The following is a 72,089-nucleotide window of genomic DNA, read 5'->3' on the forward strand; positions in this document are numbered from 1 at the left end:
GATAGAGCTGTTATTGCCCCACCCAACTGAGCCATGGTAGGCCCGAGTGAAGCAAGGATGTAAGAGAGGGTACTGGGCTGCTAATACTGTTTTTTAAAAAGAAAACTTGGCCATGTGTACTATGGGAGCCTGATTTCCTTTAATAAAATCTCCCAAACAAAATGGTCAGGATAAGAAATGGTGAAAGGGTTGTAGGTGTTGCTTTCAGCATTTCCGAGGCCTTGTCCCGTGACCAAGACAAAGAGGAAGGTGGGGCCGGTAGGTAGTTAAGTGTGGATTTGGGGCAGGGCGGGTGGATTCAGGGCTGTTGGAGGAGTCAAGGGAAGTAGGAGCAGAGTGGGGAAGTTGGCAGGGATGGGAAATACAGATCCTGGGGCAATCACTGGATATAAAATGGACGCTCAGGAAAGTGGAGAACGAGCTGGAAATAGAACGCTGGTTTATACCTACATGTAGAGCCTTAATTTCTAGCTTTCCGATTGGCTGGCGCTTCTTCCCTCGGTGTTTGCATGTGATTAAGCAACTGAATTTTGACATTTTCTTTTGTTGTTTAGTGTGCTTTTTTATAACATAGAACATAGAACAGAGAGTAGGTATGTACAAGGGACCCCCGACATTTGATGGTAACATGTGAGCATTTATGTGTTAAACTGGAAAACATTTGGCATAAAAGACCCCACAGCTATGGCAGAGCCAAGTCAGATGTTTTCCATTCTCCGTGTCATAGAGAACGCTCACTCTCTCAGGCCACTAAATTCTACCCCACCATTCTCTGATGTAAACCACCATTTCAAATGCAAATTGTCCTTCCATCCATGACAACAATTCAGTAATGAAAGGGGCTATTCCTATCTGTCACATTTCTACATCCTAGAGATGAAACTCAAAATAAACAAGAACAGGTGGAATATAATTATCTGGATTTCTGGCTTCTGACGAAATTATAAAAGAATCATAAGTCGGCAACCATGAGCTCTTGAGCAAATATTCGGTATATTACATTGACTTTGTAGAAGCTCTTATATACATATTTCCTTCTTAAAGTTCTGCGCAACTTTTGTCACTCGGTTTGTAACTCTGGTGCAACTTTTACTACTGAATATGGGTGATTTCTTTTCACAAAGAAAATGGCTGTGGAAGTGATTTCTATAACTCTGTAGGAACCTCTTGCACAGTGGTCACCCCTGCAATATTTAAGGGCCATCCCTTCATCTTTAAGTCCAAGAGGAGTCAGCCTGCCAACCCTTTTCATACACTCTTGCCCAATGCCCACTAGTCAGTAACCTAAAGGAGGATACTGTAAGGGTGCAGAAGTAAGGCTCGGACAGAATGGTGGCATATTTTTGGGTACAGGCTGTTATTGATTAGGCAAGGGTTGGACACAATCCCCTCTCTGTCCCTAAAGCTAAGGGGGCTTTCCCTGCCTCCAAGAAAACTAGTGAAATTGTCAGGAAGTCGAAAACTAAAAAGTCTGTCACTGTCGTGTCACAAAACCTACCTCTGTCCTTAACACTAATAACTTAAAGCAACTGTGCAAGGATGATCTCTTCTCAAAGTAAAGTGTTAATGGTAGTTCCAACCAACAGAAAAGCTCCCAGTCTATCGGGTAATCTAAAATGATTGAATAAACAATGCTCCCAAATATAAGACTACAAGGCTAGGGTTGTGCTCCTTTCCCCTACACTTCTTATCTTACTTTCTTTTCATTTGGGCTCCTGAGTCCTTTTTCCTTTTAGGTAAATGTCCATTCACAAGGATTTGCTTTCATAGAGATATGTTTCTCACATTCACAGTTCTTTATCCCACCAACTTGGCACAGTTCAGTAGCAAGCATAGGATTCCTTCTGTCAGTTCCAGGGTTATTGACCCTCTTATTCTCAACCTCTCAGGTGGGTGTAGGACCCAGACTCGCAATATTCCAAATGACATGGTTCACTCTCCTGCCAAGGAAGTGCCCTCTCGTGGACTGTCTCTCTTTCTCTCACAAGGTCCCAGACGCTCTTCTTCTTTGTTACCTCAAACTTTGGATTCTCGTATGGGTGTGAGTCCCAGACTTGCAGTGTTGTGTTGCCTGTGGTTGGTTTTCTTCCCTGCCCAGCATTCAACTCTTCCTTGTTTGCTTATTTTACCATCAGTGTCCCAGACCCTCTTATTCTCTACTTCTTATATGGGTATGGATCCCAGACTCACACTGTAGAGTTATATATGCTTGGTTGACTTGCCTGTCAAAAATACAACTCTTCCTTCTTTGCTTCTTTTACAATTGGGGTCACAGACCCTCAGAGTCTCAAATTATTTTATGGGTGTGGATCCCAAACTCACAATTCATTATCATACCCATTTCGTTCACTATCCTGCCAAACATACGATTCCTGTTTCTTTATAGTGCCTACTATCGAGCTTGACGTCGGAAAGTGCCTCCCCCGACTCCTCACCTGTGTCAGCGGAACTTGTGGTGGTCTTGCGTCTTCGACGATAGTCCTTTTTGTCATGCAGAAACGGTCTACCCCGGGAGCTCGCCACCGTGAACACTTCTTAATAAGTACTCCAGTGGCGAGGCTGCCGGAATAGGCAAAAAGGGGAAAAAAGCCAGTAAGGCACAAAAAAACCCTGGGAGTCTTCACCGTGGATGGAAGGAGAGATCCGGTAGATGTCTGCAGTGGTATGGCTCCAGAGACTGACTACTATCCGAAGGAAAGAACGAAGGAGGATCCAACGAGGGACCGTAAGACAAGGTGAGAGGAAAACCAAACCAGAAAAAACACAGGATACAGAGGGAACAGGTAAGAAGAGAACCAGAGGGGGAAAAAGAGAGGCGGAGAGTGACGGGCGAAGGGAGAAGAGAAGGGAAACAGAACGCACCGAAGGCGCTGAGAATGCGGAGAAGGGAAGGGAAGCGGGAAGAAGGACAGAAAGTGCTCAGCAGAGCCAAGAGGAAATGATACGTCAGTGTAAACCCAAAGCACATAGTGAAGGGGTTGAAACGTGCCGAACGCCGGTCCCGACTGGAGATAACTCGGATTGGCGGCGGCCATGTTGGAAAAGAACTAGACCGCTAAGTACGTTCAAAGAAAAACGTGACGGATCATTAATGGCGTCTCAAGCGAAACCTATTCCATAATCGCCAAGACTGGTGGGTCGTGACAGTATGCCCCACTCTATGTCCTGGAACACCAGGTTTGCCAGGATGAGTGCGATGAAACTTCCGGACCAGACATGGGGCATAAACATTAGAGCTGGGTTCCCAGGAATCTTCAGAGGTAGGGTACCCTTTCCAATGTACCAAATATTCCACCCGGCCTTTGCGAAATCGAGAGTCTCAGATCGAAGAATCCTCGTATTCATCTGGATGGTTCTTCTGGTCGGAGGACTGGACAGGCATAGGTCTAGAGGTTGTGCTGGAATTGGCCGGGCAGAGTAATGACAAGTGGAAGACAGGATGAATCCGACTGAGGCTCGGAGGCAACTTCAGGCGAAAGGCCACTGGGTTGATGCGTGCAGAGATCTTATAAGGACCTATGTATCTGGGAGAGAGTTTGGATGGATGTACCCATCTAGGTAAGTACTTGGTGCAGAGCCAAATCCTGTCTCCTTCTGCCAGAGGTGGACCAAGCAGACGCTTGCGGTCAGCCTGCTTCTTGACAGAATGTTGAGTGTCCTTGAGATTCCTCAGAGCCAGATAGTGGGCTTCTGAGATGGTGGTCAGAAGGGTCTCAAGGCACGGTATGTTCGAAGGAGTGGAATGAAAAGGCAGTAAGCTGCGAGGATGCAGACCATAGGTACAAAACAAAGGACTCAACTCAGTGGCTGAGTGGACAGAATTATTATATGAGAATTCCGCCGTGGGAAGAAGGGTAACCCAATTGTCCTGTTGCGAGTTGACGTAGCATCTGAGATATTGTTCGAGGGTGCTGTTAAGCTGTTCAGTCTGACCATTAGTTTGAGGGTGGAAACCAGAGGATAGCACTCTTTCAATCCCCAATCTGGCACACAGGGCGGTCCAAAATCGGGACGTAAATTGACTCCCTCGATCCGAAACCATCTTGTCGGGTATTCCGTGCAGCCTATAAATGTCCCGTACAAATATTCTGCCCATTTCAGAATCGGATGGAAGACTTGCCAACGGGGAAAAATGGGCTAACTTGGGAAAGTAGTCAACTGTGACCATTATGCACGTGCAACCCTCGGAGATGGGTAGTTCCACAATAAAATCGGTGTATACGTGACTCCATGGTCTGGAGGGGGGTGCAGCTTGTTCAAGTAGACCGATAGGTCGTTGGGTTCGGTATTTGCTTCTGGCGCAGACAGTACAGGAGTCCACATACTCCCTGATGTCAGAGGACATAGAGGGCCAATAAAAGGAACAAGAAATTAGTTCTGGGTTGCCCTTTACACCTCTGTGACCTGCCGAGATGTGTTCATGGCACCAAGAAAGGACCTTAGATCGAAGAGTGTGAGTGGGAAGAAAGAGTCTCTTCTTGATACATATCAATTCCTTTCTTCTTTCAATCTTAGAGAGTAGATGTTTAGGAATAGTATCCTGGAAGGCTATAGTGGCCTCTTCCACTTGGTTGAGAAAAGAAGATACATGAAATATGATTCGGTTCCTGAGAAATAGCGGATCTGGAAGAAGGTCCCAAGTAGATGCAGGAGTATCCTTCCATGAAAGAGCATCTGCCAACACATTCAGGGTACCCGGAAGGTATGTGATTTCAAAATTATATTGGGAAAAAAAGTGTGCTCATCTGGCCTGTCTAGAATTTACGCAGTCCATTCGCTGCAAAGTCTTAAGGTTCTTATGATCCGTGCATATCACAAAGAGGTAGGGATTGCCCTGGAGGAGATGTCTCCATTCCTCACAGGCCCACTTCATGGCCAGGAGTTCCCTCTCGATAACTGAGTAGTTACATTCTCTAGGAGTGAGTGTCTTAGATATGTAACCTATGGGATGTTCCTTTCCTTCGAATTCTTGCAACAACACGGCCCCAATAGCTCTGGCGAAGGCATCGGATTCGATGATAAACTTCTTTGTCGGATCAGGTTGACGGAGAATGGGAGCCATTGTGAACATCTCCGTAAGACGTAAGAAAGCCTCATTGGCCTCATCGGTCCAATAGAACGGACCACTAGATTTCTTTAGCAGTTCCCTCAATGGTAACATGATTTCAGAGAAGTGAGGTATAAACTTTTGATAAAAGTTAGCAAAGCCCAAAAACCTCTGAATGTCCTTCACTGAAGTAGGGTTTGGCCAGTTGGTGACAGCCTCCACTTTGCGTGGATCAATCATAATGCCTTCCCTAGAAAGGATGAATCCCAGGTAGGGAACGGTAGAGACAGCAAATGAGCATTTTTTGGGTTTCAGCAACAGTTTGTTATTTTGTAGGCGTGTAAGCACAGCTCGAAGGTGGTTAGAATGTTCACTATTGGAGGCTGAGAAAACAAGGATATCGTCGAGATAGACGATGACTGAATGGAATAACAGGTCGGAAAACAAGCGATCCATAAAGAGGTGAAAGATGGAGGGAGCGTTGACCAACCCAAACGTCATAACTCGGTACTCAAAATAGCCGAAAGGAGTACGGAAAGCCGTTTTCCATTTGTCTCCCTCTTTTATTCTGAGTAGGTGATAGGCACCCATTAAGTCGAGTTTGGGAAAACAGCAGCCCCATGCACGGCTTCCAGGATGTCAGCGATGAGGGGTATGGGGTAGCGATCACTGAGGGTTACCTTGTTGAGTCCTTGGTAGTCGATGCATGGTCTTCACTCGTTGGAGTCCCGTTTAGAAACAAAGAATTGTGAGGCCCCAGCTGGAGATCGAAAGGGCTGAATAAGACCATTCTCCAGGTGAATGTCCAAATAACTATGAAGGGCATCTTTCTCCACTAAGGACAAGGAGAACATTCTGCTGAAAGGAACCAAAGCATTGGGTACTAGGTCAATGGAACAGTCTTCTGGATGATGAGGAGGTAATTCCAAGATCCTGTGGTCAGCATAAACCGATTGGAACTCCTTCATCTCTGGTGGTAAGCAATGTATGGAGAGGGGGGAGAGACCAGCCATAGTAGTAACCTTTTGATGTCTTGGCTCGGGCAGACAATGCTGTTTGCAGTATGAAGACCGGAAATCGAGAATATTGTTGGACCAATCGATAGAAGGGTTGTGCTTTCGTAGCCATGAAATACCCAGGATGATAGGAAAATGAGCCGCTCTGATGATGTCAAACACGAGTACTTCAGAATGTTGCATGACGTCAACTTGCAAAGAAGTAGTAGTATGAGTAATTGGCCCTGAACTAAGAGGGGTTCCGTCCACACCTTCCACCTTCTGATCTTCCTTTTTCTCCAGTAGCTGGATACCAATCTTTTTGCCCATATGGTATCCATGAAATTGCCTGCAGCACCACAGTCAATCAAGGCTAACGAGTCGATGCGTTTGTCCTTCAGTTGAATCTGTAAGGCTACAACCATGAGGCACGTGTCTTCTCTCTCTACAGGTCTGGTTACGGTAGCTGAGACATAGGGACTCTTCAACAAACCTTGGATACCCGTCCCTTCTAGGTCCGAGGCCGTTCGTTTCTCGACCGCCTCGGGGGTACATCCAGGCAGTCCCTCAGGAGGTGAGTCGAAGAACCACAGTAGAGACAGAGACCTCCATCTCTTCTTCTTTTTCGTTCCTCTGGTGTGAGTGGTGCTCTTGTGGTACCGATTTGCATCGGCTCATCTTTGGAAGGCTTGGGACTGGAGGGAGTAGGAGTAACAGCGGGAGCTGAAAAAGAAAAGGAGGCCTTCCCCTTCTTTCTCTCCGACCGTCTTTCCCCCATACGGAAATCAATCTGTAGGGCTGCCGAAAATAAATCCGAAAGAGTGGAAGGACGAGGTATGCGGGCCAGTTCATCTTTCAGATCTTCTCGCAGCCCGCGTTGAAAGATGGCGAACTGGGCATGTTCAGGCAAGTCTGCCTCCATAGCCAAATGCTTAAACTGGGTGATGTATGAGAGCAAATCTGACGACCCCTGTTGAGCGTCCAAAAGGTCTTCACAAGCACTACAACTGATCTCAAGGTGTTCGAAAGTCTGTTTCATCAAGGTAAGAAAGGCGTTGTAATCCTGCAAGACAGGGTCATTCCGGGTAACCAAGGGTGTGGCCCATGCTAAAGCATTGCCAGAAAGATTAGAAATCAAAAACCCGACACGGGCATGGCCAGTAGTGTAGGTATGAGGACGAAAGGTGAAATGAACGGAACATGCATCCAGGAATTCCTTCAATCTCTTGAGTGCTCCATCATATTTGCCCACAGAAAGGGGCATAGGTGGTAGTTCAGTTGGGGGAATCTCTCTTCCGATTGCCTGCTGACGGAAGTTGTTGAATTCGGTCTTGAGATTCTGCACTTCCAAAGTCAGGGCCTGTACAGCAGCTACTACTTCTTGTAATTGCTCCAGAGTGGCCATACTGAGGATAGGAGTCTCTTGGCATTTCAAACTATTGAGCTTGACGTCGGAAAGCGCCTCCCCCGACTCCTCACCTGTGTCAGCGGAACTTGTGGTGGTCTTGCATCTTCGATGATAGTCCTTTTTGTCATGCAGATACGGTCTGCCCCGGGAGCTTGCCACCGTGAACACTTCTTAATAATTACTCCGGTGGCGAGGCTGCCGGAATAGGCAAAAAGGGGGAAAAAGCAGGCCCAAAAAACCCCTGGGAGTCTTCGCCGTGGATGGAAGGAGAGATCCGGTTGATGTCTGCAGTGGTATGGCTCCGGAGACTGACTTCTATCCGAAGGAAAGAATGAAGGAGGATCCAACAAGGGACCGTAACACAAGGTGAGAGGAAAACCAAACCAGAAAAAACACAGGATACAGAGGGAACAGGTAAGAAGAGAACCAGAGGGGGAAAAAGAGAGGCGGAGAGCGTCAGGCGAAAGGAGAAGAGAAGGGAAACAGAACACACCGAAGGCGCGGAGAATGGGGAGAAGGGAAGTAAGCGGGAAGAAGGACAAAAAGGGCTCAGCAGAGCCAAGAGGAAATGGTACGGCAGCGTAAACCCAAAGCACAGAGTGAAGGGGTTGAAACGCGCCGAACCCCGGTCCCGACTGGAGATAACTCAGACTGGTGGCGGCAATGTTGGAAAAGAACTAGACTGCTAAGCACGTTCAAAGAAAAACATGACGGATCAATAATGGCGTCTCAAGCAAAACCTATTCCATAATCGCCAAGACTGGTGGGTCGTGACAGCTACTCACTGGGTCCCGGACATTCTTAAATCTTGACTTCCAAATGACTAAGGGTCCCAGTCCCTCTCATTCCGGCTTCTGCTTTCACCCAGTTGCTTCCTCGGTCCTCTCGCACCTCTTGGGTGACCCACGTACTGATTTGTCTCCTCCGTGCAGGTACCAGCATTTCCCGAGCAACTGCATCCCTTCTCGAGGCTCCAGTAGCGTTTGGGAAATCGGTGGGGTCTGCAGCGGCTATGCAGACATCTGACTCTTCCCGGGTATGCATTCTCTCTCTCTCGTGCTACATCGGGGTATGGAGCATCAAAAGGTTTGTCTCAGCATAGCCTGAGGAGTCCTTCCATCCTGGATCACCTTGAGGTTCTCCATCTCCTCTGTTCACAGCTTCCCTATCGGATCTCGTCTGCTTGTCCGGTGAACCGCTCCCACAGTTCCTCGGAGGAAGAAAGCTCTCCTCTAGCATTGCATCTGAGCTTTGTTTACACTCCTGTGCCAGACTGTTGTACTGCTTTGGGCCAATCACTTTCTGTGAGAAGCTAGACCGCTCACTAGGTTTTCTAGAGTGATCCTGACTCCCGGTCATCTTCTTCTTCAAAGTACCAGTTTTAAAACTATATACAAGATACTTTGTATTTTCTGGAATTGCAGTTTTGTCAATATTTTAGGTGGACTGACTCAACAACAGAACACATTTGCTCTGTCTAGAAAGGCGGAAGGAGAATTTGGTATTGGAGATGGGGTTGAGTGTATTGACATGGCGTCATACCACTATCTCTGAGTATGGTCGTCCCCAAAAGGGGATTCCTACCCCATGTTATCCTCCCTCTGTCCAAAACCCCCAGGGGGATTATTGTACTGTGGCGCGCCACTCTGGCCCCAATGGGAAAGGTCGCCCCCTAGGGGAGAAAGAACAACATCCTCACATTTTTCACATACCTTTCCCCTTTCCTTCTGGCTTCCCTCTTAAGGGTTTTCCCTAGGATTTTGTGGAAGGAGATAGTTGCCCTGAAATTCGATTTCACTCTGGGTTTCCCAATCCCAAATGGGTAGAGATTCAATTCTTTACATCTCCTCCCAGGAGTCTATAGGAGAATATGTTCTGGCATGCTGGATGAGGTCAGCTATAATTTGACTGAAATTGGGGAAATCTGTTCCGATAATAACTTCCTCTGTGAGACCAGGTATGATGGCCAAATTCATGATGACTGGAGTTCTTAAGCAGATTTTTAAGTCACCATGAACACAGGTCACCCTAATTGTCTTCCCCCTTTACATGTCTTTGAGTTGTATACGTTCAGGACAGATGGCGGCTTGCTTGCCCCAGAGTCGACTAATTCATAAACAGGGTGGCCATTTGTTTAAAAAAGGTTCATGAGTTTTGATTGGGTCTGCGGTACAAAAACAATTATCAACAGTGCAATCAATCCACCTCATTATCGAGAAGAAACTCATATCTCTGGCCTGCCATCCACCAACTTCCATAGGTTACTCACAGCCATAATGTGTCGATGTAGTCAAAATTCGTCATGTATTCCAAGCACGTGGAGAGAGGAATCACGGGATCTGGCCCATTTTACTAAGGACAGATACAGGTATTTAACACCTGATTTGAAAGAGGATAGTCCATTAGATTGGCGTCAACAGCAAAAAGACAGTGAACCTTTACATCAGGATTCTTTGCTACATTAGAGGAAGAGGAGCCTAACGGCTGATGTAATATTCAGTGAAGAAGTTAAAACCATTTAGGGGTACTTACCTGATGAATACATGAGGAATTTTGACTACATCGACACAATATGGCTTGTGGAATCAAACCGCATTGAGGCTTTTGCACTGGCCCTCATTACAACTCAGGCGGTAAGGGGTTTACGGCGCCGTAAACAGCGCCGACCCTTACCGCCTGAGTACGAGGTCCCTTAGCGCCATGGCGGACTTAACACCTGCTTTTAGCAGGTGTTAAAATCCATGGCGCTAAGGGACCATGGAGTTAATTACGCCACCGTAATTTACGGTGGCGTAATTAACGCCTTCCCCACTCCCATTATGCCCTATGGGGCAAAAATGGGAATGGGGAAGGGTAAATGGGGATTGGGGACTTACCGCCCCGCCAAGGTCGGAATGGGGCGGTAAGTCCGCCAACCACCATGGCGTAAACGTAGTTTACGCCATGGTGGTAAAGTCACGGCCCAGGCGGTCACTTACCGCCTGGGTTGTAATGAGGGTGACTGACTTGGCAGAGACCCCATTGCTGTGTTAAGGATTCTGGATACTTACCAGTTAACCTTGAAAATGACCTAGCGGTCGAAACACGTGTTGGCTGTGAACTTGTTGAAACACGCCATTAAATAATCATCAACTCTTTGTACTAACTGGGACTCAACCATAAAGATTGACTAGCGTGCCCCTAACAGCCTGTTGTAACGAAGGATGCCTGCGAAAACACATAAGTCTCAATCGAAATACTTTTAAGATCACTGCGCATAAATACCATTTACAGAAAAGGTTGATCGCAAAATAGAAACCATTTGAATGAACATAGGGGCATCAACGGTAACAATTTTCAAACCATAACGATTCTGCAAACAATGCACGTACTCCTTGGAACACCTGTAAAGAAATTCTGAATATCACACATTGAATGACAATAATTGGAATGTAATTATGAAGATGATACCCTCCTGAAGAACCAATCTAATTAGGGAAACACGTGTTGAGGGAAATATTTAACCATTCAATTAATTAAAACCTTTCTTTTTCTTGACAAACGAATTAAGTCTCAAGAATTTCATTATAATCTGTTGTGAATAGGTTTTGAAGGTGCGCTAGCATTAGTGACTAGCAACTTCTACTTGTTCTCATAAATATTAACTATTTGCTATATTGATATTTGGAAGAACCTAATTCAGAGTCTTTGCGCAGTTCGATAGCATACTTAAACTTTCTTTCTGTATGTACCAGAGGCTTAGGGAGGCCTCGTTTGTTGTCACTGCTGCAACTAACCATATGCTTATCAAAGGAGGCTAGCGCATCCAAAACAGTTACTCCCTTGAGCCCACTAATAAGGACACATAGCTCAAGTAGGTGGTTTATCTCAGGTGGGATCTTGATTATCCTTAACATTTGTCCTATATTGTGCAGGTGACACAGTAGTTGGATTCCATTCACTGTAAATATTCTTGACAAGGTTTCCCCAGTATGTGGCAAGTGCCTCTACACCAGTGCTTATCCAACTATGGAGCTGAAAGAGAGCACTATTGACAGGACTGGACTGGAGCATCCAGTTTTGCTGAACACATTAGCTGCATGCATAACATAACCACTAAACATCCTCTCTCACAACAAGAAGTTTGTTAAACCATAAATAGTGGGAACCCACTTCATCATATCCTCAATGACTAATCCACCATGGGAGGCAAACCTGTGGCTCCACGCTTCCAGAGGAACATGTCCCTTCACACCCAGGCCTGCTCAATTGCATTTTAAGCAGCTGGAACCCCCTTCCAGGTACCTGCACTTCCACACACACTCCTACTGACAGCAGAGAAAAATACTGATTGTGTCTGGGCCAGTCCGCAGCTTTGCAGCCGATGGCATCCACAGTGTGGATCTTTTATGCCCACATGCCTGAACTGGGAAGGACACGCAACCAGATCTTCTTCCAGAGCATAACCAACTGCTTCTTCTCCGGGCTGTCCCACTGACACAGCCCAGGGTCTCAGTCCACTGGATTTTCCTCTCTGTGACTCCTACCATGGAAGCATCTAGCAGATGTGACCCAGGACCTTTGTACTTTCAAGGCCTCTCCACATTAACCCCGGGACACTTTGGGCACAGGTCCCAGTCCTACGGCTTATGGGGCAGAATCCTGCAAGCCCCCCTAAAGGCACCTCATATGACATGTTTTCCTTCTCCACCTCACAACCATCATCAGCCAACCATTGATGTGCCATTACTGGGACACTCCATTGCAAGCCAACCTGTCTAGTGGTACAGCCTACTACCAGGCACAGATAAGTGTAACAATACAGTAACAACATGCACAGTTTTATTATAAATAAACAACTAGATAACCCATGTTGTGTAGCGTAGCATAGAAGTAAAGCATTTAGACTGGTCATATCTTGGCCAGGGGCTACACTAACCCTCCAACTGCAAGTCCAACAGCATTGAGACTAAATGCCCCTTTCCTAACCTCTTACCCAATGCCAGTAGGCCCCCTAAAAGTGGTTAGATGGTGCTGGAGCTTGTTCCTGTCCATGGCATCTTCCAATGTCATGACATTCAGTTTCTCCTGGCGGATGGACATCTAGCAATGACAGGATGATGCATCAGTTAGTATTCCATTCATGCCTAAATAGTGGCACATACAGAGGGCTACTACCACCACCAACAACAAGCTTTGATGGCGTCAATAAGATAATGCTGGTTGGTGGTGCCAATGGTCCTGTGTGCACAGAAGGAAGAGATGCTTGGACAGGTTCAGACGAATTTGGGACCAAAATATGCTTGTGTTGACATTCCTGGCCATAAACAGTGTGTCTTATTGTGAGGAACATCAGACTCTACCTCAATGCTTTCCAAACGGCTGGAGAGTACTGTGCAAGAGGGGTCACTGGCACCTGAAACGCTCAAATTTTGGCTGGTCAGAAAATGGGGGTCATTACAAGTGTGGCGGTAGGGCGTTAACGGGGCTGCCAGCCCCATTAACCCCTACCGCTTATTTCACGGTTTGCTTGCGGGACCCGGTAAGGGCGCCTGGTTTTACCAGTCACCCTTAGCGGGTCCCGTGAGCAGACCAGGGTGCTAACAACGGGCCCGTTGTTAGCACCGTCCCCATTCCCATTGAGCCCTATAGGGGCTCAAATGGGAATGGGGAAGGACCGATATCGGGTTCCCTGAATGGGGAAATACCAGGCCCTCCAAGTATGGAATTGCCCGGTACTTCCCCATTCCGGGAACCCGGACCCAGGTACCCAGTAAGGGGGTAGCCATGCTGCTTATAGCGGCATGGCTACCTCCAAACACGTACTGACCCCCAATGACTTGTGCATTGATGTGGCTCCCAAAACAACCTGTGATGTTTATACCCCGCCTGACTGCCATCTTTCATAGGTTCATTGCACAGTGCTTCTTCCCCCTTCACGGTATTTCCCCATGGCAAACTAAAGTAGTTCTAGACTCATGAAGCAATGGTTACTGTCCGGGGTTGGAATTTCCCCTGTCCTGCATAAAACTTGACAAGGGATTTGATGGAGAACAGCCTTGTTTACTGCACCACCACTTCCTGCATCATGGTCCAGTCCAACTACAGGGTGCAGCACAGCTCCCTATTGCATTCCCATCTCCTCCTTTACAACTAGATGTTTGATTAAGGAATTTAACTTGAGTTTATCTGCAACTATGATGTCCCCTCTTGCATAAAGTCACTTCATGCTGCCTAGTCCACAAATACCACCCCAGAACATACCAAAACAGGTTATGTTATGCTATGCAATCTTATAACGCGCACTATTGCCCGAAGATATCTTGGCGCGAGGAAAAGAAGACACACTGGCCCTAACCATGACCCTAAAACAAAAAACAAAAAGGTCTTCAACGCCCTTCTAAATTGTAGATGATTATCCAAGCATCTGACATATATCCACAAGACACTTGGTTCTTTTTTTGCCCTCTCCCACTGCCAAAACCTGTAGCAAGTTTGAGGTACAATTGCATTATCTTGCCAAAGGCCAGCATACTAGACGCTGAGGGTATGTCCCCTGCATACATTATTTGCCAGCATCTGCATGAGATATCCATGCCTGGCTCCTTTCCATTGTCAACCCATTCAGCAACTGAGGCATACAATAATTTGCTCATTGATTACTGACTACAGTCATCATTGGCGCCTCTTTTTGCCCTATCAACATTCATTACCAGTACAGCCATGAGACATTAGCCTTCCTTCCTGTTCGATTGCCAGCACCTGTAGCCATTGTGATACACTAACAGACACTTTTTACCAGTGGCGACTAATTGTTACACCGCTTGTTTAGTGTCTTTTTGTGCAACTAACGGGTACCTGCCCCAGCCCCTGCTGCTCTTCTGTCTCTAAGCATTTCAGAGACAGCACAAGACGAGGGTAGTCATGGGCTACAGGATGCCCGAACCCAGCCGCATGTGCGCCGCATAGAGACACTGCTCTCCTACGCGTGTGCAATTGTTAAAATAAACAGCTCGGGAAACCTCGAGCTCCCGTGCGGCTGTGCAACCTAGCATGCCACAGCTGCCATTCAAAGGCGCTGAATACATATTGATCTGCTGGCCCCCACTCCAGGTAGGCACCACAGGGCACCGTAATCCACCCGACCCTACCGGTTGGGCCCCCAACTTCATGCACTCACGTTTCCATTTACAATTACTACTTGAGCAATAATACGGCTGTTTCCCTTCCCCAGGGAGCCGCCGTATACGACGACTCAGTGCAAGTAGATGCCAACGTCCCAGACCTCCTTCGTATGAGAACACGCCTTTCACGTAGGATGATCAGGTAAATGCCAGCTCTATATCTGACACAGTGATAGTCTCACATCATGGCAATCTGGCAGTAATAACTCTGAGGGACATAAGAAAGAATGCTGATTTCTACTCTTCTCTCTCCCAGAACACCATGTTAGCCTCCATGTTGGGAGCCCCATGGAAGGCACCATTAGAGCCTTGCAGCTTGTTTCATCAGAGGGAGCCTCATAGAGCAATCCAACTAAGGTCAGTGAATTACTGGCGTGGACTTGAGAAAAAAGAATAAACTCTAGTTTCTCAGTTTACGGTTTTTAACCTTCGTTTTGGTTTTCATATTTTTACACTGTGGCACACAGCTGCACTTCAGAAGAGGCCTCTACTAATTGAGTTAATTCATATGTTCCTCCTATAGGGAGACCTTGTCTTGGCCCAAGAAGAAGGCTATTCTACCAACCAGCCGAAACGTCAGTGGACGCCACTCTCCAAGTGTTATAGCAGACCCCTTTAAAGAACAATGGTTTTTGATTCACCTCTAGACATTGACCTATGGTTAGGTCCCCCTTCCGCCTGGCATATTTGACCTTATAGAGGTCTATAGAAAGGAGTGTAACATCCAGCACTTTCCAGAACAAACATAGCTCTTACATTTTATGTGATGTATGTAATGATTTGTATGATTTTGTTAAAAACACGGATGATACCTAGATATGTGTATTAAGTACCCATATTTCAATCTGTTGTTTGTGTATATATATATATATTTATGTTGATGCACTATCATATGCACTGTTCACAACAAAATGTGTTCGGAAAGAAAAAACAGATTCACTAGTTAAATATTAAAAGCTGTGTGAACTCAATCCAGTATAGTGTTCTTCTACGTTTCATGATGTTAATAGAAGACACAGAGATATCCCTGTCAAGATAAAACATGACAAAATGAGAAATATTTGCATAAATGTTTGTAAATACTCGATTGTATGTGGCAGGATGCCCACCCTTTGTTTTAATTCTATTTTAGCCCATAGTCCTCTCACAATTAGGGCTGTCCCTCCTGTTACCCATATCCAAGTGTCTGAGACATGTGGGAAGCCCGTTCCACAGTCTACTTGCTGAGTAGGAGAAGGCGCACCCGCCAACACGAGCCAGGCGGATTTTAGGGATGACCACTAAATTGGCCTCACAGGAGCGGAGAAGCCTGCCTGGAATGTAAGGTACGCATTTGTTCTGCAGGAATTCCGGATCCTGCCTAGAAAAAGCATGATGCACCAGGCACAGAGCCTTGAACTTAACCCTATGTGCCACAGAGAGCACTAGACTTATATGTGCTCCATATGGGGAGGCAGTAGCCACCCTAGCTGCAAAGTTTTGCAGCAGTTGCAGCCGATGGATCAAGCCAATGGGCAGCACAGGATAAAGAGCATTACAATAGTCGATCCGACTGGTGACAATAGAGGCCACCACCCGAGGTCGCAGAGACTCCGGCAAGAAGGGCAAAACTTTGCTCAGCACTCTCAGCAGTAAGTGACCGGCCTTAAAGACCACGCTGATTTGAGGCAACATAGACAGATCAAAGGCCAGCAAGATCCCCAAATTCCTGACCACCTACACCGGAGTACGAAGTTCACCTAGTGTGGGGGCCAAAAGGAATCAGACCATGCTACAGAAGTGGAGGAAGAGTCAACCACCAACATGTTGGTCTTGTCCCCATTCAGCTTCAGCCAATTTGCACAAATCCAGTTATCCACTGCCGACAGACACTCCTGCAGCTGAGAACCCACGGACCCCTGGTCATGATCCAAATGGACCAAAGTCTGAGTGTCTTCGGCATAGGAATAGCAACGAAAACCATGGGTATGAATTAGGCGAATTAGCAGCTGAATGTGGATGTTAAAAAGCATTGGAGACATGCTGACCCTTGAGAAACACCACAAAACATCTGACAAAGATTATTTGCTTAGTTTACTCTGCAGGTCCCTCCTTCTCCATCTCTTTCTCTGTTGCTTCCTCCTCATGTGACAGTGACGATCCTCATTGTGCAGCCCTGCATACTCCTCTGCTTCCCCCCCTGTGGCAGAACCAACAAACACTCCTTTGTCAACCATACCCTCTCTACCTCAATCCCCTGTGGCAGTGACATGCCTTCTTTTGTCAGCCCTGCTTCCTTTCCTCTTAATGTGTGTGGAAAAAACTGCTGAGGCTGCGGATATCTGGCACCTAACCCCACAATCACAATAGCCACAGCATTCTCCTCCATGACCCAGCAAATAACATGGTCAACCTCACAGAAGTGAACCTTCTGTTCCTACTCCAACTCTCCCCACAAAAACACATCCCTACCCCACTTTATGATGTTAAAGTCTGGACTAACACTAGACTTAAACAATAAAGACAAGTGACTTACTATGGCCAATAAATTGATTCCTGTGAGAATAAATTGGTGAATTGGAAAGGGGACTCGGACACACAAAGGTGTCAAAACACAGTAAGGATTCTGTGGTTTACTTACAAATGTTAATGTTAAGAAGGGAGTGTGGTTTAATTTAGAGTTGAACCAAACCATTCATGTGTGTGTGAAGGGGAAAAGAGAAATGCACAGGAAGAACCCAAAGAGCAAAGGATCAGAAGACAATTTACAAACAACATGCAACATGACAGTAATGAAATTATAGATGAAAATTGGATATCAAATTAATGGGTTGCAGTGCCTCGTGATTCTAACAGTGATAATATCTTTACAGAAATGAAAATGGTGCAAAGGTCAAATGCGAATGAATCCCCAGAGGAGTATTTCGAGATACTGATGTTCCATGAGGCAGAAATAACAGGTGCAGTACAAGAAACAGGTACGTTTCACACACAAGATGCAGATGTTCTGCCACACAGTGCTAATGAGGACATAAAACAAGTGTACTCTAGAGTGGCGCTAAGAGAAAGAGAACAGTTGATGGGAAAAATTCAGAAGAGGAATGATTGAGAACACTGGTGGTCCCGAGATAGAAGGGGGGAAAGATCCAAATGAATCCTCAGCACAGAAAAATAAACATATAAATTGAAAAAGACACGGGCAAAAGAGGGGGTAAAATGTAATTTCATATGTCCCTTTGCTTAGCAAGAATCCAGGCAAGTATATATAAGATGTGAAATTAGCAACAATTCACACTTCCTTTGCATACTTGAAGAATGTGAGGACATGTATTATGCCCCTGTTACAATTGAAGAGAAATGTAATATCTTTGTAATGGTGGGCACAGGCACGTAGGCAACTGTGATGTCAAGGAAATTATTGGACAGCATAAATGAAGTCAAGACATGCTGAAATTGAGATAGATTCAAGGCCACATGTATCATTTCAATGGATAAGAAATACCAGTGGAAGGTGCCACTGAAGTGGACATCAGAGTAGCGAAGCATAGAATGAGACATGAGGTGGTGGTCACACCCATTGACGAAATCCCATTCCTGTTAGGAACAATTTTGCTTCAGAGATTGTCACCCCACATTGATGTGATACATGGGTTGTTGTGGTGTTTGACCAAATAAACCCTGAAACCAAAAAAAGTAATGAGCCAGAGTAGCAGTGCAAAAGAATGCCACACCATTGCTAGAACAGAGAGTGCACTAGAAGTGTACCTTCAGAATGGCTATGCACCTAGTGTCACTGTCATTCTCATGTGCAAGGGTGAAATACAAGGAGAAAAAGAAAAACAATCTTTAGAGATTTACTTGGACCCCAAAAGAAAGTGGCAAACATAGATAGATGAAAACACTGCATTTTTATCTAAGTGAGAAAAGCTGTGAACAAAATATAGCTACAGAGTCAGATCAGGAAAAATATATTTCAACAATTACAGAAATAGTCATGAAAGAAGGTCAGGACTGGATTCCTGTCCATGTGAATAGGCATCTAAAAATGATTGAAGCAATACTGTACCTAGAGCAGGAAAGAAGTTTCATTAATGAGAATGTGTTCAAACAAATGCTTGACAGAGATACCAAGTTTTAAAATAGAAAATCAACACATTTGTCGTCTAGGTGGCCCTGATTTTGAACAGAGAATTATGGGAATATGCATGTTGAGAATCACAATAGGGTCCAAAAGCATTCAACACAATGGGCCTCATCACGAGTTGGGCGGTAACGGCGGTGCTATTACCGCCGGCGCTATTACCGCCGGCGCTATTAGCCCTGCTGCCAAACACCCCAGCGCTATTAGCGCTGGATCACGGGTTTGGTGGAATGGTTAGTGCCCATTCCCCATTTGGCTCATTCGGGAATTCCTCATTCCCCATTGGGCCCAATGGGGAAAATTTGCACTATAACCGCTGGCGGATTTCCCGGCGGCGGTAATAGCGCCCTAAATCAGAAAATTTGCTGCAGATTTCCACCCAGCTCAGGCCGCCAAGGCCATGATCTGACAGACCCTTAAATGCGGTAGTAACAGCGCTACCGCCGCATTTAAGGGTTACCGCCAGACTCGTGATGAGGCCAATATATCTATTGTAAGTGGGACCAAAGCCAAATTATATTTGGGAAATTACATCATTCACAGAAGAATCTTAATTGGTTTAGATTTCCTTAATCAAAAGGTTTGGTCTAGATTCGGTGGAGCAGCACCTGAATTTGAGAACAAAAGACAAGCTTATCATTGTGTGCAAATGATGCTGTATCCAATTGAGCTACAAGTAAAGAATGATATTATGATTTCTGTGTTCACAAGACAATTCACAATAGCATTAAGGTACAGAAAGGGACAACAAATGAAAGGGCCTGATGCATTTGTAAGTCTCAATGAGTCCATGAGACAGCAGGGGCTAGAATGTGAATATACACCATTAGTAGAAATTGTGGATGGCCCCATTCGAATACTGGTGAATGACAAGGGGTGCCAAGAGATTCACTTGGAAGAAGGTACAGCATTAGAGATGGCAGTGCAGGAATCACACTACTCTGCAGATATAAGTAACCCAGGGATTGGAAACATCCCTAAAAGCTATGTCACTTCACAGGATGAATTGCCTGAGTCCTTAGATTTTAAACCAAAGGGGATTTTCAGGATTCAGTCTGTACACCATCAAGAATAAAAGGATGTTGTTTGTTGTCATCAGGATGATTGCATCCAATTTTACGTGGGTGAATATGAAAAAGAAAACAGCAGGTTGAAATGGAGGTGGATGTGCCAAGATATTTGAGGGTGGCATCTCTCCAAAGAGACCCTGCCATGCAACTAGAAGAAAGCGCAGAAGTCCTTCCTTTTGAAGATTTCCCAGAATTCTCTAAAATGATACAGGAACAGATTCAAGCTGCATATACTTGCACTAATGAAGAAGAGAGAGACCAGTTGAGGAAAATATTCATGGATTTAAAAGAGGTATTTGCCAAAGATGCCTATGATTGTGGGCTAACTGATTTGCATGTTGCAACACTGCAAGAGGGAGGCGGTAGGGAGCCTGTATTTGTGCAACAATATAGGCTACCCATGGCCTGTTTGGAGTCCCTAGCAGAAATAATAAAACATTTAGAGCCAGAGGAATTATTAGACCTATCCACAGTACCTCAAACAACCTTATATTAGGTGTGCTAAAGCCCAAAGGCCAATGGTGGTTGGGTGCAGACTTGAGATAACTAAATAAGAGGGTGCCAGTTTGAAGATGGCCACTCCCATTCATTGACCAAGGCCTTGCACAGGTACAAGGGCCTTTACCACTTTAGATCTTACCACGGGATATTTGTGCATACCCCGAGCCAAAGACATACAAAATCTGTTTGCCTTTTTGTTTAGTCGACTACAGTATGCATGGACTCATACTCCCCTTGGGTATATCAATAGTGGGAGTGAGTATTGGATATTTCTGAGCAAAGCACACCCAGATGCAGCCAAGAGGGTAACTGTGATCTATGTGGATGATGTCCTGATAAAAAATGTAGATATGAAAAGCCACATCATTGAAATTATACATGTGCTCAGCCAGTTGCAAAAGGCTGGAGCAAAGGTGTCATTAGAGAAAGGGTAGTGGTGTAGAAGAAGGGTACATTTCTGGGGACAGGAAGTGACAGAGCAAGGGTTAAACCCACAAAAGAAAAAGGTTGAAGCTGCCCAGAAATTAAACCATCCCACAATTCTGAAGGGCCTGAAGAGTTTGTTAAAGAGGACAGGTTGCAACAGGAAATGTATTGAAGATTATGCAGGAATCACACAACCATCGACTAAATTACTGAAGCAGGGTGTACCCTGGAAATGGGGAAAGAAACAATGTGAGGCAGAAGCCAAGTTGAAAAACTGTCTGATAAATGCCCCATGCTTAGCTTATCCAAAGAAGAAAAAAGATGTCTTTGTAGAAATATGGTTCAAAGATCAGTGTATGTCAGCAGTCTAAAATCAAAAACATGATTCAAATAAAAAAACATTGCAAATGCGAATAAAGAATTATCACAGGTAGAAACAAAATGTAGCAATTGTGAAAAGGCACTATTGACAAATGTGTGGGCTTTATAATACTTCTGCCCCATTATTCAAGGGGAGGGGGTAATTGTTGAAACAAATCATCAGCCTGTGCAATTTTTGAAGAGTAAAAGAATCAGATCAGGGAATTTAGCTCAGTCAAGAATCACATCATGGACATTGGCATTGTAGGTATTCCCAGTGGAAGTGACATATGGACAGAACACATAGAGCCTGGTTGCTCAAGGGCTAGCAGACCTACTTGACTCTGCAGCTGTGAATGCTACAAATGAAACAGAATTAGCAACAAATCTGGCTGAATTTGAACAACCCCCACACAAGGCTTTCAATTACGAAATGTGCAAGTATCTCCCAATTGTGTATATGGATGGATGTGCATACCACGTGGGGGTGATTCTGAAAAATAATTGGTGGCATTAATGAGGAATGTGTGGGTCAAATGTAATGGCATCCCAAGAGTTGCATAGGTTAAAAATAGCCTATGATGAATTATGACTACATTTAAGTACTTAGAAAAACATGTTTTACAACAAATAAATCTACTTTTTATATACATACTTGGAATGAGGTAAGTTCGCACTGGCGCAGTACGCTACATAACCACTCTGTATTTATTTAATTTTTTTGACTGACTAAGTGAACATCATCACAGTTAGGCACCTGCAGACAGGACCCTCCTTATTCTAATTTCTAGAGTATCACATTGGACTACTTTTAGAGTGGCGCGCAAGCATATTATTTACTCAATCCCTGATTGCATCCCAATAGTAAGCATGAGGTTGGGTTCCAAAAAAAGTCAAGTTGTAGAATTGGCTGCCATCTATGAGGCAATATCCACAGCCGCCGAAAATACATTTAAAAAAATGGTTTTAGTTACTGATTCTGATTCTGCCCAGAACAGTTTTGTAGAATACTTGGCGGCATTGCAGTTAAGAGGAATGATCACATATAACAAGAAGCCAATAAAACATGGAAAACTGATTCAGCTCATTGATAAGCCTGTTTCAGAGAATGACATGATCATTCAGTGGAGAAAAATATCAGTACTTCTGAAAACACCAGTTATTGCCCATCGTGCAATAACAGCAGGACATAGAGGTTCACAGAAAACAATGGACATATTGAAATAATATGCTTATTGGCTGCACATGTCCAAAGATGTAGAGTTGTATGCTCTAGATTTTTGGTGTGTGCACAGTTTCAGCCTGCCTCCTCGACACACAGAGCACCACTCATGAGTAGAGGTCTGACACTACCCTGGTCAGATATGCAAATAGGTTTCATTGGCCCAGTCGAAAGATCAGCACAGGGAAAGAGATACATGCTGACAGTCACCTGTCTAATGTCCAAATGGTTGGAGTACATTCCAGGATCTGACTGCAGTGTGCAAACAGCAACTACCTTGTCAGTAAATCATATATTTTCCAGATTTGGCTTACCTTAAAGGATAGAATCAGACTGTGGAAGCAATTTTACAAGTGCAGTGATGACTAAGATGGGGAAAATCTTGGAAGTGAAAAGTAAACTGCATATTTCCTATTGGCTATCTTCTTCTGATGGTGTGGATTGTTGCAAAAGATCAATCATTGTTATTTTGAAACGATGTGTGGTCGAAGAAGGGTCCAGTTGGGATTTGCGACTTCCTTTGGTCCTTATGGCCATTAGGTCAACGCCATCAAATTCTACAAGCCTGAGCCTGCATGAAATTATGACAGGCAGGAAAATGGTTTTCTCACAGCATTTATTGTACAGGACTAATGAACAAGTCCTAATAAATGCATCCACAATCCATGAATGTGTGGAATAGCTATGAAAACACTTGCAGTATGTATATGCATAGTGGAATCTGGAAAGAGCAGCTGAGAGTGGCAAATCATACTACGACAAGAAAACATCTGTGAGGGAATATGGAGTGAGCGGCCAAGTGTTCAAATTCAATTTTTCAAAAGGTAAAGATAAGATTGCAACATTTCTAGCATACTGGCATGGCCTATACAACATTGCGGACAAGGTTTCTCCTGTAGTCTACAGGATCATTGTGACGGAAAGAGATCTGGCTGTGGATTTATTTTTCCACCTGAATCAGATAAAACCATTGCACCAGAAACATGAGTTTTAAAGGCTGTTACAGGACGGAGAAACCAGTAAGGAAGGAAAAGTGTAGCTGTTCCATCAAAATGAAGGCTAAAAAAATAATAATAAAGTAAGTAGTTCCTGCAAGCTAGCATTTTCTTGTTTAAATATTTTATTGTTAAATACTTTGGCATACAAGGCTAAATTCAAACATATGGAGATCAAGTCAATAAAAAATATCTCATAGTGAAAGCAAGCTTTTCTGGTATGGATTGGTTATAGAGTAAAGGCCTAGCATGCAGAACTAAACAAGATAAATCTTAATGCACAAATGAAACATGTATGCATTATTTTCAAGATAAACTAATAGATGTAAACAATATATATTGTGAAAGTTAAGAACATGAAGTACAAACAGGACAAAGAAGACAAACGGGATGGACAGAAACAAGGGGGAGGGAAGGGATATTGTTAACTTACTATTTCAGATTAAGAGCTAAGCACTGTATGTTCTAAATATTCAGTGAACAGCCTCCATTTCAATTCATGTTTGTTCAGTAAAAAATGGTGATGAAGCATTACATTTCTCTATTCTATGAATATTGCAAATAGAATTCCACCATATTTTACAATGCAATTGTTTAAGGTCTTTCCATTTCGAGGTAATAGTCTGAATAGCTATAGCAATAATGAGATAAAATAAAAATCCATTCTTTTTGCAATTAGCTTGCTTAATGACTGTGCTTCCTAGGTACAAAAATGAAAGGCAAAGTTCTTGTCGTAAGTGAAAAATAGATTTTAACACATTCCATAAAGCTTCCCAAAATGTTTTTACATGAATACAGTCAAATATTAGATGTCTCAAAGATCCTATCATACATAAGCAGCTCCAAATATATTCATATTTTGAGAGACCCCCCCTTGAATAGGATTGATGGAGTTATAAAGGCCCTGTGGTGAAAGAAGTATAGAGTTTGAAGTAGGCTTGCTGATACAATTATCTTAGAAATGTCTTTCCAAATCTGAGGCCATTTCAGTTAAGAATACATCAATCTCGTTTCCAATCCATTTAGCTTTTCCATGGAGCCATGCTATCTGGCACAGAAATAAGTATTTTTTTTTTTTTTTTTTTTATTGATTTGTATTCAGGCAAGCCTGTAATTTTATCAAAAGATGTCTTGATAAAAAAAGATGTCTTTTGAAAAGTCTTTCTTTCCAGGTTCTTCTAAACAGGCTTTCCACAGATCAAACTAGGTGAGTGATGCGGAGTATGTCGGCCACAAAGAGGTCGTCGCGCGTTTTGTCCACTAGGCTCGCTGTGTGAAAGTATTTTGTAAAACATTGATGCATTAGAATATTGATTGAGTAAACGTTGCATTTTGTTATCTTGATGCGTATTATCACAATGTACTAATAAATCATACGGACCCACAATCACATCAACCAAATTCACGTATTGGTGCATGAAAGTCCTGGGGATATGATAGTTAATAACCATTTCATTCAAGGTGAAAGGTATTCCCTCAATAAAAAGTTGTCCCACAAATGTAATGCCATAAGAGAACCATGGCTTCCAGCATTTAGCTTTTTTGTTGATATTAATTAGTGAATTTGTCCAAATATAAGCGTATACAAATTGTGACATTTTAGAGATATGTGGTAATTGATGTGCTCTAATATTGGTAATGGTAGTGTTAATGCTGTTACTGATAATAAATCTATTGGATCTTTTGTTGTATCTGTAAGTGATTTCAATCCGGCACTTCACCTAAGCCAACGCCTAGCGTGTAATGCACTACTGAAATCATTATTTAGTTGTGTCTAAAAGTTATTTTATTCTGAACCTCTCTTGGAACCCCCGCCCGTCACACTGAACCAGGAATCAGGCTGCTTTGCAAAGTTAAAATATTTATTTATGTATTCACAATTTTAATCACACTATGTTTATGTGTATACAATAATCACCAATGGGGTGATGTAACACTAAGCAATCTCTTTAATGCACAAGGAGCAATAGTGAGCAAAACAATTCAGCACAGAAATAATACTTTTGTGTGTGTGTCCAGAACAGATAGCAGTGTGGTTACTATTTCCCCCTGCACACCCCTCAACCCCCCCAACAGGCCATGTAAAGAGATAGGAGGAGAGAACAGGTTTCAGGAATGGCAAAATTCAAACAATATATCAATCCCAATTTCCCCCCAGCACACACAAGGGAAAAACGGAATTGATTGGCAAGCTGTCAAAATAGTTTCAAAGTTATCTTGAGAATGGAATGGGTAAAACACTAAATATGGGTTAAATTGCTGAAATTGTTTAAATTCTTATGTGAGCCACTTTAGATAGTTGCAGACAAACACTAGCATTGATTTAATACTAAGAAGCAATGTGAAATCTTAAAACTGAGGTCGGAAGCAATCATAAACTGTTTTACATGTTTCAGAATTTACTAAAACAAATTTTGCGGCAAACTTTTCAGCGTGCGGTAATCGCGATTGTGGGAGAACTATATAGATTTGGTTCTATTTAAAGCTGAGGATGTTAGCTACTAGCATAAGTTGAAATTTTGTTTCGAGCATAACATTTGAGAAAGTTATGGACGTTTTAGTGGAGGTTGTTTTTTTCAGATAGGCGTAAGAAAGGGGAAAACAGGAATGCGCTTTTAAAAGACAAATGGGATTTCTTATACTAGATTATGACTATAGAAAAAGAGAATGCCACACATGAATCTCCACAGTCCTGGCCAGGGACCCTTCACGTGGTGAATACTCACTTTCTTTCTGGGAGTCAATTTATTAATTCACCACACTAATGATTTATGATTTTAGAAAACAAAGGGGAGAAGAAAAGAAAAGCTCAGACAATTCAAAAATATTCCTAACACTACCATTTCTGAATACAAGAGAGGATGGATTTAAGATAGGGATTAACTATGGACAGTACATATGTTAGTGACACAGTCCTATCTATAGATACTCACAAGATATGTTTTTGCACGGAACCATCAGGATTCTGGTCCGTCAGGTTTTCTGGTCAGGGATTCTGGTCAGGGATTCTGGTTCTGGGACGGACTGCTGGGCATACCGGACTGGACTGGGTCTGTTCACAGCATGGCACAGGACTGGATCGGGTCTGAAATGGCTCTGGTCACAGCACAGCACCACTGGATTGGATCTTTTGGTTCTGATGATAATTCTTTTAGTAGGAAAGCAGTTATAGCACAGCCCGTCTGTTTCTTTTGTTTCCCTTAGGTTTATGGGGTGGGTTCTGGAATCTTAACGCCTAGCTGAAATGGTTCAGCTATGCAATGAGCCTTTCTGCTTGCCAAGTTTCTGGAATCTGCAGCAAGGAAGATGGATGGTTCTCTATAAGGGTGCTCCACCAGCAATCGGTTAGTGGGTGAATCTGTTGTGTTTCCCAAGTCCTGAGCTGTCTCTATTTATGCTTACGATAAAGGGGTTTTGTGCTGGTTTATCCTAAGTGTGCCCCTTAAGCAGGTGATAGGCCAGAGTCTCCTCTCTCCCTTGATAGGAGGAGAAAAACAGTGTGTCATCATGATGATGTGGTTTTACAAGGCCTAGAGTCCACCCCTTGTCCCTTGGACACAAAATCTACTTTTAGTACAATACATATTTACATGTGTGCAATCTCTATAACAATCATATGTACAGTTTACATATTTTGTGTAGCAGATACTCCTCCAAACCTTGTCGCTGTATGATCTTGTGTCTGCTTTTGACTGAATTTTGCCCTTTATGTCCAGAACACAATATCCAGTTTATCAGAAAATGTGTACAAATGTGTGAATTGAATATGGGCATAAGTATATGAAGTTTCATGCTTTTGGCATAAATACATTTGGTGTAAAACCATATTTTCCGCAGTTACTTCCCGAACATCTCACCGAGTTCTGGCGCCTCTTTTGACATGCCGCCAAAAATTAGATTCACAAATCTGTTGTTTGTATATTTTTAACAATTTTACACAGTAAATTATCAGTCTTTTAAACATGTGCTTTTGGCCTTTGTTAAGCAACAAATTGGGGTTTGTCTCCACCTCCATCTTCTCCTGGCAGCTCAGAAGCAGTCTCCTTCCAGTTCCTTCTGGGCCCAGCCATTTATGACTCTTCACACTTCGCATTTCCTTTCAGCCAGAGGATGTCCATTGTGCCCTTCCCCTGCAGCCCCAAATTCTCCTCCCTTAATCTAATTATCACAGAGGTGTGATTTCCTGGTGGAGTGAAGCAGAAGGGAGATGCCTGGCCTCCGTGGGGGAAGCTGTTGGACTGGTTTGATTGCTTTTAGGCAGGCTTAAATTCAATGTCATTCCGTCACATTTGTTTCTTGGTTTCAAACAAACTTGCAATTTCAAAACAAGCAGCTAGAACACTTATTCCAGCTTCTAAACAATGGGATTAAATAGTTACAACCTAGGTTACTCTCAATAACAGGTCACTTAGTTTTCAGACATTAAATTTTAGTTGTACAAGTTTAAATTCTATCATGCAAGCTACTGACAGCTGTCATACAGGTGGCCGCTGGTACTGTGCCCCGATTTTGACAGATTTCACAGGCAGGCACATTTTTGCTGTGAATGTTTTGATGACAAATTCAGCTTTTCAGGACATTGTATGTTCATAATGATTTCTTGAACTAAGTGACTTGTAACACCCAGCAAGAATATTGGATGTTTTGCGGGTGTTTTGTACCGGCATTCTGCAGTTTCAGCAACCAAGAACAAGGATTTAAAAGCAAGAGGTCGGATTTCTTTCAGCAAAGCACTGCTTTTCCCTCTGGGCTCCATTTTCACTTGTTGTGAAGCCCAGTGCCATGTTTCAGGGGTGAGATCTCCGTTCCACCACTGACAACATGCATGGTAGACTTGGCAGCCATCTTTTTGTGTTACACAGCGCGATTTTCAAAGGTTTTGGCACGCACAAGGGTTTTGATAATTCTGGCACCATCAGAACACAGGGATGCCGCAGGACAGAGCATAAGTGGGTTAAGACATCCCACAAAGCCCCCCCTCACGACTTGAATTTTACCGTCCGTCAAGGGGAAGTGGGGAGATTGGGATGTTCATTCTTTCTTTTTTGTCCAAGTGGGAACATTCGTCTGCTTCTCCCATCAGTGCTGGATCGATAGGTTCTCCTCACCGGTTCCGGATGGGAGTATGGAGCGATACTCCGGGCCCCTAGGGTCTTTCCTCCCAGTCCATGAGTGGTCCTCCTTGGTGCTTAGAATCCTTGGTTCCAGTGCTATGATGACAGGACAGAGCAAGGTTACAGACATTTCCCCACCACTATTCATGTAGTGGGGAAGATGCATACATTTGACAAACAATTGACAATCTTTCCCACCTGTAATTACTACTGATTTTAACAAGTGGAATGGTTTTACAGTTGGAATTTTCTAGGGATCCGGAATGTCCCCCTCTGGGTTTCCAGATGGCTCCTCTGGTTGCCACAGAGTATGCCTAGGATGGCAACACTTTAGCTGGTTGATGTGGACCCACTTATCTTCCCCTTCTGCCAAACTGCCTTTGGGGATATTGATTTTGTAGGCGACTGGTGAGATTCTGTCTACAATTTCAAAAGGACCCTGCCAGCTAGGAAGAAATTTGCGCTGTTTGGCCTGGTTCCTTTGGAAATTGTAGAAGTAGACCTGGCCTCCTACTTGGTATTCTTTTTTAGTTGTCTTAAGGTCATAGTCGGTCTTCATACTGTCTGCAGATCTTTCTAGATTCCGCTGAGCATAGGCAAAAGCATGTTGAAGGTGTTTTCTCAGATTCTCAACATACTCATGAGTTGTGGAGGCATTTATCAAGGTCTGCTCTTGGGTTCTGTAGAGCAGATGCTGGGGAAGCACCATCCTGCGTCCAGTCATCAGCTCAAACGGCAACATTTTTGTTGCAGAAGAAGGGGTAGATCTGATGGGCATCAGGACAAGAGGCAATCAAATGTCCCAACTTGGCCCAGAATCTGCCACAAACGTTTTTAATATGCTCACAATGGTCTTGTTGTATCTCTGAACTCCACCACTAGAGGCTAGCCGGTAGGCAATGTGTAGTTTCCTTTTGACCCCAAGTATCTCCCACATCTTTGTCATCACTTCGCTAGTGAAGTGGCTACCTCGGTCTGACTCAATCCTTTGGGGTAGTCCAAAACTCTAGAAGATGTGATTGATCATCAGGGCAGCTGCTGTTTCTGCCTTTTAATTTGGGGCCAGGAGACATTCCACCCATTTAATGAACAAGCATGTCACGGTCAACATGTACTTGTTCCACCATAGAGCAGCGAATCACGGGACCGATAAAATCAACTTGTATATCTGACCAAGGCAGTGCCATCCCCCTCTTTAGGAGGGGAGCACGGTGTGTGAGTGATGTTGGCTGGAATTGTGCACACACAAGACACCCCTTCAAGTATTGGGCGAGGTCCTGCCCCATGTGTGGCCAGTATGCAACCCCTCACAAGATTTCTAGTATCGTTTGAAACCCCCGATGACAGGCTGTGGCCGCAGAATGGGCGTGTCTTAGCATCAGGCTTCGGAATGAGGTGGAGACCACCCACTGGTCATGGCCAGCTATGGATCTCCTTACCAACAAACCGTCTTGGATTCAGAACATTTTTGGACATTTCATCAACACTCTGAGGTCCTCTTTCCCAATGTAATTGGTATCCGTCAGGGGAAAGGGCTCAGGGTCCTCAATGTGTTGATGAAACTTACCAATTATTGGATCCCCTTTTTGAGCCGTAGTCAAATCAGCATCTGGGGTCTCCTTACTTCATTGTGCAGTTGAGAGTTCATTGTGAGAATTTGTCTGGGACCTAGTGATAGCAGTGACCTGGATTTCCCCTAACAGGGACTCCATTTCAAGTATATCCCATTGGATGGCTCCGGTTTTGGCCAGCTGATCAGCTAGGTCATTTCCAGTTTTGTCTGGTCCCTCTACTTTAGAATGACCCTTGATCTTTTTCCAGTAGATGGTCATCCCATTCGAGGTGACCAGATTATCAATATTTTGGATTAGTTTCCAATGTTTCAATGGTTTGTTATTAGCACATAGCATGCCTCTGGTTTTCCAGTTAACTAAGTGCTCCACAAACCCGTTCCGTATATAATCTGAATCTGTGATTATGACCAGTTTGTGGAGTTGGTGTTGTACATCAGTGAGGATGGCTTGATGCACAGCCATCAACTCTGCCACTTGACTACTTCGGGGATCCATTTTGTACCCCGTGGAGGGTTCTGGAGCATCATTCACCCATGCATTCCCTAAGCCGGCCACAAGTTCCTTTTCCCCGGTGTTGTCAACATGGTAGCAGCACCCATCCACATAGACAGTGGGCATTCCCTCAGACTGGTCTTCTTCATAGACTTTGTGTGGGGAATTCAGGTATGCCTCCATGTTGTCCTTGATTTTAAGACTTTCGTCCTCGAGACAGTTTTCTCTGGCACAATCATGCAAGTCAGCCAGACCTTGCGCGAGGGGACTCTTTTTGTTTTGGCCATATCTGACCTCCACAGGAAAGCCTTGCATTGACAGAATCCAGGAAGTAATTCGGGAATTACTCACATTTCCGACCCGGATTCTGTCACTCTGAAGATATTGCAAAGGTTGGTGTGGAGTCTCCACTATGATGTGTTCCCCCTGGATAAACGGGCGGTAATTCTTCAATGCCCACACTGTTGCCAGGAGTGCCTTCTCACAATCGTTGAATTTTTCCTCCACAGAGGATAAAATTTTACTCGCATAAGAGATTACTTTATTGACCTTGTCATGCTTTTGATATAATACTGCAGTCAAGCATGTATTTGAGAACCCTGTCTCCAAGAAGAACTCCTTGTTTTTGACAGGGTAAGCTAGGCACGGTGCTTGTGAGAGGCTTCTTGTGAGTTGTCTTACTGGCTCGGCTTGTTCTGGACCCCACTCCCACTTGACCCCCCCTTCAAAAGATGGATCAGGGGTCTTGTTATCTCTGCGTACTCCTCAATGAACTTTCTACTGTAATTAGTTAGTCCAAGGAGGCTCCTTAGTTCCCGCAGAGTTGTGGGGTCTTTTATTTTCTGGAGTGCTTCCACTTTCTTTTCCTGGGGAGAGAGACCCTGAGGAGTTATTTCATGCCCCAAGAAATGGACATGGGTTCTGCACCACTGTGCCTTTTGAACTGAGAGTTTTGCTCCGGCAGCCCTCAACTGTGTCAGGACATAACGGATCTCCGCTATGTGTTCCTCCACAGTTGAGTTTTTGACTAGAACATCATCTACATAGGCCAGGTTACCCCTTTCACCCAGGTCGGGCATGGCCTTATGTAGAAAAATGTTAAATTCATTGCCGGAGTTGATGTATCCGAAGGGAGTCCGGGTCCACGTGTACTGCTGCCCGCCAAAGGTAAAGGCCAGCTTGTATTGGTCCTCCCTACTGACAGGTACAGTCCAGTACCCATTGGTCAAGTCAATGTCAGTGAATACCTTTGACCCCTGGATCTGGGCCAGCCCGTGGTCAATGTAGGTAAGAGGCCATCGGGAAGTATGGACCCATTTGTTGAGCTCCCTTAGGTCGGCACAGAGTCTCCACTGGCCGTTTGGTTTCAAAATCCCCAGCACCGGATTATTGAAGGTGCTGTGGACTGGACGAATTATCCCACGGGACTCAAGGTTCTTAATTATTTCAGTAAGGGACTCCATTGATGTGAGAGGCAAGCGATATTGCTTCACAAACACTGGAGTCATGCCAGGGTCCGTCGGAGTTGTTGTTATGTGGTTGTCGGTGCGACCACAGTCATATGAGTCCATCGCAAATAGATCTTGAAAATCTAAGAAAACTTGTTTAAATTTTTGCTTTTTCTCCAGAGTCTCACAGGCATCAGCTAAGTTAACTCTCTCTTCAACCATCTGCCTGAAGCCTGGAAAGACTTCCGGTTTGGTTTGGCTATCTCAGCAGTCCCTGGTCAAAGTGCTGATTTCGACTCGTGGCTTCAAGTGGGGAAGGCAGTCCTCGTGGACTTGGAAGATCACCTCACCCCTCCTGAAGTCACAGGTCACATCTTCCTTACCATAAGGGCAGGAAGTGTACACCAGGAAATTCCCCCCATGCCGGGTGAAAATACGGTCTGGTGTTGTGTCATCGTGGCTATCACTGTCAAAACAGTCCTTGGGGATTGGTCCTAACAGTTCATTACCTAAATCTATGGAAAAATGTCGGTCATCAACCGCCATTCAAATAATGGTGCCTGCGGCCAGAGTGATACTCTTTAGGTCGCTGTTATCCACCTCTAGTGGAATGGTGTTGTGTTCTATGTTGACTAGTGGTGTTGGGTTTACCCCCAACTCTTGTTGTTGGAAATGAGCATTCAGATGGACATATGCTTCAGGATTTTCAGTTTCTGTCCTCTTTTAAGTTTTACTTCCAGTGAGAATTGTCAGGTCCGTTCTGGGATGGTGACTTCCTCTCCAATTTCAACTGCATATTGCAGCAGTTTTGCTGACCGAAATGCTTTCTCTGGGTCATCAAAGTCCATGGGATTACCCGCTAATCAGGACCAAGCTTTGAAGTTTATTAGGTCCAAACTAATGACAAAGCGATTGAGAATGTCACTGCCTAAATAAAATGCAGCAGGGACATCTCGCACGACCCAACAATTATGGGCTATGCTCTTGTTGCCTATGGAAATCATGAGCATACACCTGCTAGGCAGGAGATGTTTGAAAGTGGGTGTTTCCAGGTCCATTTCCCATTTGTCTAACAATTTAAATGTGGGAATGGCTGGATCTTTTGGGAGTTTGTGGGACATGGCCTTGCTGATGAAGCTCTTACCGTTGTTCACACACACTCGGGTGAGAACAGAGTCCTTCCCTTCATTTAACTGAATAGGGATGAACAACTGCTCTCCCTCTGGGCTCCATTATCACTTGTTGTGAAGCCCAGTGCCATGTTTGAGGACTGAGATCTCAGTTCCACCACTGACAACATGCATGATGGATTTGGAAGCCATCTTTTCGTGTTATACAGTACGATTTTCAAAGGTTTTGGCACGCACAAGGGTTTTGCAGCCATTTTGATTATTCTGGCACCATCAGAACACAGGGATGCCACAGGGCAGAGCATAAGTGGGTTAATACCTCCCACATATGGGCAATCCACTAGGATGTTAGGGCAAACCATCACTCTCTCAAAAATAAGCCAATTTGGTGGGTTCAACAAAGTGGGTACAAACCATAGTCGAGCTTGGCGTAAAATAAATGCTACGTGATATTTTTTTTAAATCCGGGAGACCAACTCCTCCATCTATCCTAGGGGTTTTAAGTTTATAAGCTAAAATTCTGTGTTTCTTCTTTCACCAAAGGAACTTAAGAATGCATGTGTCCAAAGATTTAAAGAATGTAGCATGTAGGTAAATGGGGTGCATTCTTATGCTCACCTGATCCCGGGAAGGCATTGGGGCACGGTTGGGGCCCTTGCTGGATTTGGCTACCCAGGATCCAGTTCTACCCCCAGCTGCTGTAGGATGGACTGCTCTGGTCACTGGCAAAGCCCTTGTGAGAAGGTGAGAAGCAGTGAAAATGCGGTGGTTGGATTGCAATCCCCCTCAAACTCCTCTTGCCAAAATGAGAGAAGCATTTGTTTCCCCATAAACTCTCAGCTGTTGTTTAGTAAAGATGAGCTCTCCGTCCTGCTTCTCTTCTGCAGGGGCGCTGTAGATAGACCTAGTTGCTTCACTGGTCCGTATACGTGATGGCCCAGACTGGCTGTGACCAATCCCCTTTTTGAGGGTAAGTGTTCGTAATAATGATTATTGTTCGTAAGTTTTTGCAATGTCTTTTCCAACGGTTCTGGCTCGTAATTCTAATAATTTCTTTCCTTTTCCCAACAGATGTGAAGATGGCCCTGCAGAGTCGCGATGTTGGGAACGAGCCATGTACGGTGCCAGAAGGGTGAAAGAGTGGCCCCACTGGTGGGTAAGTTTGTTTTTTAGGTAAAAACTAAAGGCTTAGGTATTGCGCAGCCAAGCGTTAAGTGTTTATGCAGTTTCTAACCTTGTGCGTTCCTTTTCTCTTGCAGGGTTAATCAGGCGTCAATTGGTGAAGAGCAGCAGTCCGAAAACCTGTCAGCGGCTGGTAGATGGAAGATCCCTGAAGATCCTGGACGAGAAGAAGACTCCCGCATAGGCGCGCTCGGACAGATGAGGATGAGACGAGCTGCAGGCGATGGATTTGCAGGAACAGGTAAGGTGCACACTTCGTTGAGAGCGATGGTATGGCTGGATTCAGATGAGATGCACGCAGTGCTGTGAGCGATGGTATGGCTGGATTCAGGTAAGGTGCACGCGATGGTATGGCTGGATGCAGATGAGATGTGTGCGGTGCTGTGAGCGATGGTATGGCTGGATTCAGGTAAGGTGCGCGCAGCGTTGGGAGCGATGGTATGCCTGGATTTAGATGAGATGCGCGCTGTGCTTTGAGCAATGGTATGGCTAGATTCAGGCAAGGTGCGCACGGCACTGTGAGGAATGATATGGCTGGATTCAGGTAAACTGCGCACGTAACAGATGAAGTCCAGGCCCAGCATGCAGAGCTGGAAGCAGGTAAGAGGTGCAGTCGGCAGTGAGCGTTACGCTGCCCAGGGCAGATTAATGCAAAGCCTCTTCATGCGGGTGGGGCTGGCTTAAATAGCCTGGCTCAAGCCACTCCCCTTTAGCCCTGCTTTGTTGCCCCACCTCACCACACCCATAGTCTTCTGCATGTGCCTGCCAATGTCTTCTACGGCCAAGCCCGGCCTGAGTGCACGTGCCCTGGAATCAAAGTGTGCAGAGCACACTTTCTTATGAGCCTGGCGCCAAAGGCGCCAGGACAGGGTCCATTTGGACCCTTTAGAGGATGAAAGTGTTGGCCCTGGGTCGGTGGCCATGACATGCATGTATATTAAATAAAAGACAATTGGAGTAATTGACATTTTTATAGATTCCAATCTTCCCCACCATGACAAAAACAAAGGAGACCATGAGTTAGTGAGATCTTTGACTTTATTAAGGATGTTTGTGGTATTTTGTTTTATGGTATCCTTAATTGAGGAGGTTATTATGATACCTAAATACGTAATCCCAGTGGGGCACCATTTCATACCTAGGTTGGAGCAATGGCATCTAGTACAATGTATGTTTAATGGTAACATTTCTAGTTGGATGCTAAGGAAAAGTGTGAGATGGTGATAAGTAAATGATCTAGGCAAGAGTTTGTGGGTTGTAATATAACTAAAACATCATCTGCATAAGGGGCTGTTTTTACATGGATGTGGTCGTGTTAGATTCCAATGATATTTTCATTTTGTCTAATTGCTTCTAGGAATGGTTCTATAGCCAGGATAAAGAGAAGGGCATCCTTGGCCGGTTCCTCTACTAATGGAGAAAGAGGAGGATATATGTCCATTCACAAAAACTGCAGTTTTGGGGTTGGAATATAATGTTTTCACTATTGATATGAATGTATATTTATTCGGTATACATTTATTATACTCCTTCTCCGGCCTTAGAATAAATATATCTTCATTCATGAAGTCATTTATTTGAATAATATATCATGCGTTTGTGCTGTGAAATTATATATCTATTTGGGTGTTACTTGCGTAAGGGATTTCAACCGTGTCGTGAAGCAAACGTGCTTCCCAACGACTTCGGAGTGTTTCGGCTGCGCTCGCCGAACAGCTGATGAGACGTGTTGGCTTCTTGTTAGTGCGACCTCCGGTGATTTATGGGCCGCACCTCCTTATCTACGCAGCTTCTTGGGACTTCACACACAGTGAGCACAGGCACGCTCCGAGCCTCACAAACTTTCACCCATGACTTAGGCCAGGTTTGTAAGTTATTTTTGTTTAAAAAAGTACGAATTGCCATACGTAAGATTTATGGTATTAATGCCAGGATGGGAGCTCAGAAGTTAGGCGGCCATCTGCTAGGGTGCTTGGCCACACCCACGCGCAAACTAGCATTTTAATAGCAGGTAAGTAGGTGTGCATTAAAGTTGGAAAGTATGTTGTATAAAATCCTGCTCTGAGATGTTGTATAACACACATATTTGTTTCCAGGTGGTGGCAAAGAGAAATGTGGTTGTAGATTTTGTATTTGTATGTTGTTTTTTGCACATATTTTAATTACAGGTAGTTGCTAAAATGAGTATTTTACTTGGTACTTAACCTGTCTGTTTCTCTTCTGATTTAGATTGCTAACTTGTTTCCTTCACCAGTGCCTCTGAAACCGGGAGTCGAGGGAGGAGGCCCTTGGAGTAGACCACGCGACTGGAGTCCACCGGACTGGAAAAGAGGGGAGAAGATGGAGAAACTGGCGAGTGTAAAGGAGTGACCAAGATGTAGGGGATGGAAACATGCATCCATGTTGTGAGAATATTTGTGCCGTGGGCGCAAGCCTATCCGGCATTCTGGTGCATTTTGCAAAACTGTCGGGACTAGTGTTGGGTCTTGTGATGGATAAGCCACTGCCGGTCTGAAGGAGTTCTCCTACATTCTTCCCATTTCTTTAACATCTGTCTATCTTTGATCTATGAACAAATTTTGCATTTTATTTCTAGGTATGAACGCTGGTTGCAATGTATGCGAAGCTATGGCCATAAATTGCCATTTTTCCCTTGGCATTTATTGACTGTATGGACTATTTTTAAAAGACTTGGTTGCTGCAATGTTTAACAGACCAGATGTTTTAAATATGAATTAATGATTCATTTTTGAGTTGTTAAGCTTGGTAAAAAGAGTTAAAAAAAGAAATACATTATGTGAGAAACAGATGTACAAAATGAAAAATCCACAGGTTTAATGCCATGAAAAATGGTGAATGGTCGATTAGTTAGACAAATTTTACTAATTGCAACTTAAAAAAGCATATGTTTTAACACATTATCACCTTGTGTGCAGAGGATCACATGGGTTGGTGGGGTATATTTGGGATTCAAGTTTCTGTAGAGGCCCTTGTTTATTCCAGTCCATACAGGAATAAGGGGTGATACATGTAGGGCTAGTTAGTGCATGAATCTTAACTGTGCACTAATTTCAACAGAACCTCTGATCTTACTAGCGAAAATAAGCATCAATGTAAAAGGGATGCCAGTTGTGATTTGGGGCTGATTTGAGGCACTGATCAGAACCACCCCAATCCAAAATAGGGGTCAATTGGGGTTTAGCAATGTACAGTGTAGGGAAGTGTAGGGACTAAAGATTAACCTCACTAATACTAATCTACTACCCATTAACCTTAACAAACAAAACTATTAGTAATTAGAATGGGGTTGCTTAGGCCACAGTCCACACTGCAGGCTGTGGGTGAAAACGCACCATTCGCACAATGATGTGGGTTTAGAAATGAATGCAGAAAATTTGAAAGCAGAAGCTGAACTGAGGTGTGCATGTCCAACAACAGAATGCATTTTGTAAAAACTCTTTGTTTAAACAGGAATGCAGAGAGGATGTCAGGAGGCAAAATGTTGAACATGTCATCAGGGCCTAGAGAATAGGGCTGTACAGAGGTCACGGTGAAGAAAGAGAAGGGTTTCACTGGTGAAAGCAGGCTCAAGCCTGCACAGCCCGAGCAAGCAGCTGAAAGTGGGTGAAAAATGGTTTTGACCAAAGGCATTTCCCATGCAAGCTGAATCCTCTCTCTGGGCTTGGTATTAGTTAAAAACAATAAAGATGAATAAAATAGGTGATTGGGACAAGCCCTGGTCTGATTTGGGAGGTGCTAAATTATGATAAAATATAAACAGGAGACACAAAAACGCATCTGTTTCCAATGCATTTTGTTTCTCATGCAAAGAGATATATTTTGCAGGCGTACTAAGGACTTTTATGTGACTGCAGAGGCCATCGATAACTGTGTGTCTCCTACCTAATGCTGATGTATAAATAACATTGCTAAAAGAAAAGAGAAACTTATGTTGTGGAGGGAATGGGTAAAGAGGGACATAAAAAAGTAGTACATGTGCTGGTTCATTTATAGTGTGGCCTGGTAAATTTTGCATATCCAATAAAGAGCCTGATTTGTTGGTTAGTTGGTGATCCAATATAACTTCTGTAAAATATAGTGTGCTAAGTTAATACTAAGGGCCTCATCACAAGTTGGGCGCTAACCCCGGTGGTATTACCGCTGAGGCTATTAGCGTTACCGCCAAATCCCCCGGCGCTATGTGCCGGATCACGGGTTTAGCAGAATGGTAAGTTCCCATTCCCCATTGGGCCCATTTGGGAATTCCCCATTGGGCCCAATGGGGAATTTCCGTGCTATTACCGCCAGCGATTTTCCCGCTGGCGGTAGTAATGCCGAAAATCAGCAAAATTGCGGCCGATTTGCCCCAGCCAAGAGCTAGTGGGAAATCCACCAAGGCCGTGATTTGGCGGACTCTTAAATGCGGCGGTAATAGCATTACCGCCTCATTTAAGGGTTACCGCCAAACTCGTGATCAGGGCCGAAGTCTGGTATTTTCCTAGCCAAAGCGTCCCATATAAAAATACTGAGATAATTTCCCATGCTTTATCAAACAAGATCAGAGAAACATATTTCTGCACATTGGTACATGCTCCTAGAAGTAAAGAATACCCTACAGTCCACTAGAAATCAGAAGCATGGGCAGTAGCCAGATTAATAACTATTTGACCAAAATGGCTGCATACTGACACCGTCTACTCTTTCCCCCAAAAGGAATTATGCTATGCATTTTTTTAAAAGTTGTCCTATATCTGTAACTTTAAAACCCTCTTGAAGGTGGAATGGCATTGTTTTTGCTTTTCTATTGTCCAATAATATAAACACCTGATTTAAAAGTTTGGAATTAAATCAGATTCTCCATTAGAAGGACATTTTGTAGTCTACTCTTGTGTACACGTTACTTTTTCAATGTTTTTCTTGCTACTGTAGAACCATTCTGTACTTGTGTTGGGCAATGCCTGTGATCATCCTGTGAAATCGGTGATGTACAACATGTTCTTTATTCACTTGTGTCCGTTTTATGGCAGATGAAATCTTGGCAGACAAGATCTAGCAGTCCTTTCTCCTTGTCCTTGTGATGTAGTGACTGTAATTCTTAAAGTAAGTGTGTATTCTTCTGATACAACGTGGCCAATTAAACCTTCTTTCCAGGAGCTCTGTCCTTTTGTCAATATCGAGGGCTGCAATTGGCTAAAGATGAAAACAGTGGCCTAGTTTGCAGTACATTCACTCAGTCCACCTATAGCGGTCTAGTTCCTACTTCCAATTTCTATTCATCTCAGCAAGATATCCCCCTATAGAGACTGTTGCCAGAGCTCCTATTTCTGTGCGTTCTCTTTTGTCCAAGGGCAAGAAATTACCATTGCTTCTTTGTTGTCTTCCAAGTGCTTTAGGTAAATCTATGTATTACAAATGTGTGAACATTTAGTAGACCATTGAGCCCCCCCAAAAACGAATAAAGGCACTTTGATGCCGTAGGTACTAAGCATATTCCCGATAAGCTAATTAAGACGAGGACAAAAAAAATTAACATATTATTGCAGTGGAAGAAGAATTACAAAAGAAGAGAAATTGCACCCAAATGAAAAACCTAATTTGAAGGACAGGGATTTGTAAACAGACTGTTATTGAAGTGTTGACAGCTTAATGATGGGGACAAATATGAAATGTGCATTTGTCAAGGTAATGAGTGGGTAGCAGCACCTTGCTGTTCCTATGTGTTTAAAAAGGGATACATGTCAGACCGAAAGATAAAATAATTAACAAAAAATTGAACCAGCCTCATAATGGTGGAATTTTATATGACTGATTACTGTTTTCTTTTGCCAGTTACAACTAGAAGGCCGAGTAAGTGGATTTTTTTCCCACAATCCGACTTTCATCAAGGAGGAACAATCAAGTATATAGTCTTCACATTATGACAAAAGATCACAATTTTTGACCTGTCCCCAAATCCCGCTCATTCACATGCCCACTGCCTGCTGCCCTCTTTAATGGGGGAAGAGTGGTAAATGTGCCCACCGCTTGCTGCAACTCCATTCGGCGTGAACAACCGTGGATAAAGGGGGAGCTCCGAATAAAAAGGATTTGGAATTCTCTACCTTACAGCTAATGATGGGCAAAGCTTGCAATCATACGTGTTGTTTGAAAGCAAAAGCAGTCTATCTCAGAGAGCAGACACAAGTCACCCCCCAGCATCACTCTTACTTTTCAACAAATAAGTTTGCCATTGTCTATGTTTTCTTCCCCATCTTCTTCTCTGCTGTATTGGCCTATTTGTCATGCCTGTCTCTTTCTGTTATACTACCTCACCTTACTGGCCTTTCCCTCATCTCGCTAATTTCTTCCCTGTTAGGGAGATAGATCATGTTTATGCTTCACCCCCCCCCCCCTCCAGTGAGACTCACAGCACTTTTTGCTGGACGTCTGGACCTTTTTCTGAAATCCTGAATAAGTGTTGCCTTTTCCACTCATTCATTCTTATGGGCTCTGTCATTTGGAACTCTATTCTTTGTATTCTGCCTGTCCTATGGAGCCTATTTTCCTCAATATCTTTTAAAGGCCTCTGGATTTTTCTATTGCAGCACACAGCTCCTAATGGGCAGTGTTGCTGGGGACCATTAAGGTCCTCCTTTGAGATTATTTTTCTTTATCCTAGACTAACTACTGTTCATAAGGATAGAGAGATACTTAGTATCTCTCCTAAAACGTTATAGTCTGAGAGATTGGCACACACCACCTTATGTGGTGTGCCAAAGGGATACCTAATATCCCGCTTCACTCTGCTCCTGTGACTTTTTAGTCACATAGACAATCTCCTAGTTATGTCTGGATGCAGTGGACGTGTTCTACCAACTATTGTGTAATTTTTCCACCGCAAACTATGTCAATAGTCTTGGTAGTGCACAATAGGGGCACCCAAGTACTAACCCGGGGCCTTCCTTCTTTTTTCATCATTACTAGTGTGGTTGTTCTTTGTCAGCCCTTATACCATATCTGAGAGGGAGAGGCCTGTGTGGGTGTTCTGCCTTTGGTGAGGACCTAGGCTGCAGAGTGTCTGGGCAGGCAGGAAGTGGGGGAGGAGGCCTACCCCCTGTCATTTGTCTGCCAGAGTGCCTGAATGGGACCCGCTCCCAGTGGGGGGTCTGGCTGTCCTGATTGGACAGCCAATTGCCCCTTTCTATAAACTTCTGAGGAAGACTGCAGAGGAGTGAGTGTTGGAACTGGATAAAAGGCGTGGCTCCTGGAGTGAAAAGCAAGTCGACCACAGGAAGCTGAAGTAACCAAAGAAGAGGATGACCAGAGAAGCCTGCAGATCCTTTGCAACACCGTGAAGCGACCACTGCTGTACTGACCCCGTTTTCTGTGTAGCAGACGAACTCCAAAGAGGATGACTCCTTCCTTTTGACTGGTGGGAACAAACAGTCCCAAGGGAACTTTGACTAGAGCCATCTGCTGAGGTCCTGTGAGTTTCCAGAGCTATAGAACCCTGATACCAGGAGACCTGCTGCTCATTTTGAGCGCATCATCGTTAAAAGGCTGAATCCATAAGTCTTTGCTACGCCCTCAATGACACTCCAGAGGCACAATCCAACTCATCCAGACCCCCTCAGCAATGTGTGGGACTGCAGGACCCGAAGAAGATTGACCGGGTGAATCGCGTTCTTTGTTGGTGCTGAAGAAAAGGCGCCAAAACCACAGAGTGACCAGAGTAGTTGATGAAAGCTGTGCCAGAGTTCCTCTCTCGAAACTGCTGCTGAGACATTCAGTCCATTATCCTGCCTTTCGTCATCAGACCAAGAAATACAGAGGTCATGTCCCGTGCCTCAACATCAAGGAGAATCCAGCCACAATCTATTCTTCTAACCAAATGTACTGTGGGGAAAACGGTATGGCTTACCTTATTCCAGAAAGTCGCTAGAGAATATTGGTGTGCACATAGAGGTGTCCAGGGCAGCCCCCTCTTACCTCCGACTCAAGTCACTGTTTATGTCCCTTTAGCAAGTCCATTAACAAGGTCTCCAATGTTGGTTAAGCCTTCTTGTATCTTCTTTCCTAGAGACTAGAAAGTATCCACAGGAACCTTTGACTTCTGCTGCTTTTTAAGACTTTAAAGGGCCGATTCATGGAACAAACGTGCGCCGAAAATCTACGCGCAAGCAGGCGCAAGGAGGCGCAAGCAGGCGCAAGCGGAAAAAAAGAGGCGCACGCGCACGCGTGCGATACATGGAAGTCCCTGCGCGTGTCTTCCTCGGGATGTGCGCCAAACCCGTGCATGGCGCACACGTCACTGCAACATCCCGAAAGACGTGCGCGACGCGCACAGTGAAAGCGCACAACCTCTGCGCATACACTAGAAAGTGGGCGGAACACAGGGCGTAACGCGCGGAATGGGGAACAACTTGCGAAAACAAGGGCGTAACTGGGGATGTACTGCAGGGAAGCAGAGGGAACGCCCACACGCACCCGAACCACACGTATTCATGGAACCGAATAGGGCAAAGCCACGCACAGTGAAAGACACGCACAAGCCGATACACGTCCGCCACACGAAGGCAGGCGGTAGCGTCCCTGCGCATTACAAAAGTGGCAACATACAGCAATTGTGCGAGCGGGGCACGTGTATTTTGGGGTTGCGCGGGAAGTTACACACGCGATCGGGCCTGGGGGAGCGGGCTACGTGTATTTCAGGGGTTCGGGTGAACTTTCTCACGCGATCGGGCCTGGGGGAGCGGGCTACGTGTATTTCAGGGGTGCGCGTGAACTTCTTCACGCGATCGGGCCTGGGGGAGCGGGCTACGTGTATTTCAGGGGTTCGCGTGAACTTTCTCACGCGATCGGGCCTGGGGGAGCGGGCTACGTGTATTTCAGGGGTTCGCGTGAACTTTCTCACGCGATCGGGCCTGGGGGAGCGGGCTACGTGTATTTCAGGGGTTCGCGTGAACTTTCTCACGCGATCGGGCCTGGGGGAGCGGGCTACGTGTATTTCAGGGGTTCGCGTGAACTTTCTCACGCGATCGGGCCTGGGGGAGCGGGCTACGTGTATTTCAGGGGTGCGCGTGAACTTCTTCACGCGATCGGGCCTGGGGGAGCGGGCTACGTGTATTTCAGGGGTTCGCGTGAACTTTCTCACGCGATCGGGCCTGGGGGAGCGGGCTACGTGTATTTCAGGGGTGCGCGTGAACTTCTTCACGCGATCGGGCCTGGGGGAGCGGGCTACGTGTATTTCAGGGGTTCGCGTGAACTTTCTCACGCGATCGGGCCTGGGGGAGCGGGCTACGTGTATTTCAGGGGTTCGCGTGAACTTTCTCACGCGATCGGGCCTGGGGGAGCGGGCTACGTGTATTTCAGGGGTTCGCGTGAACTTTCTCACGCGATCGGGCCTGGGGGAGCGGGCTACGTGTATTTCAGGGGTTCGCGTGAACTTTCTCACGCGATCGGGCCTGGGGGAGCGGGCTACGTGTATTTCAGGGGTGCGCGTGAAGTTCCTCATGCGATCGGGCCTGGGGGAGCGGGCTACGCTTATTTCTGGGGAGCGCGGGAAGTGACACACGCGATTGAGCGGGGTACGTGTATCTCGGGGGTGCGCGGGAAGTTACACACACAATTCCATCAGGGTACATGTATTACAGGTGAGCGCATATCAACAGGGTACGTGTATTACAGGGGTGGGCGGGGAGCAGCACACTTGAATTGCACGTGTGGGTCCTCCCAGGTGTACCCTCTACACCCTCCACGGCCCCTGCAGGTGGCTCACACCACAGGGGCCTACCCAGCACATGTCATGCAGGCACCCCACCCACCATGCCCATGCCCACCAGCCAACCCACATGTCAACTTGCACTACTCCCCCCCACTGCATGTGACCCTGCACCCCCAGCCACCAGGGGCAGCCTCCACCAGGTCCTCACAATCCCCAACACACATGCACGTCAGCGTGTAATACGAGGAAAGGGCCATGCGCGTAAGCGCGCATACGAGGAAAGCCCATGCGCGTAAGCGCGCATGGAAACTGCACGTCCGCGTGTAATACGAGGAAAGAGCCTATGCGCGTAAGTGACGTGACGCGCGCGTGCGTTTCCCTCAGCACGGGTTAAAGGTGAGCGGGCCCAGCAGTTCGCTGTACGTGCCTTCCGTGGAGACCGACGTGTGTTGCTGCTTCCAGTTGTTTCGCGCGCCATCTACTTCACAGCTCTCAAGGACGTATCTCTTCTTTTGGCGGGGGTATTGGCTACGCGTGTTTTTCTGCATCGCGCTAGTCAGACGGTGAGTCGCAAACGCTCCTTTTCCCACTGCGGGTGCCCCTGTGTATTGCACCCATTTTCGATGTCATCGTAGCCTGCGTGTCCCACGCGTACGCGTTATTCGTGTTACTGGGTGCCACCGCGTACTGCGGGAGGTCAAATCCACGCACGTAGGCTGCAGGGTTGCGTGCACGGTTTTACTGCAGTTTTGGGGTGCCTGAGCATTGCGTGACCCGTCACCACATCACCGGGGTCACATACAGCCTTGCAGGTGCAGGGGGGCTGTTAACATCTTGCTTCCCACCCCCTTCACCCCAATTGCCCAGGACAATTGTGGTGTACACCTCCCATTGGCACCACTCCATCTGTGCCAGCACTATTACATCTGTGCCATGGTTGGGAGGCCACCAAAGGTGAGGGGCGCCTCAGCTGGGCGTACTCCTCGTGGCGGGCGTGGTCGGGGACGTGGCCGTGGTGACCAGGGAGTAGGGGGACTCCAGGGTGTCCAGGGCAGCCACAGAGGGGGAAGAGGCAGGGGTGCGCCACTTGAGCACAATGTTGTGCCATGTGTCGGTGCAGCCATGCCACCACCCCCTGTGGTTCCGGGGGATGCAGCTCCTGCATCTGGCACTGGCACCCGTATGACCCAGCAGTCCGTTCCATCGACTGCCACGGGCCCAAGGGTAGCGGTAGCTGCAGGTGCAGCTGTGGACACCGCCACCCAGGCTCAGGGTCTGCCAGCGCAGGCTGCGTTGGCACTTGAAGAGCCCTTGGTAGATCTCCAACAGGCCAGGGGGGAAACCATAGGGGCACGCCGGGCTGCTCAGACCAAGACACGTGTCCCTGGGGCAGTCATGTCATCTGCTGCCCCGAACAGCCGGGTGTTGGCAAGTGCAGGGGCAGATGCACCCAACAGCACCCCGGTTGTGAATCTGCCAACCAGGACCGTTGCGGTCAATGACCCTGCCACAGCTGATGTTGCTGTGCAGGGTCCATTAGTGGGCACCCAGCTGCCACTGACACAAGTCAGGCCTTTGGTCATCCCTCCACCTGCCACTCCCTCGGCTCAATCCACCGAACCCACTGGCCATACTGGTCAGGGCGGCATTAGCCAGCCAGGGTCTGCGCCACAGTCCAAGAGGAGGAAGGTTGCACCTGCAGCACAGGCTGGGACCCCACACACAGCCACGACCTCCTGCACGTCGAGGAAGAAGCCTTTCTGTAAGCAGGAACTGGACTTCCTCGTGGACTACGTGCGGGGACACAGCCGTGACATGCTAGTGGGTGCCAATAGTCATACTACGGCTGCCCAACGTGACACCCACTGGAAGCATGTTGCGGAACATGTCAGTTCATTCGGCCATGAGGTGCGCACAGCGCAGGAGTGCAAAAAGCGCTGGAATGACATCAAGCGCAGCACTAAGGCTAAGCGTGCCTCAAATTACAACTTGACTCTGGTGACTGGCGGTGGGCCTGCACCAGAGGAGGAAGAACTCACTCCGCATGAGGCTCTCGTTGCGGAGTTCATACCACCAGAATTGGTCGAAGGTGTGGGAGAGATGCTGGACTTTGATGCCCAGTCCAGTGAGTGTTAAAGCGTAGTTGTTGAGGACGTGTGTGTTTGACTTGTGGGATGTGTTGTGCACGATTGCTGCTACATGTGACGTGTACATGGTTCTGAGGTGTAAGTAATGCAATGCTACCGTCATGCATGTCTCCTCTGCCTGCATGCGGGACTCCATGTGGGCATGCTCCCTTGCCCCTCCTCCGCCACTCTGCACCCCAGTTCCACCTTTGCACTGGTCTGCTACATTCTTGCCAATGTGTAGTTTCTTGTTCATGTGTCCTGTGTAGATGCTAACTTCCAGCTTAGAAACTGCCAGACATATGCCGTGTGGTACAGCCTTAGTACTCGATGCAGGGTATCCCACTTGTACTGTGCATGGGTCAGATGTCCCGCAGGGACATGAGTGCCCATTCATGCTCCATGTGCATTGCACGCATGCCCCTATGTGTCCTTGACTGGATGAGCACTGTAATATGAGTCCTTGGTTACATACATTGCCTGCCATATTATCGGCCTCCCCATGTCAACTGTGGCTCAGTCCTGCGTTGCACACATGTTTAGGCAATGACAATCTGTGTGGCTCACAGGCCTCAGCCTGTTCAATGGCCAATGACTCTGTCCAACTCTTGTCGTGTCTTCTTCACACGTGGCTGGCCTCCGGATCTTCCATCATGTGTCCTGCCCACTGTCCCAGCATCATTAGCAGTGTTGTAATTTGATTCACATTAAGCTGTTGATGCCAGTCAACACTGCTTGTCAATACACAGGTGTATGGGCAGCCTTTTGATACCATGCTAGGCATCCCTGCTTTGGTACTGGGGTGGAGGGGTGCTTGGCTGCTAGACATGGTACACATTGAATACACAATGCACGTGATGTCTGAATTTGACATTGCACTGCCTTCACATTTCCTGGCACACACCATGGAGTGCTTGTACATGTAGGTAGTGAGTGGCGTACACATTTTCAGCACTGCATAGACCCACTTCCATGCAAACTGCCACCTTTCAACAGGTCTGATCACAGTGGCTATTCTAAGTAGACCCAGCATGCATGCCAGGTCATATGTTGTGTGTCACATGTCTGCCGGATGCCTTTGCTGTCGGTGTGTGTGTGTGTTGTGTGCTTCTGACATGTGTAGTTACCTTTTCCTCTCTATTTTTCAGGTGATGACGCAATGGATGCAGAGGATGGTGTTGTCACGCCAGACACAGGGTTGGTAAGACCACATCAACCCGGCACTAGTGGGGGTCGTGGGGTGGTAGGCCACGAAAACCCCCAAGTGCTGCAGTCCATCCTGTCTCTGGCTGCCTATGAGTCCAGCCTTGATGACGACTCTGACGTCCATGTTGAGTTGGATGACCATCAAGTCCATGTGTCAGGGGTGAGTGATTCTGATGTGGACACTCCTCTGTCTGCGACACCTGCACTGAGGGATCAGACAGTCTTGGTTCCTCCGCCCGTGGTGGATCGGGACGCAGGGTCACCCTCCACACCAGTCACTGATGTGCCTGGGACATCACGTCGACGGGGGCATGTAGTCGTGCAGCCGCAGGCGGTGCCAACACAGCGAGGACCTCCGGTCCTTGGGTCCCGCAGGGGTCAAGCCCGGCAACGCGGTCGCCGCGCGCAACCGCTGTATACTGAGTGGGAGCAAGACATGACTGCCAATTCCGAACGGCAGGGGGCAGCAATGGAGAACATCGCTGACAGCATGGAGCGTGTGGCCCGATCTGTGCTCCCCCCTGCTAGGCAGGTGCTTCTCCAGCAGCAGGCGGCACGGTCCACGGCCCGCTCGCTCACGCTGGGCATGGCGGCCTCAGACAGGGCACGCCAGGCTGAAATGTCGTCTCTGCGTCAAGCAATTGCTGCTCACGCAGAGGCGCACATGGATGCCCTGAGGGAGGAGTATGCCTCCCTCAGATCCACTCTGGGTGTCCTTATGATGTCCCAGAGGCAGCAGGCAGAGGAGAGGTTTGCACAGCTTGAGCGCACCATCTCGGCTGAGCTACAGGCTTGCCGGGAGGTGCAGCGGTTGTCCAGCCAGGCCTTGCAGGAGGAACTCCGTGTTACACGTGCTACCTTGCAAGAGGAAGCCCGTGTATCACGTGAGGTTCTGCATGCAGACCTATGTTACATCGCCACACAGAACCAGGCTCACCTGTCCGGCAGACTTGCTGCCGACGAGGGGCAAGCTGCGGCTAGGCGTGGCCAGGCTACTGTGCCACGTCCTCCTTTACAGGATGAGCCAGACTCGGACGACCATCTATCTCCCACATAGGTCGTGCTGTGCAGGCGTTGAGCCCATGGAGGTATTTTTTTTTGGCTCGGCATCATCGCATGTGGATGTTGAGCAGCACCCTGTACCTCCCCCCTCCTGGGTGCCTCCCCTCCCCCCCGGGTCGTATGTGGCCATTTTTGATTTTTCGTTTAGTTTAGTTAGTTAAGTTTCTGTTTGATAGTTAGTTTAAATAGGTAATGTAGGTTTTCCATAGTTAGTGTAATTAGTTAATAGTTGAGTTAGTTTAAAATTTGTAGTCTATTGTGCTTTCATGTGACAGTGCGGTGCCTTGTGGTTTTTGAAGGCATCCACTGTCTGTTCCAGCTGGGCCCTTCATGGTTGTCTTGTGTATGTGTTTGCTGCTTGGGTTCCTTGACTCACATATGCCACTCCTGCCTCCCTTATCCATGGGCTCGCAAGGATGGTTCGGTGTTACAGAATTTTACACAAGGGCTTTGGACTGTCATATCTGTGGCATGTCTGGTGCTTTGTGACTTGTGTTGACACCCCTAGTGGGGATGATTTAGGTGTAATTGTCCACTGTTCAGCTTTTGCTAGACGGGGTGTGTCATGATTAATGTGGACATTGATTGCTATGCATTGTGTATTATGTCTCATTTCTTTCCTGTACACGTGCCTGTTGCAATTCATGCTGTAGATAGTGTTCCACACTTTGGAAGTCAAAGACGGACTGATGGTGTGATTTGTGATGTGACTCTCTGACATGGTCAAGTAATGAGATGCCTGATGAGACACACACAGATTACTTTGAAGCATTAATCATGTGTTACATGCCCTTTCTGCAGGGGGATGAGCCTCCAGAGCACCTTTGCCAGCAGACATGTCCCATTGGACGACGGAATTCTGGACCCGTTTGTTGGTGCCCACATGCACATGTGTGCAGGAGCAGAGGCACAGTGATTGCAGACCCACATCCTAGTACTGCTGACATGTTCCAAGGAATTCCAGGCAAGGTGAGCATCACAGGGGGGCCACGACACAGCAAAGCTTGCACCAGGCGAGTTGCACATGCAGGCTTAGTCACAGCACTGAGGGTGAGCTTAGACGAATATTGGTGTTGAAGCACACAATGCAGCTCAGATGTGTTTGTGGACTGATGGCTGCTGATAGTAGGGTTGTCTGGGACACATGCAGGGGCAGTGGCACATACCCTCCGGTACACCAAGGTCCATTGAGCCACTTGTATCAACCATGTAGCCTTCCGAGACATGGAAAGGGGCAGCTCACAGGGACATGCAGCAAGGGACATACTCGGGTGCAGTGCATGTCTTTTCCACGTACTTCATGATAAATGCACTGCCAACTTTGTTTCGGTCATGGTGGTACACAACTTGCTCTGTAGTCATGGCTTGCAATATGGGTCTGTCTGCTTACCCAGGGAACATTGCATGTTGTGTGAATTGTGACACATTGGTGTTCCATTTTCCACGCACCCAGCAGCGGCTGCCTTACTGCATTGACTGTGTATGACCCGTCACAGAAGTGATGTTATATATGGGTACGAAGCATCAACCACAGATTGTCTGTTTGTAGAGTAGTCTGTTGCTATGGGGCATGTTTGGTGTTGTGTTTTTGTGCAATTGGCACGTACAGGTTGTTGACTGTGTCTCTCTTTGCAGCATTGCAGTGCTCCTGTAACCGGACCTGAGAGTGCGCAGGCAGGAGGCCAGCACTCAAAACCAGAGCTAAGTGTCTTGTTGTTTTTCTTACAAACTGCTCTGCATAGGCTTGCTGGGGAGTGTACTGATGCATGGATGTATGTGTGGTTCTATTTGGTATGTTATTTTCTCCCTAATCACCCGTGATCCTATGCAATTTTGAAACCTGTACCCTCTACCCGGTGTTCCTGCTTCCCGTGCCTATCCAAGCAACGTTCCCTGACCCTCTTTCCCCACTGGGGTTGCGGATGCCTGTGTAAGCCCCGAACTTGCAGGCGCCAAAACCCTAGAGGGGGTGGTGGGTTCGTACCACTCCTGAGCCTGGACTACAGAAGGCCATGACAATGATGTCCAATCTGTTTGGATTGTGTATGTGTTCATGCAGGTTGTACATTTTTGTGCATTCCCTAGTTTCATGTGTCATTCCACCTCCCCTCTCCTGCCGCTCATTCCAGTCATCCAGTGTGTCAACACCTGTCCCGACTGCATATCCCTGAACCTCCTTCCCCACCAGGGTCTCAGGGGCCTGTGTGAGTTTGACCTTGCAGGCACCCGGGACATGGTGGGGGTGGTTGTTTCGTGGCACTCCCGCGCCTGTACAGGGGACCTGTGACAGTACACATCCATTCATGGTGCATCATCCGATGTCATGTACCACACATGTCTCACATCCTGTCGTGACATTGTTTTGCTGTGCTACCTTGGTTGTTGCATCATTGTGGTAGTACTTGGCCTTTGTGAGGTACTGCTACGTCAAGTCATCTACTGGAGGGTGTTTGGGTTCGTTTTTATGCCTTGGATTTTGTGTTTCGGAAATGAGTGTGTATTCAGGGGGTTCAGGCATCTTTTTACACACAAGGTGGGAGATGATGACGAAGGGTAAAGGTGATCCTGTGGCCAGGTGGAATTGAGGTTTGGGGGCTCCATGACCCAGGTGCAGTTGTTCAGTGGGTCATGGTCATTTGTGAGGGGGGGGGGGTTGTTGTTGATTGTTGCCTTGCCCTGCAGTGTGATGGGAACTCTGACATAGTAATGGTGGTATCCCATGTACATGTTGTGTTCTGCTGATCAATGCCTGTTCATGTGTTGTGTTTTCCTTTCAGGTGCGAGGGGATAGTTGAGGTTTGACATGCTGGGGTGTACACATGGTGGATGTTCACATGTGATGTGTAGGGAACACTGATGGTCACTTGAGTGCACATGCATATGTGGAGTGCATGTCCTTGCAGAACCACACACTTGCACTCTGATGCACTACATGTACTCCCACCCTTGCATATACACATGTACACTGTTTGCCTTCTGGTGCCCACTGTGTCCCGGCAGCACATGTTCTGTGACCGATCATGGATCCAGTACATGCCTGATTTGATGTTTGACGTGGTCTGTCACTTAGATTTGATGCTCAGGGTGTGCATCACACACAATGGCTGTTCACTGTGCTGTGCGCTGAGCAGTGTGATGCAGGAGTAGGACACTGCACACATGAGCTGCAGTGTTGATTTTGCAATGCATGATGTGCATGTAGACAGGCATTCATTGTGATATTACGTCTACGACTGTTGTAATGCATTTTGAAATGACTTATTTTGGGTGGGAGGTTGTTGGTCTGTCATTTCATCTGATTCCGGGTCAGGCAGCAGTGTCCGATGCCACTGTGCATTTAGGACATGGCAATGTGTACCTTATCGTTACTGCATTGGTGTATGGGTATTGCGTGCCATGACATGTTGATGTTTGGGAGGGTTTGTGTGACATGACAGTGATGGCCATGGCCTGGTGTGCAGGTGTGTGTGATGCACACCTTGCATGTCCGTGTCATCCGCTTCTCAGAGCAACTAGCTGGGGGTAGATTTCTCTCCGCAGCAGGGCCCTCCCCCTGGAACAGACTTCCGGCCTGGCTTGAACTTGAGGGGAATCATCTCCAGTTCTGGATGCACCTCATGTCCTTCCTCTTTGCTTCTGCTTACTCTCTGCCTCTCCCTTGTAGAATTCTCCACTGGAACTGCACAGGAGCTGCAACTGGGCCACTCTCACCGACCTTGGTCCCTGGCCCAGCCACTCTCCACTTGCACTGCCTCCCTGGCAACCCCTGCACTGCAGTACTGTCTCTCTATCCCTACAGCCCTCCCTTCCCAGCACTTGACTGCACTCACCTTTGTAGTTGCCACCAGGTGACCTATGTATTATTTTTTCGGGCTACTTCCCCTGTACTGGACTTCCCCCCACCCTTCCCCTTGCACTTTTCCCATTCCCCCTACCCCTGCACTTGCACGATCCCAATGACACCTGGCCTAGTAGTACCGTTCTCTGTGTTCCCTTGTTCCCCCCTCCCTGCCTCATTGCGCCTTGGAATACTTGTGTATGGCCCATATCATGTCATATGTCATATGTGTGCCTTTTGGTCACACAGGATAGCTTGTGTTTAAGTAGCTAGGGATGCAGACGATGTGGCACTTCCATGGCAACTATCTCAGGGTGGTAAGGTTGTGACAGTTGACTGTCTCTTTGTCATCATCGATTGTCACCTGGTATGTGCCAGGCCTGTGTGCACTCCGCAGGGGTGGGAGTTTAGGTGAAAAATGTGGCCACAAGCTGGGTCCGGGCTTCCTCGCCACGTGCCCTGTCCCCTCCCATGGGCAGCGCCTGTGGTTGGGGATGTGGGGGCACCACCATGTCCACCGGGACGCCCTGCCGTGTTGCAACATTGTGCAGGACACATGCTGCCACAATGATCCTGCACAACACTGGTGGTGCATAGAGTAGTTGCCCGCCAGAGCGGTCAAGGGAGCGGAAACGTGACTTGAGCACTCCGAATGTGCGCTCCACTATGCCCCTGGTTGCAATATGGGCGGCGTTGTATCTTACCTGGGGTGGTGTGGTGGGGTTCCGGATTGGCGTCATCATGTGGATGCTCAGAGGGTAGGCACTGTCCCCTGGGGAGATGATAATAGTTGAGATAATTAGGGTATGGATATTTGTCTGTGTGTGACTTGCATGCATGTGCAAGGGCATTTGTACTGACCTAGGAGCCATGTGTCGCCATGCTGCCCAGCTTCCAGGGCCCGGCTCAGGGCGGACATTCTGTATATGAAACTGTCATGGGTGGAGCCAGGGTAGTTTGCATAGACAGAGGTGATGATTCCCTTTGCATCACATACCACCTGTACATTGATGGAATGCCAGTGCTTGCGGTTTCGGTAGATGTGCTCAATGGCCCTAGGTGGACGTAGGGCCACATGGGTGCAATCTATGGCACCGAGCACTTTGGGGAAGTGTGCCACCCTGAAAAAATCCAGGACAACGGCCTGCCTTTCTGCGGGTGTTCTGGGCATGTATATGTGCCTGCGGACTGAGGGGCGCGCTGTCATGATTGCCAGTACCTGGTGTAGGCAGCGTGACTGCGTGGCCTGTGAGACCCCCCCCACTATGGCAGTGGTCCGCTGAAATGACCCAGTGGCCAGAAAATGCAGGACATTGAGCACCTTCTCCAAGGGGCTCAATGCTTGGGAGCAAAGGGTGGGGGATGTGAGGTCATCTTCCCACTCCCTGACCAGGTCTAGGATGATATGGGGTGGAAACCTATACCTGCCATAGACCTGGTCGTCAGGCATCCCAAAAAGGCTTGTCCGTGTTGCGAAAATGCGTGCCCTGGCTATTCTCCTCCTCCTGCGGTGTCCCACGATCAGTGCAGCGACAAATGGGGCATTCATCGTAGCTGTATATACGCGTTTGTTGTTTGCGCGCACTTTTATGCTGTGCGCGGGGACGCTTCCGCCTGCCTTCGTGTGGCAGACGCGTTGACGCCTGTGCACGTCTTTTGCCGTGCGCGTGTTTCCCGTGTTCGGATACGGTCCGAGTGTCATCGCGTGTGATTGGAGGGGAGTGTGCGTACACGCAAGTGGCCTGGGTACGTGTGTTCCGGGGTGCCGGGAACTTTCACACGCGATTGGTGGAAATCCACGTGTGTTCTGTCATCACGTGCAATGAGGGTAACACCTGCGTGCGTCACGTCACTTACGCGCATAGGCCCTTTCCTCGTATTACACGCGGACGTGCAGTTTCCACTACGCGCATGGCCCTTTCCTCGTATTACACGCTGACGTGCATGTGTGTTGGGGATTGTGAGGACCTGGTGGAGGCTGGCCATGGTGACTGGGGGGGGTGGGGGTGGTGGGAGACATGGGTGGGGGCCTGGTGGAGGCTGCCCCTGGTGACTGGGGGGGTGGGGGTGGTGGGAGACATGGGTGGGGGCCTGGTGGTGGGTGCCCCTGCACTGCTGGTGGGTGGGGGTGGTGGGGGACATGAGTTGGACATGGGTGGGGGCCTGGTGGCAGGTGCCCCACAGTGCTGGGGGGTGGGGGGGTGGGGGACATGAGTTGGACATGGGTGGGGGCCTGCTGGCAGGTGCCCCACAGTGCTGGGGGGTGGGGGTGGTGGGGGACATGAGTTGGACATGGGTGGGGGCCTGGTGGCAGGTGCCCCACAGTGCTGGGGGGTGGGGGGGGGGGACATGAGTTGGACATGGGTGGGGGCCTGCTGGCAGGTGCCCCACAGTGCTGGGGGGTGGGGGTGGTGGGGGACATGAGTTGGACATGGGTGGGGGCCTGGTGGCAGGTGCCCCACAGTGCTGGGGGGTGGGGGGGGTGGGGGACATGAGGTGGACATGGGTGGGGGCCTGGTGGCAGGTGCCCCACAGTGCTGGGGGGTGGGGGGGTGGGGGACATGAGTTGGACATGGGTGGGGGCCTGCTGGCAGGTGCCCCACAGTGCTGGGGGGTGGGGGTGGTGGGGGACATGAGTTGGACATGGGTGGGGGCCTGGTGGCAGGTGCCCCACAGTGCTGGGGGGTGGGGGGGGGGACATGAGTTGGACATGGGTGGGGGCCTGCTGGCAGGTGCCCCACAGTGCTGGGGGGTGGGGGTGGTGGGGGACATGAGTTGGACATGGGTGGGGGCCTGGTGGCAGGTGCCCCACAGTGCTGGGGGGTGGGGGGGGGGGGACATGAGTTGGACATGGGTGGGGGCCTGCTGGCAGGTGCCCCACAGTGCTGGGGGGTGGGGGTGGTGGGGGACATGAGTTGGACATGGGTGGGGGCCTGCTGGCAGGTGCCCCACAGTGCTGGGGGGTGGGGGTGGTGGGGGACATGAGTTGGTGTTCATTAGTTCAAGGAGACATGTGCCTTTGCTGGGGGGCATGCCCATGTTGGGTGGGCTGCCTGCGGGACATGACCAGGGATGCAGGGTAGTCCCCTGTGGTGTGGGCTGCCTGCAGGGGCCGTGGAGGGTGTACAGGGAACACCTGGGAGGACCCACACTGTCAAATCACATGTAGGACTCCCCGGCACCCCTGAAATACACGTACCCTGCTGAAATCGCGTGTAAAACTTCCCGCGCACCCCTGAAATACACGCGCCCAGGCTATTCGCGTGTGGAACTTCCCGCGCACCCCTGAAATACACGCGCCCAGGCTATTCGCGTGTGGAACTTCCCGCGCACCCCTGAAATACACGCGCCCAGGCTATTCGCGTGTGGAACTTCCCGCGCACCCCTGAAATACACGTACCCTGCTGAAATCGCGTGTGAAACTTCCCGCGAACTCCTGGAATACACGTGCCCAGGCTATTCGCGTGTGGAAATTCCCGCGAACCCCTGAAATACACGCGCCCAGGCTATTCGCGTGTGGAACTTCCCGCGCACCCCTGAAAGACACGCGCCCAGGCTATTCGCGTGTGGAACTTCCCGCGCACCCCTGAAATACACGCGCCCAGGCTATTCGCGTGTGGAACTTCCCGCGCACCCCTGAAATACACGCGCCCAGGCTATTCGCGTGTGGAACTTCCCGCGCACCCCTGAAATACACGCGCCCAGGCTATTCGCGTGTGGAACTTCCCGCGCACCCCTGAAATACACGTACCCTGCTGAAATCGCGTGTGAAACTTCCCGCGAACTCCTGGAATACACGCGCCCAGGCTATTCGCGTGTGGAAATTCCCGCGAACCCCTGAAATACACGCGCCCAGGCTATTCGCGTGTGGAACTTCCCGCGCACCCCTGAAAGACACGCGCCCAGGCTATTCGCGTGTGGAACTTCCCGCGCACCCCTGAAATACACGCGCCCAGGCTATTCGCGTGTGGAACTTCCCGCGCACCCCTGAAATACACGCGCCCAGGCTATTCGCGTGTGGAACTTCCCGCGCACCCCTGAAATACACGCGCCCAGGCTATTCGCGTGTGGAACTTCCTGCGCACCCCTGAAATACACGTACCCTGCTGAAATCGCGTGTGAAACTTCCCGCGAACCCCTGGAATACACGCGCCCAGGCTATTCGCGTGTGGAAATTCCCGCGAACCCCTGAAATACACGCGCCCAGGCTATTCGCGTGTGGAACTTCCCGCGCACCCCTGAAATACACGCGCCCAGGCTATTCGCGTGTGGAACTTCCCGCGCACCCCTGAAATACACGCGCCCAGGCTATTCGCGTGTGGAACTTCCCGCGCACCCCTGAAATACACGCGCCCAGGCTATTCGCGTGTGGAACTTCCCGCGCACCCCTGAAATACACGCGCCCAGGCTATTCGCGTGTGGAACTTCCCGCGCACCCCTGAAATACACGTACCCTGCTGAAATCGCGTGTGAAACTTCCCAGCGAACCCCTGGAATACACGCGCCCAGGCTATTCGCGTGTGGAAATTCCCGCGAACCCCTGAAATACACGCGCCCAGGCTATTCGCGTGTGGAACTTCCCGCGCACCCCTGAAATACACGCGCCCAGGCTATTCGCGTGTGGAACTTCCCGCGCACCCCTGAAATACACGCGCCCAGGCTATTCGCGTGTGGAACTTCCCGCGCACCCCTGAAATACACGCGCCCAGGCTATTCGCGTGTGGAACTTCCCGCGCACCCCTGAAATACATGCGCCCAGGCTATTCGCGTGTGGAACTTCCCGCGCACCCCTGAAATACACGTACCCTGCTGAAATCGCGTGTGAAACTTCCCACGAACCCCTGGAATACACGCGCCCAGGCTATTCGCGTGTGGAAATTCCCGCGAACCCCTGAAATACACGCGCCCAGGCTATTCGCGTGTGGAACTTCCCGCGCACCCCTGAAATACACGCGCCCAGGCTATTCGCGTGTGGAACTTCCCGCGCACCCCTGAAATACACGCGCCCAGGCTATTCGCGTGTGGAACTTCCCGCGCACCCCTGAAATACACGCGCCCAGGCTATTCGCGTGTGGAACTTCCCGCGCACCCCTGAAATACACGCGCCCAGGCTATTCGCGTGTGGAACTTCCCGCGCACCCCTGAAATACACGTACCCTGCTGAAATCGCGTGTGAAACTTCCCGCGAACCCCTGGAATACACGTAGCCCGCTTGCCGTGCTGGTACAGGGTTAGCGCAGCCCTTTGCGCTGGATTGGGGATTTTGATGGCTTTTCCCTGCGCGGAAGGCGTTCTTGGGGGCGTAACTGGCGCTTCTGCAAGGTCGCTGCGCCACTGTGCGCCACGGCTGGTTTTGGTGGCTGGAATCCATGAATACGCTGTGCGCGGAAATGTGTTTCGGCGCACGCGGCTGGCGCAGACTACCGCACGCGCACACTGTGCGCCAGCCGCGTGCGCCACTTGTGCGCCGAATTCTATGAATTGGCCCCTTAGCCTCTCCGAACTGCCTTTTAGCTAGGGTTGCATTTTGGACTTTAAAAGACTTGCTGTGCAGGGAAACTGCCTCTAGAACCTGAAGCACTGCAAGGATAACACTACTGTTTTCCTCACTATCTTATATGTGTATGCTGACTACATGCAATTACCGTATTAGTCTGTGGGTGCGCGTTATTACCGATAGTAGAGTAGATCTGTCAAAACCCTGTAACAGTTGTGCACGTTCAGCAACAACCAACTAAGAAGTGGCCTTTTGAAAGTATTGTAATGTATACCTATGTGTGTTTTTTCTATTGTGCTAAGTATTCAAAAGTGACTCTTGTGTAAATATAATAATTCTATATTTTAATATAAATGTATGTCTAAGTGTTACTTTGATGTGCATTACTAACTAGGTTCAATGTACTTGACAGATCACATCTTCCTCTTAAGATAAGCCTGCCACTCTACCAAGGTCCCTGAGTAGTACAGACTCATACTAAGAGTTGGGGATCTACAAACCACTGGGATAGCGTACTAAAGTCTTACATCCACGTAGGACATTAGGAAAACTCCCCTAACAGTCCCTTCCATACTCATCATCATATTTTCATCTTTCCTTTCATCTCTAATTCTGTTTTGACCATTTAAGGACATCAGGAAGAAGTAATTTGGACCCTGTCGGGAGATTAATTATTTTCAAAGCCCTCTGACAGAAGTGAAGGCAGATGTTTCAAAGCAGAGGAAAGTGCTGCTCCCTACCCACCACCAGGGCAGATTGGAGATGACTTTTGTGAGAGTCAATGCCTGCCACTCTGCTATCAAACCTCTGTAGGCTCAGAGAGCAGAGGCTAATCATAATTCATCTAGCCTTGGGCTCCCTGCCATGGGAAAAAAAGGATCCAGAGGACCAAAGAAACCAGGTCTCCCGTTTTCATTGCTCAAACAATTTTGAACTGAATTCAAACCATGTTCGTCACTTGCCCTTTGGCACTTAGCTTCGAACTTCGAACTACCACTTGCATTTGTCGACCCATTTTGATGCAGCATCCTGCCAGCAGAGCCTTGTCACCTGCCCTGCTTGTGCGCACACCATGCAGATGAATTTGAACCGTTGCATCTTTTCCTCAAGCATCAAAACACTAGGACTTTGCATCGAACCTTGACTCGAACTGCTGGTGCATTGTGTCACTCATCGACCTGAACCTACCATACTCATCACTTTGAACCAAGCTTGATCGTCAGGCCGCTCCTGGTAACCCATCGACCTGCATCACTCAACGCTGCACTTGAATGACACTGAGGGGCGGACTCATAGAACAAACGTGCGCCGAAAATCTTGGCGTAAGCAGGCGCAAGCAAGCGCAAGCAGGCGCAAGCATGAAAAAACAGGCGCACCCGTGCGATTCCTGGAATCCCTGCGTGTGTTTTCCTTGGGATGTGCGCCAAACCTGAGCGTGGTGCACACGGGCGCACACGTCATTGCAACAGCTCAAACGCTGTGCGCGACGCGCACAGGGAAAGTGCACAACGTCCGCGCACACACCAAAAAGGGGGTGGGACATGAGGCGTAACACGCAGAATGGGGAACAACGTGTGAAAAAGAAGGCGTAACTGGGGAAGTACTGCTGGGAAGTACACGAACGCCCACACGCACGCGAACCACACGTATTCATGGAATCGAATAGGGCAAACACGCGCACGGGCAAAGACACGCACAGGCCTAAACATGTCCGCCACACAAAGGCAGGCGGTAATGTCCCTGCGCATTACAAAAGTGTGCGCAAATAAAAAGCACGTATATACAGCTATGATGAATGTCCCATACTGTGGCCCCCTAGGATAAATGACATGCACGCAACACACAGGCACCCCATAAAAAGAAGAAAAAGAGACAAGCGCCCCCCAGTAGCCCAGGTGCATGCAAAAATAACACACGTAGTATGGTGTGGCAGCCAGGAGCCCAAAAAAATGTACGCGATCAACAGGCAGGCCAGTATGGCTGTAAAAAAAAGGGGTATGCGACAAACACGACACCCGCTGTGTGAAAAATAGCATGTGCGTGTATTTCGGGGGTGCGCGGGAAGTTTTACACGCGAAAGGGCCCTGTGCGAGTGGGGTACATGTATTACTGGGATTCCCGGGTAGTTTCACACGCGATTGGCCCTGTGCGAGTGGGGTACGTCTATTATTGGGGTTCGCGGGAAGTTTTACACGCGAAAGGGCCCTGTGCGAGTGGGGTACGTGTATTACTGGGGTTTGCAGGAAGTTTTACATGCGATTGGCCCTGTGCGAGTGGGGTACGTGTATTACTGGGGTTCGCGGGAAGTTTTACACGCGATTGGCCTTGTGCGAGTGGGGTACGTGTATTACTGGGGTTCGCAGGAAGTTTCACACGCGATTGGCCCTGTGCGAGTGGGGTACGTGTATTCATGGGGTTCGTGGGAAGTTTCACACGCAATTGGCCTTGTGCGAGTGGGGTACGTGTATTACTGGGGTTCGCAGGAAGTTTTACACGCGGAAGGGCCCTGTGCAAGTGGGGTACGTGTATTACTGGTGTTCACAGGATGTTTTACATGCGAAAGGGCCCTGTGGGAGTGGGGTACATGTATTACTGGGGTTCGCGGGAAGTTTCACACGCAATTGGCCCTGTGCGAGTGGGGTACGTGTATTCCTGGGGTTCGCGGGAAGTTTTACAAGCGATTGGCCCTGTGCGAGTGGGGTACATGTATTCCTGGGGTTCGCAGGAAGTTTTACACGTGATTGGACCTGTGCGAGTGGGGTACGTGTATTAGTGGGGTTCCTGGGTAGTTTCACACGCTATTGGCCATGGGCGAGCAGGATACCACGCACCTTCTGCCTTGTGTGTAGAAGAACGCGTAGCTAACACCCACCCACTGTGAAGTAATGGCGTGTGAACCCCAACGGCTGGAAAACACACGCCCGCAACCCACGAAAAGCACGTACAGAGCAATGAAAGCCACGTGAGATCTTCAACCCATGCCAGGGCAACGCCCATGCGCGATATGTCACAGATGCGTTTACGCACTAAGGGCATTTGGTCCAATGAAATTGCGTACGTGTGCTGACGCGCTTACGCGCTAAGGGCCTTTCCTCGGATTTCACACTGACGTGCACTTTTTTCACGTGCCAATTCACTCTGTATCAAGCTGGCCACACGTACACACACGGAAGACCACGCTCCTGCCCTGAAGGCCATTTTCCTGCCCCCCAGAGCCCCGAGCCGGCTCCCAACTGCCATCTGCTGCTACCGGACTGCCTGCTGCCCACATACCCTGCTATTTGATGCCTGCACGTCAGCCAGAGTTCCAGTTGCTGTGTCCACCCATGCTGGAACAGAAGACTCCTGACTTGTATACCATCGCTCCACAGCCCAGCCCCAGGACCAGTTGCCCACCCACGCCTGCCTCGGGGATCGCCATGTCAGGGCAAACACCATCTGAGACCACTGGCGACCCCCAGCCAGAGAGGCAGGGGGCCACCAGATTCAGTGTGAAGGAAGTTGGTGTCCTGGTGGAGCATGTCCTGGGGCATTATGATGCTCTCTTCAGAACATCACGCGCCAACAAGGAAGGACGGGAGAGGATCTGGGACGACATAGTGGTTGCCATCAACGCGGAGGGGGTGGCAACCCGCGACATCAAGCACGTCAAGAAGCGCTGGGAGGACTTCAGGTCCAGGACCCTTCACAAGGCCTGGCACCTCGCCAAGGGGGGGCCGGGTCAGCATGAGTGACATCCAGATGAGGGTCCTGGAACACGTATGCCCAGTGCTCCACGCCCAGATCCTTCAGAGGAAGACCTGTCTGGAGTTGGGCGGTAAGTGGCCAAGCATTGGTGTGCGAGACAGGGCATGTTGCAGTGTGCTGGTAGTCTGATACTTGCATGTATGTGTGACATGGGCCATGTATGGATGTGTGTGTGCAGGGACATCATGGTCATGCATGTGAGACCAGTAATGTGCGAACCACATGGTTGGTGCATGAGTTCCAATGCTACATGGGGAGCTGTATGGCAAATGCACACATGAAAGCATGCCAGTGTCTGTTCTTGCACATGGAGGGGTGTGAGGGATGGGTGCTGCTGTCATGTACATGTATGGTGCACATGTGTGTGTCTGAGAAGTGTGTCTGTGACTTCGATACGCCATGGATTCATGACACATGTCCGTGATGATGTGTAGATTTACTCATACAGTGCGGTCACCGTTGTATGCACTGTGTCTATCCACTGTGTCTGTGGTGTACAAGGCATGATGCATGACCCTCCGGTGATGTGTGTGCATGGGATCAGTGTGAGCCAGGATGCATGTGAGTTTGAAGGCAAAATTTTGATTAATAGAGGCCCTTGTACATGGATGCTGATGTTGATTGCAGGCGCCATGCCTGTTTATGCATGTGTGTTGCGTGCATTCACCCATGTGTTGTGGAGGGACAGGATGGAAGTGACGTTAGACACTGCCACTCATGTGTTATTGCTTCCTGTCTAGGGGAATATTGTACTGTACCCTGATGCTTGTGTTCTATGTCTCCCTCAACGCAGCGTCAAGTGAAGAAGAGGGCGGAGACGGGTGCTGTGGAGCCAAGCGGCGGGGATGCCTCCACTGGGCAGCGACGCAAGGCCCAGCCACCCTCCCAGGACTTGCCATCATCCGGGAGTGAGGGGGCTGGTGCCGTGTCTGCCACTACGGCTGTGGCGGAAGGGCCGGGTGAGCCTCCACAGGGGCTTGCAATGGCGGAAGACGGTACGGAGACATCCAGGTTGGTGGTCTCCACAGAGTAGGAGGAGCCCGCTACTGAGCCGCAAATGGGGCCTGGTGGGGGTAGTACCACTGGTGCAAGTGGTGTAGTCCAGGGCCAGGGTCAGGAGGCAGCTCAGGTCACCGCGGAGGGGCCTGTGCATGTCCTTGTCCTTGACCCTGTGACTGCACCACCATGCACTAGCAGGGAGGCCCCATCCCAGGCCCATCCGCAGGTAGGGGAGAGTGCCATTTCATCTGTCTCTCCACTACCTGCGGACGAGGGGTCTCATGAATGTATGGGCTCCGTCCTGATTGGTGTCGCATTGCACATGCGTGACATTCGTGATGACGTGTGTTCTTCCTGGGCAGAGAACGCACGCCATCACGAAGAGCAGCGTCGCAACGTGGCACTGTTGGGAGGGGCCCTGGTTGGTGGGTTCCTAAATGTGACGCGCACTCTGGCGGACCTCTCCTCCTCTGTGGAGACTATGCGCCAGTCGTTCTCCCTGCCATCTTCCGGCCCAGATTCCACCAGGGCCCCCTGTGGACCTGGCCTGACCAACACAGCCAGCTTGGTGGAGATCCCATCCCTGCCACAGTCGGGAGTCGGCGGTCCAGCAGGGGTGGACACCACAACTGGAGACCAGCTGATGGAGGATGTGCAGGCATCATCGGACAGGGCACATGGACAGCAGTAGCAGCAGGAGCAGGCTCTAGGTGGGCTCGGGGCCATCGACATCAGGGGGGCAGGCAACGGCCAGAGGGCAGGAGGACCCTGAAATGGATGTGTCTTCCGTGTGGCTACGATTGGGCCAGCGCATAGATGTGGAGCGATGGCGGGCAGAAGAGGCACGGCTCACCATGGTCAGGGCGGAGTTCTACCTGCGTCGGGCATTGAGGCGGGCAGAGTGCCTCGAGGCGACTCGCAGGGAGTTGGAACAGGCCATGAGTGCCTCCCTGCGAGACCTCGGGCCAGGGCAGAGGCCCGCCTCCGGGACTTCGACATGGAGTTCGATGATGCCCTGGCCCGGGACACCATAGAGTGAGCCGCAGGACTTGCCCGCCGCCATTGTATATAGTTAGATAGTGTTAGGTTTCCTTTCCTTTTCTTTTTTATTTTGGTTGCTCTTGGACAATGCAGCACGTTTTTGTATATAGTTTTTTATTAGGTAGTATTTTTGGTAGGTTTCATTTCATCAGTTGGGCTCATGGACCCTGGATTGTTCATTTGTACATAGTTCACCATTGGATTATTCTCATTTTTTTTTTTTTTCACCATGGAGCAATGGATTTCACTTTCTTTTTTCCCTTGGATTTTCTTTGTTGGACTGTGACTTTGGACACCATTTCTTTTGGATTTCTTTGGATTATGATTTCTTGTTTTTTATTCTTTTACGGACATGCAGCATTTCTTTAATTATTCCCATTGTTGTGTGTTTTCTTTTAATTACATTCATGTTGTGTTTAATAGATTACTTCCTTCATACTTCGATGTGTGGTATTATCTCATTGGTTTCATGCATGTCATGATACGGGTTTTCACATTCACTTGCACCCATTGTGTGTGTGTGACGGACATGTGTTCATTTACATACTTGCCTTTGGGGTTGTATCATGTAATTGCCTTTTCTATGTTGGTGGATGCAATACTTGGTTGGGTCTTTGGGCTGGGGAGGCTGGCCATAAGGGCCATGATTGAGGATCGTCATGACGTGGGGGCAGGGGGACATGAGTGGGACATGATTGGGGGCCTGCTGGCAGGTGCCCCGCACTGCTGGGGGGTGGGGGTGCAGGGGGACATGAGTGGGACAAGAGTGGGGGCCTGCTGGCAGGTGCCCTGCACTGCTGGGGGGTGCGGGTTCAGGGGGACATGAGTGGGACATGAGTGGGGGCCCCAAACTGCTAGGGGGGTGCTGGGGGACATGAGTTGGTGATCAGTAGTGCAAGCGGACATGTTGCTTGGCTGGGGGGCATGCCCATGGTGGATGAGATGCCTGCGGGATATGACCAGGGGTGCAGGGTAGTCCCCTGTGGTGTGGGCTGCCTGCAGGGGCCATGGAGGGTGTAGAGGGAACACCTGGGAGGACCCACACTGCCAATTCACGTGTAGGACTCCCTGCGAACCCCGAAATACACATACCCTGCTCAAATTGCGTGTGAGACTTCACACGAACCCCAGTTATACACGTACCCCGCTCGCACAGGGCCAATCGCATGTGAAACTTCCCGCGCACCCCCGAAATACACGTACCCGGATCCAATCGCGTGTGAGACTTCACGCGAACCCCAGTTATACACGTACCCCGTCGCACAGGGACAATCGCATGTGAAACTTCCCGCGCACCCCCCTAAATACACGTACCCTGCTCAAATCGCGTGTGAGACTTCTCGCGAACCCCAGTAATACACGTACCCCACTCGCACAGGACCTTTCGTGTGTGAAATTTCCCGCGAACCCCAGTAATACACGTACCCCACTTGCACAGGCCCTTTCGAGTGTGAAACTTCCCGCGAACCCCAGTAATACACGTACCCCACTCGCACAGGCCCTTTCGCATGTGAAACTTCCCGCAAACCCCAGTAATACACGTACCCCACTCGCACAGTGCCAATCGCGTGTGAAACTTCCCGCGAACCCCAGTAATACACGTACCCCACCCGCACAGGGCCAACCGCATGTGAAACTTCCTGTGAACCCCAGTAATACACGTACCCCACTTGCACAGGGCCTATCGCATGTGAAACTTCCCACGAACCCCAGTAATACATGTTCCCCACTTGCCGTGCTGGTACAGGGTTAGTGCAGCCCTTTGCGCTGGATTGGGGATTTTGATGGCTTTTCCCTGCGCCAAGGGCGTTCTTGGGGCGTAACTAGCGCTGATGCAGGGTTGCTGCGCCACTGTGCGCCACGGCTGGTTTTGGTAGCTAAAATCCATGAATACGCTGTGTGCGGAAATGGATTTTAGCGCACGCGGCTGGCGCAGAGATTCGCACGCACACACAATGTGCGCCAGCCGCGTGCGCCACTTGTGCGCTAAATTCTATGAATTACCCCCTGAGTGTTAAGTAAGAATTGGTGCAGTCACACTGTGTGAGACTATACAAGACTTATCTGCTTGGTATTAGGTAACCCACCTTTTGGTATGGGTCTGTACTACACAAGTTGGTAGTGTGACTGAGCAGCCAAGCCTATCTCAAGGGGGGTAAATGTGAGCTGTAGAGCTGTACAATTGAAATCCATTAATACAAGTAGCCAATTAACACTTACACTCAAGGTTTCAGTTATAAATAGTTATTTATTTATTTAACAGAAGTTTTAAATAAGCACTCTTTAAAAAGGCAAAAGATTGTAACAATACAAATAAACTTTTAAATTACTTTTCAGAATCAATAAAGCCAGTGAATAATCTTTGGATATGCAGAATACATTTCTCTTACACCCGGAGGTGACTTCAATCACAAGGCTAGTATTTGCATTTATATATTACAGTAATATACTTTGCAGATTCTGAGTTACAGAAAGAAAAGATTAAGGGAAAAAAAGGTTAGAACAGATTCTCAGAAAAATGTGAGGACAACTGAATCCTCCAATGAAGTCTACATAAGCCTTTCCCATCAGTAACAGTAATTAACAAGCCACAAGCTATGGGGGAGAAGCAATACCAAAGTCAATGCAGGGGCTCTGTATTGCATTGCACTTGATCTGTTGTCGGTCTGCTTTCTGGGACGCTTGAGTAGTTTTTTTTGAGGTACCGATAGAGCATTATATTATAGTTTTCACTTAGTTGCATATTGTTTCTCATTTGTCAGAATCAGTGCTTGTTTTAGTTGCTATTTTAGAAATGTAAATGTGGCCGATGCGCTTCTTGTAGGGCAAACTTGCCATTTGTTTCTTTGGCAATGTTCTGCTCCTCTTCCTGCTCCCACCTGCAAGGCTAAAAACCTCGGGGTCATCTTCGACTCCACACTCTCCTTCTCTCCTCACATCTCTGATGTCTCTAAGAAGTCACACGACCAGCTGCACCTCCTCAGAGTTATTCTTCCTCTCCTCTCCTTCCCCAGAAGCTCACCATCTCCAGAGCCCTGGTTCTCTCTAAGCTGGATTATTGCAACAGCCTCTATCTAAATCTGCCTGCCTCTACTCTCCGCCCTCTGCAACTTATCCAAAACAGGACTGCGAGACTTGTCCTTGGCCTCAAGCCCAGGCATCGTATCTCTCCAGGACTGAAATCTCTGCACTGGCTCCCAGTGACTGCAAGGATTAAGTTCAAAACCCTCTGAATTATCCACAAGGCCTTCTGGGGCCTTGGACCGCATTACCTTCAACTCTCTCTTCCTAAATACCTTCCTTCTCGGGCTCTTCGCTCATCTGCCTCCAACTCACTCAGGGTTATCCGCTTCTCCAAGCAATGAGCTGGTGGTCGATCTCTCTCCTCGGCTGGGGCCTCCCTCTGGAACAGCCTTCCTGCCTCCCTGAAACTCGAGAAGAACCATCTCCATTTCCGGAAACACCTCAAAACCTTCCTCTTTGCTTCTGCTTTCTCTACATCCCTCCCCTGCTGAAATTCCCTGCCGATTCTGCACTGGTTACCTGGCCACCCTTTCTCTGATCTTGGGGCCAGGTCCCGCCATTTTCTCACCTGCCCTGCCTCCCTGGCAACCCACTGCACTTGGGGACTGGTTCTGAAATCCCTTCAGTCCCCTTACCAGCACTTATGTCTGCTCTTACCTTGTACTTGCCACCATCAGGCTGTTTTTATTTATCGTATTTATTCTTCTTCCCATGTACTGCACTGCACTTTCCCCTTTCCCTTCCCCTTGCACTCTTCCCTTTCTCCCTACCCTCGCACTTGTGCGATCTGAATGACACCTGGCCTAGTAAGATCGTTATCTGTCTTCCACTGTTTCCCCTCCCTTGCCTCGTCGCGCCTTGAAACACTTGTGTATAGGCGCGTTATAAATGCCATATCATATCATATCAATGGATTTAGAAGAGTGCCCTTCGGGAGCTATGACAGCCAAAGTCATTTGGACACAGTCTACAGTTCTGATGAACTTCTTGGATAAAAGTCTTGAACAAAGTTAGAGAGTTTAGAAACATCACTTCTAGTGCCACAAGCTATTGCGCCTGTTTAAAGGGAGTTGAAATCAACTCAGTAAGTAATTGGGTGCAAGCCTCAAGTGAAACAGCATGACTTAAGGCAAGAAGGTAAGTATCCCCAAACCCAAACAGTACCTCTGGTTAGAAGAAAAGGTGGTCCAGCTAGATTCTGTCTTGCTACTGCCAAGCAGACCCTGGTTCCTGAGCCTCAGTCGTGGGGACAAGAGGGAGGATTTCTGGAGGGCTCCTGTGACAGTACTCAGGAAGGTCGTTGGCAGCTATGGACTCTTTTCGTTTCAGCGGCACTTCGCGGTTTCACCTCTTTGTAAACAGCACTGATGCAGAGCTCTGCACACTGGTTGGACTTTCTGTGCTCCATCGGTCCTGCACTCTGGTGAGGGGACTTTGGATCGGGATTTCCTGCTTTTGGAGGGCCCTTAGGATGCACGGAGCACTGGTGGAATTCGACTCAATGCCTGGGATCGCTGCTTTTGAACCCAGTTCAACCTGCAAGCACCAGACCTTGAAGCCTTGCTTGACACTGTCGAACTACCTAAAAAGTAGAATGAGGTACTATTAAGAGCCCCTGTCCCATTGGTCAATGTTTGAGGTCTGAGTGACTGGTTAAAGCACGTATTTCTTCTTTTCCCTTCAAGAACATATCCTTTGAGTGGCATGAATGCAATTATTTCCCTTTTCCTTCCCGCTAAAGTATCCAGACTGCACATGCAAAGTTTTTCTGATTTTCATATTTCTTTTACAGAGATGGGTTTTTATAGTGTTTTAATAGTTAGTTGCATGGTTGATTTTTTAAAATTAAAGTATATATTTGTATGTAGCCTTGAATTGATTTTCTTTTATTTGGGAACTGTTGTACTACTGCCATATCGGCTTCTAATGTCTCACATTTGCATACATTCTAAGAGAATAGTCATACTCGGCCCACGTTACCTCAAAAGGCAAAGGAGGTTATATCTCTTGGCTGTGCCTGTTTCAACTTTATGATTGGGATCACTGTTGGTTCTGAGCAGTGCAAGGGCTGAGGGGGTGGTTTAGCCAGTATTCATCCTTGCACATGTGCAGAGCATAAGTCATTTCATAAAACTCCTAAAAGCTAAAAAAACTGGTAATGAGAATTGGAAGGTGATCTGTTGTTTTAGGTCCCTCAGAATCTCACAGAGAAGACACTGATGGACAGCTGGAATCAAATCTGGGCTCCAACTCTACTCATATGGATGGGGAATGTTTGGGATTGCAATTGTGAGTTCCCTCAGGTCCACCAAATACTGCCTATGGGAATCAGTTCAAGCCACGAGTAGTGTTGGGCGGGAGTTCGGCCAACTTTTTTCACTTGGCCAATAGCTGCAATGTCTGGCGAGCAGTCTACAGCAGTATGCCATATTTTTGCACAGCCATTTTTGCACTGGCTGTTTTGGTGCAGCGCCTTGGGTCCCACTCCCATTCAGGCACGTCCAATAGGCCATGGGCAATTGGGCGCAGTGAGCTGTGTGTGCTGGATTTGCACTTCAGCCAGTAACATCCCGGTATACAGTATACGTAAGCCAGCCGCCATATGCTCAGTTCATGGACGGGTTTCATGTACTGAGCGCATCATGTTTGGCTTAAATATACTGTCATGCAAAGGACTGTATTTGTGCTTAGGAAGACAAGGGGCCTCATTACAAGTACATCGGTCCGGAGTTAGCGCCGCTGGTAAAACCATACCGGCACCGTTACCGCGTCCGCCCAATCATGACCTGTAGCCCCGGAAATAGTACCACCCCCATCCGCCACCGTGGAGTTAAGGGTCCCGTAAAGTCCGCCTGCACGGAAACCCTTCCGTTTCCGGCTATACGAAACACTGCGAGCATCACAACTAGCGCGGACATGGAAACACCACCTGAAAAATGGCGTTAAAACTGTGATCACGGTGGCGGTACCGCCGCCACCGCGAACATGACGCTAAACAGTGCCTGCTGAACTGAATCAGGGCACAGGTGCACCAAATCAGCCCAGCTGGACCCAGCAGCCCACTGGGAGCCTACAAAAGGGCCACACCCAGCCCAACACAATACATAACCATGCAGGCAGCTGCTCTAGTAGCACTGGGACTGGGCCTACTTAACCAACAGGCAGCACTGCACATGATGGCAGTAATGGTGCAGAGGAGGAGGTGGAGGTGGAGGAAGCACATGTGGCAACGAGCCAACCCTGCACCTATGACAAACCCCATTGTCCAGCCCGCACAACCCCGCTGGCAGCCTGCAATACCACTCATCAGGGCCTCACCCTGGAACCTTACCCCAGGACAGATCCACACACTATACCGGCTGGACAGTCCAACAATCCTGTACATCACCACCATGATTGAGGACAAAATCAGCAGCCACATAGACACCCCCACCGCCATCCCCCCCCCTGAAGGTTTGTCTGTACTGCATTTCCTTGGCACTGGCACCTATCAACACACGGTTGGTGAGCTGCATGGCATATCACAACCCTGTTTCTCAAAAATCCTGGTACAAGTACTGGATGCCCTGTTGCGCCATGTGTCAGAACAGATAGCCCTACCCCGTACCCTCCCCGAAGTCATTGCCACCAAGTTGGCCTTCCATGGCATAGCAGGCAAGCCAAATTGCATAGGTGCAGTTGACTGCACCCACATTGAGCTGACAGTACCACGTGCAATTGAGATGGTGTTCCGCAATAGGAAACAGTATCACTCGCTGAATGTGCAGATGATATGTGATGCCACGCAACTGATAACACACTGCTGCACACGTTTCCCAGGCTCAACCCATGACTCAATGGTACTGCGGAATTCCACGTTGCCACGGTACATGGAACGCTATGCCGAACAAAGCACATGGCTATTGGGTGAGTACAGCTGCCAATGCACCGACCCTGTTGAAGTGGTGTGTGTGTGTCCAGGCCAATGAGCAATGTGAGTGTGCTGCTGTGACTGCACATGCATCACCCCCCCTGCCATCAACTAAATAGACAGCGGATCCTAAACATCACAAAGCAACACATGACAGGTCACCACAGTGTGCCCGTACACACCATGCCACATGACACACACAGCTGATACTATCACTGTCCCGTACACCTTGTGCCACTCCAATCACCCACCCACAAATGGAACACTGCCCTCCCAATGCACATGATGCCTGTACATGGGACGTCCTGCATCGACTACTTCATCACAGTGGAGTGACTCTGCCATGTGTGCACATCACTGCACAATGCCATACTCACAATCAAATTTCACCCGCAGGGCAGAGTACACATGCACGTCAATGCATAGGTCAATTTCCAGTTGGCAACGTCCTCTGTGATGGCCAGAAAACACTACCAACCACTGCATGGCACATATGCGTGAATGAACAATGACACAAGATAGCACAGCATCAGATAAAGACATGATACCACTAACATTGACATATCCCCCCATCTACATCTCATGTAGGTGATGCTGGAAATGCACTCACGCCATGGATGATGACACCTGTACGGAGGCCAAGGAACAGGCATGAAGAGGCGTACAACAGGGCACATGTCCGCACACGTGGCATGATTGAGAGGACATTCAGACTGCTGAAGGCCCGGTTCCGCTGTTTGAGTAGATCTGGCGGATCACTGCTGTACAGCCCAGTGAAGACGGGTAAAATCACGCTCGTATGTGCCATGCTGCACAATCTCTGCCTGCGCAGGAACATCCCAATGCCCCCAGATGCAGATGAAGAAGATGGGGATGGAGATGGGGATAGGGATGGGGATGGGGATGGTGATGGGATGGCACCACCTCCTCCTGGGGGTCCACTAGATGGCCAAAGAGCACGGGATGAACTGATTCGCATTTACTTTTCAGACACAGCACATTCACAGCAATGCATGTATATGGTGATGCCAATAAATGAATTGTTGTACTGCAAATGAAATGATAGATGTCCACTCATGTATGTTTTGTTTTTAAATGATGATATATTGATGAATTAACAACAGGGAAGGAGGTGCAATGGTTAGGGAAGCTGTACAGCCGTGCCCACCCACCACCCAAACGTACCCACCCCCAACCAGGCCCCAATGTCCTAACCCCCCCAAACAACCTCCCCCACCACCCAAATGTACCCACCTCTCACACCCTTCAAGTCCACATGTGTCCTGCAGTGCCCCACACACATGCCATCACTTCTGTGCGCCCTTATGTGCCTGTGCATCCTTGCCCGAGAGCCATGTTAGCCGACTCGAGCGCCTCCTTGGACTGGCAGTAGTGGAGCTGGATGGGGTGGTGGTATTGGATGGCACAGAATCAGGAATAGATGGCATATGTGCAATATTTACCTGTTGGCCAATCAACATGGACTCTATGAGCCTGGGGGTGTTGTCATTGCCCTACCGCACATGGCGTGCCAGGGTGACTATAGTGCTGGCAAAGCGTCCAATGGACCTTGAGAGGCGACGTACTGACGTGCTGTAGCACTCCCTCTGCAGCCTAGATTCCTCGAGCTGCCTCTCCACCAGCTGGGTGAGGGTAGCCTGCTGCTCCTCCATCCGCTGCATGCAGGAA

General features: G+C 48.2%; 1 long non-coding RNA gene across 1 annotated transcript; it reads left to right on the forward strand.

The window, feature by feature from the left end:
* The first annotated feature begins 14,451 nt into the window (after nucleotides 1-14,451).
* Nucleotides 14,452-39,924, forward strand: LOC138491321 (uncharacterized). The gene is made up of 5 exons (XR_011275988.1): nucleotides 14,452-14,542; nucleotides 14,664-14,755; nucleotides 14,870-14,970; nucleotides 17,466-17,570; nucleotides 36,502-39,924. It is a non-coding gene; the product is annotated as an uncharacterized lncRNA (long non-coding RNA).
* Nucleotides 39,925-72,089: the final 32,165 nt, after the last annotated feature.

Source organism: Ambystoma mexicanum, chromosome 10 (genome assembly GCF_040938575.1).
Source record: "Ambystoma mexicanum isolate Mex_15411 chromosome 10, UKY_AmexF1_1, whole genome shotgun sequence".
Lineage (NCBI taxonomy): Eukaryota > Metazoa > Chordata > Amphibia > Caudata > Ambystomatidae > Ambystoma > Ambystoma mexicanum.